The following is a 72089-nucleotide window of genomic DNA, read 5'->3' on the forward strand; positions in this document are numbered from 1 at the left end:
TGATAGAAACATCAACGGAGCACAACACTGTACCAAAACTGCGTAGAAGTCCTCGAATTGCAGAGCAAACTCGAACTGCAGAGAGAAAATGGATATGATAAATGAAAGGAAAAGGCAACTTTGCCATGACTTGGACCCAGACGAAAGAGCTCATGAGCTACAACAGCGCCGAATTCTTGAGAGAGCCAAACAAAGCTCAGTATTAAAAATGCACTTCGTTCTTGCTTGCTGTCCATCTCTAACTGAAAACGCCATGGGTATAGAAAAGTATCTCAAGTAATAAACTCATCGTGTATGTCAATTAGACATCATATAAACTGTAAAAAAACTACTTGCTTTTATTCATCCAGCTGCTCGGATAGGTATGGAGATTTGCTGATGGGGGTGGTTGTTCATCTGTGCTTAGAGAACATGATTTGATGCTTTAGCAGCTACAGTAGCGAGATACTATTAAGGTGAGTTTGCGATGTTGGGATGCAAACAAATTCTCCAATATTACCATTTTTAAATCATAAGAATTGTGCATGCAGTGACTATTATGGAGCTTCATTATTCTTCTTCTATTTGATGTCACTGCCTAGAGTTTATCAAAGGCTGCGGAAACTCAACACTTAGCATCAGTCAATTATGCCATAGTGAATCATGGGTTTTGCTTTCTTGGAGTGGCTATGAAGAAAGGTTAGTATCCAAATTCATATAATCACTTTCATTTCACTGATTTAAGTATTGGGTATCAAGGAGGAGATTAAACCAGCTAAGTGTTGGATAAAATGACTCGGTAAGCGAAATGTTAGATATTCTTAGAACCCTTCAAAACAAGTAACTCTCAGACATCTTCTGCTTTTAGTTTCAGGTGGTTTGGCTGTGTAAATGAATCGTGAAGAATGTTATGGTTAGTTTATACAATTGGACATGTTATATTATTTAATTGGTGTTTATCGGATCGCAGGACAAAGTTTTTGATTCTTTACTGAAAGTAGTCTCAGGAAAATCAGTGTGGTGGGTAATGAAGGACATTTCTAATGATGTCGATAATGATTGGATCAAAACAGATACCCCTGTTGATTTTGGATTACAGAAACAAAGTTACATTTAGATGGAGGTTAGTTTGTGGTCTTTAGTACATAGGCACATACATTGTACTACTTTCGAAGGCAGATTTTCCCCCAAAAATATTGTAATTTGTTACTCCTATGTTTTATAGATTTTGTAATGTAATGACTGCAGGTTGGCAGGCGCATCGCGCATGCATGTTATACTAGTGGCTATAACAATTTCATTGTTTATTTTATATCCAGTTTTTACTTCTTTCTCTTGTCATATTCAAAAAAAAATGAAAGAAGAAAAAAAAAAGAGACAAGAGAAATTCTTTGTATTATTTTGGTTTGTATTTTTTTTTGTATTTATTTAATAAATCCACGGGGAAGAAGTTTCAAGCAACAAGGAATTTAAGAGAAATAGTTACAAATTGTCGAAGTTCTGCGAAGTTCAAGAGTTTATCATCAACAGTTGAAGACCGAAGACGAAGACCAAGAAGATGAAGAAGACGAGCCGAATGAAGACTACGTTTCTATTGGATGTTGTGAGAATGGTGCTACCATTACTGCTAATCGAAGGTGAGTGAGTACTCTCATCCTTGCATATGGTTGATTTCCTTTCTAAGAGATCATCAGAAAAAATCTTTTAATTTCCACTATTTTGTGGAGTCTCCATAAATAATTCGGAAGGTTTCCTTCCCACCATTCAACGTGTGTAGGACTCTCTCTTTATTCCTACCTGCACACAAGTGAGACCCATAAAAAGCCGTCTTATTGAGTGCAATTATCATAAAATCCTTTTAAATGAAGCAGAAGTCGAGAGGAAATGCTTATTGATCGCTCTCAAACACGCATTCTCTCATTATGGTGTGGTTATTTCTCACTCAAGATTTAAGAATTAATATGTTCTTTGATATTTCTAACTTCTTATTACTAGCATGCATAAACTCTATGTCCTCATAGCTCTTTGGATACTTGGGAAGATGGAATGCTTTGAAGTTGGAGTAGGTTTTGTGGATATATCTCTCGTAAGCCCTCACGAGACTATAAATCGTACAGTAGGGACACCTAGGGTTTTAAAGGCTTGTTGCATATGCTAAATGCAACCGTGTCCTCGGCGATAGGGAGTTGTTGTACTTTATTTTATTTTCGTAGTTTGCTCAAGGACTAGCAAAAGGAAAGTGTGGGGGAATTTGATAGGTGCATTATTTGCATTAGTTAGGTACTCAAATGCTTTGCTTTATTGGTAGTTTTTGTATCATTATGCTTTGATTTTGTTTGTTTTGAGTTTCTTAGGTGTTTGAGACTATCTTGACCAAAAGGAGTGGAACTGGATCAGATCCAGCATTTCTTCACATCACCTTGAAGAGGACGAGATTACAAAGCCAACTGCGAAAGAATGAGGCCATTCCGACTTCACATGAGAAAGTTACGCGCAATTGAAGCAAGCCAAAGTTGCGAAAGTGAGAGGATACACAGAATTGATAAGTGCAGCAGCACAAATTACTCAGGGCAGACACTTCATTAAACTACTCCTCAAGGCAGCCAAGTTATAAAGGCACCATGACTTATGATGAGGCTGTCGTCTTCTTCATTGGTCAGTTCGTATGAAGAAGGTTGAGCAAAGCAGGGAAGATAGAGAATACTCGAGCTTGAGTATGCTGAGCTCGATTATGAAAAGTGAGAATGAAGAGTGGAAGGATGCTGTTACTGCCAATCGTGGAAGTAGGAGATGATCAGGGACGAAATGAAGCTGAACTGTAATAAAGAAGCTCGGTGATGGTTGGGTGTATGTTGTCAACGATGGTGTTGAAGATGCTGCGGTTCTGTTGCTCGGTAACTGCACGGAGAAGCTCGAGTTGCAGTAGGACAGTGACAGAGAAGATGTTGAGCTGATGAGTTAGTGATCGACAGAACTGTAGTCTGCTGCCAGTTTTGAATCGGTGATGATGATCAGATGGAGTTGGCGTTGTGGCTGTTGATGAACGGATGACGAGAGGGTGATTGTCATTACAAGGTTGTATTAATTCTCGATGGTGGTTTGACTGTGTTGGTTGATGAGCTGTGGCTTTGGTACAATGGAGATGGACGTGAGCTCGAGAACAAAACAGGGAGAGCCATGGCTGGCAGTAGTGACGAGTTTATGAGAAGACTTGTCGGAGATGGTGATACTGGTCTGATGGCGAACAGCAAGGTAATGTTGAGTTCGAGAGGATGGTCTGGCTGTACACAGACTACGTCTAGAATGGAAAAGTTCTGAAATGGAGCTCAGGTGAGAAAGAGAAAAGTTTCGAGCATGGAGGTGATGATGACTGCTGTAGTAAGCTGATAGAGTTGGCTGTCGATGAGGTTTTGCCATGGTAGTCGATGGTGGAAGTTTCCATCGGAAATATGGAAGCTAAGAAGGGATCGAGAGAAGAAAATCTCAGACGAAAAAAATGTTTTCACGATTGCCAGACTGCACGTGAATGGCCGGAGTAAAAGGAAAATCCAGGGAAATTTATTTCTCTCGGAGGCGAGAGTATCCGTGAGAAGAATGACTGGAAACCAATAATCCAGGGGAAAATATTTTTCACTGAAAGAGAAGTGTCCGTGGAAGTTGATCGAGAAAAAAATGAAAATCCCGTAACTTTAAAAACTCACGGCTAAGTGAGTATCCGTGAATCTGACAGAAGAAAAGAGTAGGTTGTCAGTCCTTTGGAACTGACATGCTAAATAAGTTAAGTCATGGCGTCTTGGGCTGGGCTTTCAGGATTTGCACGCGGCCTACTAGCTGTTTTAGTAAATAATTACCACGGCCTGACTTTTTACGGGAGTTAACTGAGTTTTTGGCAACCACTTTGAGACGAGATTTGGAAATACCTGTATAAGAGAGGATTATCTTTTTTATCTTTTATCAGATACTTTTGGGAAAGAGAAGAAGAACGGGAAAGAGGGCTTGGAGTTGTGATTGACATCAAGATTCTACGGTTTGCTTTATATATTCTCTTTTATATTTTTCATGGGTTTTAAGAAATCCATGAGTAACTAATCTTTTCTCGTTGGTTAGAGATGTAGTCCTAAGTTGGAAAACATGTTATTCAATTGAAGTATTCATTCTTATTCATTTATAATTTTGTAGTATCGTTTATGTTCTACCGTTTATAACTCCATGTATGATATTGCTAGTTTGCTTAAGTTGCAAATTAAATGAGCATGCATTCATATCTATTGCTAAACTAGGGTTTGAGATTCGGAATTGTCGAATAATCCTTGTTAGAAGTAGCATAATATAGTTGTTAACTACGTGATGTTGCCATACAATATTATGTAGAAGCGTAACCTAGGTTAAATCTGTGTGGCTCTTGCACCGGATTGCTTAGAATAACCTCAACTCACAAATATTAGTGCTTCCGTTGGGTTAAACTTGAGTGGCTCTTGCGCCAAGTTATTTAGTGGAAAGGATTCAAAGAGTGACTCTTGCGCCTTTGATGATAATATGAATTTTGCCGGAGTAAGCCTGCGATAGGACGCTCTAGGATTATTGATAACGATAGAAAATGAATGTTGAGATTGATTCAGTTGATAACATGTTGGAAGATGGAAGATGAAAACTCTAACCAGTACTTTTTATCTCTGATATTCGTCTTATTCTATTTGCTTTATTTTTATTTAGTTATAATCACAAACAAAACCCCCCAGTTTCTATAAGTAATCAAAACAATTTGACAACCCATATCTCCCTGTGGAACGAATATGTTCTTATAACTATACTCTTATTTATAATTGTGAAGTGAAAGAACTTAAATTATTTTTGCGTCGACTGACAACCTGCCAAATTTTGGCGCCGTGCCGGGGATGCATAGCGGATTGTTAATTTTGTTATTGATTTCTTATTATAGTTTTTAATTTCGTTTTTGAGAATCTTGTTCCAGGTACTTAATCTCTGGTACCCAAACGTTGGGATTACTAAAGGTGCGGAATTTCAACTCGCAGAGGAATAGTACTACAAGAGCCTCAAAATTCACAACAAGAAGAGATGGTTGGCGGAATGAACAGACAAAACACAGGTAACTAGGGAAACCAGGGAAATGATGGCGCTCCAAAACCTCCACCTCCCAGGAGGACACTCAAATATCTGACATCCCTATCGTTTGATCAACAGAAGTTGTGTGTCAACTTGGAAGATTCAATTGAGCTCAAATCTTAGTTGATTCATTGGTTACCGAAGTTCAAAGGGCTTTCAGGAGACGATCCAAATCGTCATTTACTATTGTTTCAACATAGATTGACAAGTTTGAATCCAACTGGAACTGGTCAAGGAAGAGCTTTACTGACAGCTTTCCCGTTCTCTTTGATTGATTCTGCAGAAGAATGGTTTTATAGTCTTCCACCTGTAAGTATCACACGTGGATGAGATGCAGAAAGCATTTTTAGAAAATTACTTTCCCGCCTCTAAAGGAGCAACTATTCGTAAAGAAATTAGTGGGATTGAACAAATTACTGGTGAGACTCTTTACGACTATTGGGAACGGTACAAGAAGTTGTTAGTGAGCCGCCCACATCATCAAATCTCCGATCAACTCATAGTGCAGTATTTTTATGATGGTTTTGTCCAATCCGAGAGAAATCTTATTGATGCATCTAGTGGTGGTGCTTTAACAAACAAAACCATTGACGAAGCGACGGAATTGATCGAGAATATGGCTGCAAACACATAAAAATTCAACTCAAGAGGTGTGTCAATGGGTCGAAGGGTTAATGAGGTTACTTCTTCACCGCACTTAGAACATAGGATTGGTAACATGGAGAAGATGATTCAACAAATGGCCGCAGTAATCATTCCTTCTTATGAGATAGAAGCTGAACAAGTCAATGCAGTATTCCCGAATCAGCAGAGACAAAGGTATGATTCCTATTCCAACACTTACAATCCAGGATGGAGAGATCACCCCAATTTCACCTATGTGAATACGCAATTAGCAGCTCCAGGGCCGGTTTTTAATCGTCCTAGTGGTTTCCAACAACAACCACAACCAGCGCAGAACTCAGAATCATCAGAGATGCTTTCTATGATGAAGAATCTAACCACAATGGTGAAAAAAAATCAGCAAATGACTGATGGTGCAATCAAGGAGTTGCAGACACAAATGAGCACCATGGCAGGTAGATTGAACCTTTTGGAGGCTCTGAATAGTGGGAAACTCCCTTCTCAACCTATTAATCCTAGAGAAACTGTTAATGCTTTGACATTGAGAAGTGGTACACGAACTGTGCAACCAGAAGATGCTGAGAAAAGCAAAGACCCTAAGGGGCCGGTTTTGGAGAAAGAGATTACTGACTCTTCCCAAACCGATGAGGTACCTAAAACAAACTCTAAACCTCTTGTTTCAACTTATGTTCCTCCTTTACCGTTTCCTGACAGGTTTGCTAACAAAAATGTGGAACAAGACAAAGAGATTTTATATGTACTCAAAAAAATTCGTGTGAATATCCCGCTGATAGATGTAATTAGGCAGGTACCTAAGTACGCAAGAGTTTTGAAAGACCTATGCACCAAGAAGAAACGATTAACCGGTAATGAGGTGATGAGTGTGGGGGAAAACGTTTCTGCTATCCTCCAAAAGAAACTTCCACCTAAATGCAAGGATCCGGGTAATTTAGATATACCTGTTGTGATTGGTAATAAAAGGTTTGGAAAAGCTATGCTTGATTTAGGAGCATCAGTTAATGTTATGCCCGCATCTATTTATGAGTCTTTGAATTTGGGTCCTTTGAGAGAAAACCGTATTTTTCTTGAACTAGCTGATCGTTCCAATGTTTACCCTAAAGGTATTATTGAAGATGTGCTTGTGCAGGTGAGTCAACTCATATTTCCATCTGATTTCGTTGTATTGGAAATGGATAGAAGGTCAGATGCATTTATACCGCTGTTATTGGAGAGGCCTTTCATGAAAACGGCCAAAACGGTTATTGATGTTGACAAAGGAAAACTCACTATGGAATTTGATAATGAAAAGATTCGCTTCAATATTTTTGGAGAAATGCGATATCCTAGCGATGTTCATTCGGATGTTCATGCTAATGTCGTAGACGCGGGCTAAGGAGTAGCCAAAGAGTCTACAGTCGAGCTAATGACATTAAACTAAGCGCTTAATGGGAGGCAACCCATAGGTTTTGTATATTAAACCCTTTTATTTATTTATTTTATTGTTTTCATATCATATTTTCATCCCCATGTTTAATTTCATTGAGTCCGGAATCTATTTTAGAAGAAAATTATGACGAATACCTTTTTGTCAGAAAAATTCAGACTGAACGTAGTTCATTCCAGAGAACATAACTGTCAGAACGTTTATCTAAATACTGTGCCCTTTTGAAACTTTGTAGAAAACACGTAGATGAAAAACTTTTGTGAAATGGAGTTTTTCCAAATTCCTTACAAATTTGTACAGTTTTTGTGTTTCATCTGCTGCTACGTCAGAATTCAGAATTTTCAGTTTTGCACATTGAGGACAATGTGAAGTTTAAGTGTGGGGGAGTATTTTGCATATAGAGTTTTTAGTGTGTTTTTTGCCTAGATTTTTCAAAATTTTGTATTTATTTGCATAAAACCTCCAACTTTTAGAGATTTTAGAGTCACTAGCATGCTTCTAGGTATGTTTACATAGAGAATTCTGACAGACATAACTGAACTTGGAAGTGTTAGGGAACTACATTCGGATTTCTTACGAATTGGAGTGTTAAATAATGGATTTAATCATGCAGGTGATGCAAATGAGGTGCAGGTAGAAATGCATTATTAGAGTTGTTGATCAATCATTAGTGGAGACTACCCATTTTCATATCAACTGAGGCACCAGACCAGTTTTTTTTTTATAAATGACTAAAGAGCTTTCTTTTGAGTGTGTGACACTGTACGTTAATTCCGGATAGAATGGTGAGCTACCCAACCTCCCACCAATAAAACCACTACTTTTGATCTCTTGAGTGCTAACTTTGTCAATCATGAGGGTGACATCTATAGACGAAAACCACCTTCTTGTAGTTTGATTTGCAGTTGCACCACTCTCTCTGTCTCGCCAACAACAGGTCCATAGAAACACAACCATCATCAATAAGGGAGCGACATCAAAATCTACAAGGAAAGTTGAAGACGTTTGAGTTTTACAAGCAACAATACAAGGAATAACGCAATTTCATATCCAAGTAAAGCAACATACAATGGGCATATTTTTATATACATGTTGAAGACTTATACATAAGGAGTGGAATTCTATATTCAAGTTGAAGACTTATTTACAAGAGCGAAGAAAATATAAAGATGAGAATTATATTGAAGTTTATGATACGAAGACAATACAAGTTGTGAAGAATCAAGCGGTAAAATACTATTCCCATGGCTATAACAATTTCATTATTTATTTTATATACAGTTTGTAGTTATTTCTCTTGTCATATTAAAAAAAAAAAAGGAAAGGAAAAAAAAAAGAGACAAGAGAAATTCTTTGTATTATTTTGGTTTGTAGTTATTTAATAAAGCCATGGGGAAGAAGTTTCAAGCAACAAGGAATTGAAGATAAAGAGTTACAAATTGTCGAAGTTCTACGAAGTTCAAGAGTTTATCATCAACAGTTGAAGACCTAAGACGAAGACCAAGAAGATGAAGAAGACGAGCCGAATGAAGACTATGTTTCTATTGGATGCTGTGAGAGTGGTGCTACCATTACTGCTAATCGAAGGTGAGTGAGTACTCTCATCCTTGCATATGGTTGATTTCCTTTCGAAGAGATCATCAGAAAAAATCTTTTAATTTCCACTATTTTGTGGAGTCTCCAGAAATAATTCGGAAGGTTTCCTTCCCACCATTCAACGTGTGTAGGACTCTCTCTTTATTCCTACCTGCACACAAGTGATACCCATAAAAAAGCCGTCTTATTGAGTGCAATTATCATAAAATCCTTTTAAGTGAGGCAGAAGTCGAGGCGAAATGCTTATTGATCGCGCTCAAACACGCATTCTCTCATTATGGTGTGGTTATTTCTCACTCAAGTATAGACCACTATCACTACCATTCCCAGCTTCAACAGACAATTGCACAATTAAAAACATAATCAAGGCTGTCCGAAACAAATCCAGTTGGTACCCATGTTCGAAAACAAACTCATAGACAGATGTGCCATTGTAATAATCCAGAAGAGATCGATCAAACCCCTTTCCACGATCAAATAAGTAACAAATTTAAACAAAGTAGAGAGAAAAACAATTATCACTCTTCGAACCCCACAGGTGAATACACACATATAATTCATGGTGAGCATAGTGCAAGTAGCAAGGACCAGTGCTTATGATGGAATTCAGAAATACCTGGACACCTTCTTGTGGGAGAATATAGTTACTACAGAACTGAAGAATAGGTAATGAACGGCGCAAGAAAAAACTTGTGTTGAAGATCCTAAGAAAACTTCGTGGAAGTGCAAGCATCAATTTAGAAGTATAAAAATTATATCGAAAAAATCCAGCTGTTGAACTTACAACTCTAAGCATTTGTGTAAAGCCATTGCCAGATGAGGTACAGTATGAGCTCACCAGCCTTCCAAGAGAGAAGTAAACTCCAACACACACCGTATGAGGTATATTCCCTGCACTCCAGAAGCTCATAAGACAAAAACTTAATTCCCACTGTGAGGACATCCCAAACATCAACATCAATGGAATGTGAATCACTGTAAGTACCATATGTAATGTCATTATCTGTCCATAAAGCTCCAACTGGAAGTGGCTTCCTCTTGGTTGAAACACCAGGCTCCATATAGGAAAACGCCAATAACACGCATGATGAGCAGAGCACAAAGATAAACAAGCAAACATGACAGTATTTAAATAACGTACTTCAGTTTCTGTTAGAACATGATCAACAAGATAAACATATGCATAACCGTAGGCAGCTTCCCATTTCGATAAACGGATGAACAACTTGCCTCTATCATATATCCAGTAAGCAGACTTGGTAAGAACTACAACTTCGTAACTCACCATCTCAGGATTTCGAGCAAGCATACTGAACTTCACCCATTCACAACCACCTAAGCATTGATAAACATTATGAATTCCACCAACACCCATCCATAGAAACATCAAGAAACTTCTAGGAAATATTTCCCTTCCCAACCTTGGGACAACTAATATACTTCTATCACCAATATCACCAGATGAAGCCCAAACCATTAACACGAAGTCCCTAAGCCACACTGTCATTCGATGCCCAAACTTAGAATCAAATGTAGAAAAACGAGAAATCCACATAATAAGGTCGATCTCCTTCCCACGATCATACACATTGTGTCTAAAATCAAAAGCAAGGGAAAGACATACATCATTGTAAGGAACCTTATACATTTGGAGCTGCAAGAGGTAATCAACTCCAACCCCCCCACCCACCCCCATAAATTCCAAATTGCACTCACAGTAAATTTATCAGACAATAATCCTGCAGTTCTAGTAACACCACCTTTAGCTAACACATAAACATTTGATTTTCCCAACAAAAAATCTAATAGGTACCCAGGCTTGAGAATCAAGTCATGAACAAAATTGTGGTTGTAGGTGGACATCAAAATAGAACAACACAGATAATGCAAATGGACATGAAGTAGGTGTATCAGAACCAAATTTATAAACATCAGCCAAATAAGAATACCTAATGAGTTTGAAACTATTTCCACGATCAAAGAGAATTCGAGAATAATCAGAATGAAGAAATAACATTGTCGACAGATCAGTTTGGTATGGTTGGTGCTTACCTCCTTTAAGTGCTTGCGGTACTCAACAATCTTACCAGTAGAAGTTTCAATTTGAGAATCTCTAATATCACTCGAATCACTCAAATTAGATATGGGTTTTTCTGCTAGTGGTTCTACAATTATTGAATCATCCTGTTCCTCAACGAAAAATGAAGGAATAACCAAATCGGTAGAACCGTCCTCATGATTTAATGATATTGAAATTGAAGAGTGAGAAGAATAAGAAGATCTGATTGTAGTGGTTGCATCTTCATTTTCGGTAAAGAAAAATGGAGGAATCAATTCCAACTCAAGCGAATCAGCTGCTTCTTCAGCAACAGAAAAGTTGTGATTTGGCCTTTGCTGAAGTTGTTGTTGCCGTCCAGCAATCTCCTCCAACCTTCGTTGGCGTTGTTCAGAAATCTCCTCCATCATTTGTTGGGGTTGTTAATCAATGTCCTGCATCCTTTTAACAAATTCCTGTCACTGGATTGTTGAAAGAGCAACAAACTTTGTCATCGAGTCTCCAATGAAAAATTATCCCAGGAAGTCGAATCTGATACCAATTTTCATGTACCTAGATGTACAGTGACAAGATCAGGATAGTAACCACTTGATTTAGAGAACCAAGTTTCTCTGGTTCCGAAGAACACAGCCTTAAATCGTTAAACGATTGATTTTGATTAATAATTTGATACCTGTTTCATTACAGACTCCCAACTTATATAACCCTCACTCACTACCTAGCATCTAACGGTTAGACACCCCCCGGGTGGTTAGATCAGAACCCACCATTACAATTACTTAAAATACTAATTAAACACTAATTAAACAACTAACTCTAATTAATACAGTTTACTAACTACGTGATACCCTTTTCACCATATAGGGTTATCTTGTATCTTTATAAACTTCTTGATGAATGCATTTAGTTTCGGCTATATGATTGCATCTAAAAAGTTGATATTTGCTTTCTTTTGTTCATGAAGTGTCTCTATGGAAATTCAGTTAGGATCCCACTAGTTTTCATACCTTTGCCAATTTTATTGACAAAAAAAGGGAGAATTAATGTGTAGTTCACACTACAAATACATATGGTTTTCGGATCATTATGTAAGGGGGAGTGGTTTTCATGTGAGATAAAGTATTGACAAAGGGGGAGTGATACATATCACCATAGTATTGTTGTCAAAGTTGTGATACAATTGAACTTTGATGTTGTGTAATAATACTATGACACTATGTAACAATGATTGAGTGCTTTTGTTTTCTCATTGTTATGGCTACGGATCTTCAACAATGGTGATGCTGCATTGGATATATTTGGAATCATTGGAGTACTTGGAAGTGACGAAGATTCCGAGTAATGTTGAAGAAACAAGGAGATCATGCATGTGGAAGAGAAGCTGCAAAGTTTATTTATTTTGTATTTTATATGTATTGATAGTTTTGTCACTAAAATTGGCAAAGGGGGAGATTGTTAGAGAACTGCTCGATCGAACTCGCAAGCGTTGCTTTCTCAAGCTTGTTTGTCAAGTTTAGTTTCCAAAACCATAAGTCTTGATTTCTAGTCTACTTATAGCTAAGTCCCGGACTAGGATAGAAAGTGTAGTTGAGCTCTAGAATCCACGGCGTTCATCATACAAAGACGAAGAACTACTCAAGGAACTGGTGGAACTTCATCGACTAAAAGGTATGTGGAGACTTGAACTTATCTATCACTCAAATGTCTATCTACTCTATCTCTTATCTTGAGAAAAAAGTCGAATTGCTATATAGACTTCGATTATACATATTTTCTATTTCGAGCCGAGTTTATCTCGCTTATCTATTTCTGGAAATATCTGTTGGTAAGCTTTCGCTTCGGCCAAGTTCATCTTTACAAGTGACGAAAGTCATGTTGATTATTTCAATATCTTGAAAATTGCTTTGATGAAAAATAATGTGTGAATAACCTATATTTAACACCCTCTAAGAATGTTTCAATGATTGAAATGAGAGTTTCGAATATATAACCTTGAATGGATATAAACATTGTATGTGAACTCATACTTGTGCAAGTCCAAAATTCCTTGAACTAAAGTATGCATACTTTACTAGTTCAGGAAGTACGGAAGCTAAGTCCGCGTACCCGTACGCGTACTGCCGGAAGTTCACATCCCGTGAATTTCAGCTGGAGTTTGTGAACTGAAAACAAACTCAAACCGGGTACTTAAGTATGCATACCTCTATGCATACTTGAGTGGGTTCTAAAAACGGTTTATTCGTGAACTAAGACATATATAAACTAAGGAATGCATTTGCAAACCGTGTCTATAATGTTCATGAATTGATTCGAGTGAATCAAAATCGTTTTTTCTTCGATTGTGTCTTCTATACTTCTATGAGATCTAAGCAATTGAACAACTCTCTAACTAGTTATTTTGAGTCATTGGAACTAGTTATGGTGAAGATGAATAAGGTTGATATGAAAGTGCTCATACGGCTAACCATTTGGTTAAATACTGTTGAACCAACTAGGTGTACACGTTTAGGTACGGTTAAACAAACCTAAATGAACGTGCATTTCATTTGTGTATAACAAGCTAAGTTCGATCTAACGGTTGAAAGATATTAGCTTGAATCTAATCAGTTTTTCATCTAACGGTGAATATTGAATGCTTTGTTACCAAGGTAACTTAGATTGTAAACCCTGATTTGGAGACTATATAAAGGAGAACTCTAGCAACTGGGAAACCTAATCCCCACACCTCCTGTTTGATACTAGTTGTATAAGCTAGAGTCGATTCTCCTTTAACCTTAGGTTTCTACCGAGACCCCGCAGGTTAACGACTTGAAGACTTCATTGGGATTGTGAAGCCAGACCCAACTATTTTATCTGTAATTGCGTGATATAATCTTGTTGCTTCTATCGTGTTGAGTGCAATTGGAATAATTGGCTCGAGATTAATATCTCCGATAGGCAAGATAAAAAGTAGTAACGAACATCTTCGTCTCATCGTTTGTGATTCCACAATATCTTGTTTCACTAGTCGATTAAGATTATTGCGAGGTGATTGATATTTCTAGGTTGTTCTCCTGGAATATAAGTCCGGTATATCAATTGGTTCATGTTCACCTTGATTTATCAAAAGAAGTAACAAAACTCGTAGGTATTTCTGTGGGAGACAAATTTATCTATTCTTGTAGACTTTTATGTTTGATACAAGTTTGTTTATTAAATTCTTCGAACTTGGGTCATAGCAACTCTTAGTTGTGGGTGAGATCAGCTAAGGGAATCAAGTGCATAGTATCCTGCTGGGATCAGAGACGTAAGGAGCGCAATTGTACCTTGGATCAGTGTGAGATTTATTGGGGTTCAACTACAGTCCAGACAGAAGTTAGTTTGTAGTAGGCTAGTGTCTGTAGCGGCTTAATAAAATGTGTGTTCAATCTGGACTAGGTCCCGGGGTTTTTCTGTATTTATGGTTTCCTTGTTAACAAAACTTCTGGTGTCTGTGTTATTTCTTTTCCGCATTATATTTTTGTTATATAATTGAAATATCACAGGTTGTGCATTGAATCGATCAATAGGTAATCCAACCTTCGGTTGTTGATTGAAATTGATTGATCCTTGAACATTGGTCTTTGGTACCGTTCAAGTTAATTTCTCTTGTATTCAATTGGACTCGCAGATTTCTATTTGCTTGAGTAAGTATTGAATCGAGAAATTGAGATATAACTCTTTGATATACTTTTCTTAAGATTGAGTCTGATTTTTTAGTGGATTCTCTTCAAAGTATATTAGAGTTAGTCCATACAGATTATGCTAAGCAAAATATTGGGTGAGGTTGGTGTACCCCCAACTTTTCATAACTTGCGAGAAAATTCTAGTTTTCCGGATTTACTGTACATATCTATCAGTGAATTCATCATCGAGACCTCGAAACCAAACCCATTTTTATTTATCATGCAGTGAAGTTCGCTTCCTTTTCTCATATCCACTAGTATAGCACGCATGCGCGATGCGCCTGCTGGTACATTCGTTTCGTAATTTGTTGTCTTCGTGCAGTAATCAAAGGTCAAAGTCAACACTCGGTCAACAATCAATGTCAAGTGGTGAAAACTCATTTCGTGTTAATGTGCAAAAGTAATCACAAATAAACTTGAATTTTTCAATCATAAATGTCCTTTTACATCAAGAATGTGTATTCGTAACTCGTATTTTTCTAAGACAGAAACACTTCTTTATACACAACATTTTTCGTGTATGTTCAATTCTTCTTTGCAATGGTGCCTTTAGTCAATTATACTTTCGTGTTGCTACTTGACACTCCTCTCGAGAGAGCAACGTCCAGTTGACCATGCTGAACACATGATCAGGAAAAAAAATACCAGTGTTTTCGATCGTTTGCCCCCGCGCCTTGTTGACTGTAAAGGCGAAACACAAACAGATCAGAAACTGTTTGCGTTTAAAATTGTATGTGAGCTTCAGATTCTCAAGTGGCTCCAGAGGCATCCTGTGAATAAAAAATCGTGTACCTATGTAATTCCCACTAATAATTACAGCATAAATACATTTTGGGAAGAACTCTTTGATTATTAACCTGGTACCATTACATAGACCATTTTTTGCATCAACATTCCGCAACAACATAATAGGCGCACCGATCTTCAATTTCAAAATATGTGATGACAATCCCCCAGGAGCAATGTTGTTCAAGTATTCTTGTTGGTAAAGACCATGAGTATCATCGTCCACAGAATCAAATGAGTAGAATATAACCTCTTTTCCAGGAGATATGCTAAGTACTCGGTCATTAAGCTTCTCGACATACTCGATCAATGGTGTGATCAATGCCATATTGACCATGTAGTCTCTATCTCTGGCATTTCCACCAAGTTTGGAAAAGTTACATCTATAAGATGAGACAAAGAAGCATCACTAACCCATGGTATGACCGTCTCTTCCAGAACCTTTATCATCTCATTAGCAACGCAAGGTTCATCCCCGTCACCAACACGAATCAAAAACTCAGGATAAGATGCATCCTCGGCTGCACACATATTCTTCTTCAGATGAAAAACATGTACGTTTTCCCACAAATGTGACCTGTTAAGAATGTAATGTAACTCAATATCATTTCGAATTATCCTCTTAAAAGTTAATTAGGTATCAGAGTTTAAGAAACGTTAAGTATCGCATATCAATATAAAACAATTTTTTTATCTTAAACGGAAAAAAAAATGCTATGCACATGATAAGACATGCATCGACTGTCTGTCTCCTTGTACTCCTTGGAATCACTGGTAGAACCTGGCGGAAATCACCTCCCATGATTAGAATATTTCCACCAAATGGTTCAGCAATCCATGTGATATCTCTCATCGTCCGATCAAATGCTTCCAGAGAGTAGCGATGCGGCATTGTAGCTTCATCCCACATAAGGACGGTAGCATGCCTCAAAATTATAGCTTCCTCAGTTTGCTTCTTCGCACGACACGTTGAAGTTGATGTCGGTGTCACCGGAAGCTGAAACCTTGAGGGTGCTGTCCTCCCACCAGGTAGCATACTAGCAGTAATTCCCGATGTGGATGTTGCTAAAGCAATACCACCATTTTTCCTGAAAGTCGCCAGAATAGCACGATATAGATATGCCTTCCCAGTACCTCCCGTACCATCTATGAAGAAGACTTTACTTTCCTTTCTCTCAATTTCTCCCATGATTGTATCGTAGGCCCTAGACTGGTCTTCATTCAACTTTTGGACAGAAAATAGGTCTTCGTCAGATATAAGAATCGACAACTCCTCTTGAATCAGATTCGAAATCTCAAAGTCCTCATCCAATGTGCCAACAATCAGCGGTAGATCATACATGGATATATCTTTATCGTGTTGCTTAAGTATCAAATTTAACTCGCGAAGAAGACGATCTGATAAGAATGTCGAGCTTGTATTGCTTGGACTCGAGTAATCCTCGACCATGCTGTTGAAAAATTCATCCCATAATTCTCTCGCGCCCGTCGGATTACAAAAGTGCAAGATAGAGGCAAATTGTCTTCTCAGAGCAGACGACATCTTGATTGTTGTTGCTTCAGCCAAAGGCGCTCTCGCACTCTGATCATTCTCTAAGAGTCTCAGTTTTTCGGCATCTCTCTTGAATGTCCGAAATCTCTCTCCATCAACAAACAATAGATCATCAAAAGAAGTCGGACCTCTAACGTGGTTCAGAATGTGCATTAAGAACCACACCTCTCCTGCATATGAAGGTACTGTATAAACCCTTCCTATCACCTTTTGTGTACTCCTTCTCCACTCTTTAGTTTTTGTATCCCAACAGTAGCATTCTAGAAATTCACGGTATAACAACCCCCTCGCGCTAGGATTGTGAGCATTTGTCACAAAGAATTCCGTCAAAGTTGTTCTCAAATTCCTTTCATCGGAAAAAATTTCATCTAACGTTTGGTAATCATAGTACCTGACGCTCTGTTGGTTGGGAAGGTGTATCTGTAATCTCATTACCGAAGGATAGGCCTTGTAAAGAGGAAAGCTAAAGATCTTCCACATTGCCTCTTGAGCACAAACCCATCTTGTATTAATATACCTTGTTATCTCGTCATGGTCTTCTAGATGTACTCCAAAAGATACATAATCCGGATTCTTATACACATACTTGTAAGATATTTAACACTCTCCACACTGCTAGAAATTTCTACGTTTATATGACAATCATACTTCTGTAATAACCGAGGGTTATAAGGCGCAACCATCCTATTATCTACTAAAAAAAAATTCACTCTTGTGTATGTGTCGTCCATCATTACGTCTCCAGTAAACAGGGTATGCATCTTTTCCTTGCACGGTACACTCAGAAAACTCTTTTGGAAAGTTTCTCTTACATTTACCATCTCTCATGAACTTACTACCGCATGGATCGTGAATCATCCACTTTTTCACACACTCGTGTAGTTAAGGCTCTTCTTCAAGGTCAGGTATTTCTGCTCTCACTATCTTGTCTTAATCATCAGGACCTTGTAATTTGTCCTCGTCACTCAATATAATTAACATATGAACATGAGGTAGACTCGTTTTTTGAAACTCAACAACATGCACATGGGCAGCTAATCTTTCAAATATTGACTTGGTAAACATATCTTCCTTCAGCTCTTCGAGCTTTGCACGGAACACCCTTGTAGTCAGATCGGGTCTATCTGATTCAGATTGACCCGGTCTTAGGTTGGACACGATTTAATCCCAAAGTGGGTTGCAAGTCATTGTAATGAACAAATCGGGCTTAGCGTAATTTTCACCAGTGCCATTGCATCCTGATATCGCTTGTACATATTACGGGGGCTGCCCATGTATGCGGAAGGAAGCACTTTCCTTTGACCAAGATTCCCTGTCATGCAAAAGAAAAGAAGAAAATCATATTTTAAGTAATTTTTAAATGCTTGTCATTAAAACAATAACGTATCACAAAAAAAAAAAAAAACTCTCTGCCATAACATCTCATAGTAAATATCTAAAGATAAAGAACAAAATGAATGTAGCTATGTTTAATTGGCACTAGCCGAAAACGAAAGTGATTATTTATTAACTTACTTGCATTGGTTTCGCCTGCCATTCGCGCATCTTGTAGACCTTGATGCAAATAAGCTCTTATCTCCTCTTGATGATCATATAACCATCTAAGTCTAAACGAATCAATTTTCACCCAGTTATCCACAACATACTGTTGTAGTAGTCTTCCACCTCGAAGAAAAAGCGACGTGTCATAACTTCGAATCTGTGAAACAATAGCGGCAGCAAATATATCAATTATTTATGTTATTTGTGTCAACATAATACGGGAAATTTCAATTATAAAGTGTAATTGTTAAACATTTATATCATATATATACCTGTAGAAGGTAGGAGTAGTACTCAAGGCATGTAAACTTTCTGCCTTCTCATCCATATTATTCTGATCCCAACCATAGCTCCCATATGGTAGCAAAAGTGGATATTGGAGAGGATCATAATAACCTGTTGTTTCTTTGATAAATAACAGTTGTCTTGTCGTTGTTCGGACTACATAATATCGCTCTCCAGGACTGCCAGACCCATCTCCTTCAACTACAATTACGGCGACTTGTGAAGCACTTGGAAGACGTTTACTGCTTCTTGGTTGAAGGTTGTTCTTTAATAACCAACCTACATCTTTGGATGTCTTCTTGTTGTGCAAGTGGCCTGATTACATGCATGGACCTATTATGTGTATCCAGGATAATCCTCAACTTCTCCATCACCTCTCTGTTTATATCGTTACCACCTTCTTCCATTCGCCAATTAATCTCGTTATATGTATCATAGATATACATCTGTATATATCTTGGACGAACTGTTGTTGGAGGATCTGTTTCACTTTCAGCCACATGAGGTAGAAGACTGCCTATTAGGCCTGTCAATATTTGTCCAATATCCGGTACCCGTTTCCGAGTATTCGAGATCCTATAGGATTCTATCCGTTTTATCGGATATCGGATATCATATCGGATATTTTATTGAATATTTCTTCCTTAACATATCGGAAACGGATTAGACCCCATCCGAAATGTTAATATACGATATCCGATAGTACATGAACTTATTTGTAATTTATCTTAATCTCGAGTCTAGTATCGGATATTGTCGGATAAATATCCGATAAGTGTCAATTATGAAAATGTTTTACAAGGGTTTTAAAGTTTTTTTGTTATAACCGGATTTTTATCGGATATCCGACAGCTTAGCCTATCGGAATCGATATCTGGTTTTGATATCCTATAGGATATTATCGGATATCGAATATCCTGTAGTGCTTAACCTGTCGGATATCGGATTTCTAAATATCCGACGGATATTCTTCCATTGACAGGCATACTGCCTATTCTATGGTAGATATCATCTTGAACACGGAATGTGTATACACCTTCTTTATTATCAGCCAATTCTCTGTCATAATTCACCCCAATTGACGTTAATGAGAAACATTGATTGTAACGTCGTATGTACCTCCGAAAGTGTATCCCTATTTCCGTTTGATCATCAAACAACTCCAAAAGTTCAATCGGTGGGGCAACAAACGGTAAAACAACTTTCCCATCTGAACAACAAAAGCCTTTCGGTTCACGATAAAAAATCTTCGCTTGGCACTTTGGACATGTCCCTTTAGAAGCTGAAATCCTCGTAGATGTCTCTGTTGTTATTCAATCTTCAATCATCAACGGTTAACTAATAAATTATGATACTCAACTAAGATGCTTTATTCCTAGTTCTAGACTGGTTTTAGTAGATTATAAATCAAGATATACTTTTGATAAACTAAAAATTTGACAACAAATTTGACATATCTAAACTTATGAGTTTGGCCGAGCGATACTTATAGCCAAATGAATATTCTCAAATAATTGTTCCCCATAGTACAAAACATTTGCTTTGTTATGCTCTTATTGATCCATCGATTCGAGCATACAATTCAGATAATTAGTCTAATGCCCCGGATATAGTTTTGTAATAAAACGAAGCAACACAATAATAAGGCGTTTGAATACTATAAGTAGAAGTACTTCCAGAGGCAGAAGTTAGAAGCAAATCTATTTTACTTCAAAAGAACTAATTTTTTTGTTTCGAAAAGTCGTTTTAAAATTTTGATACCCAAGTTGATTTCTAGAAGTCGAAAAGTAACTTCTAAGTACACATCCAAACGTCTCTTACAAAATTTCAGGTGAGGGTTAAAGTTCAATTTTGGGTCGATACAAGTTACATTTTTCCAATGATTTCACCTATTTAGCACCCACATAAATTACCACCCCACTTTTCATATTCACCTCACATATAGTTTTTAGAATATCCTAAATACTCCCTCTTGGTTTTTTGTTTCCACCCAACAGTTAAACCATCCAACAACTAAACAAACAAACAAACATAAAAATAATAAAAAATAAAACTAAATTCCCAATTATTATTTTTCTCCATCTCCGCCTGCCGACGACCACCTTCATCCATCTTTTGTCATCAAGAAATGAAAAAAATTCAGGGGAAAGACAGTATCACTCTCATGGTTTTCTTTTGAGACGGTCGTAATACAATAATTTTTAGTCGCTGAAATGGATAAATGCTCCTTTTTCTTTTTCTTCTTTCCTGCAACTTGGTACGAATGATTGAAATTTGGTAAACTCTCTCTGCAAAAAGAAAAAATAAAACAAAAAAGACCCTCACTAAGTCAGCACATCCTCTTGTCTTCATCTCTTTCTCCAATGGAGTTTTGGCCGTGTAACCTAAATTGAAAACAAATTGTAATCCTACTTTGTAAATGGAGAGTTGTACTCCCACTTGTACTGATGATTCATAACACTTCATATTGCTCCCTTGATTTATTATTTTGGGCATAGGTAGACATCGTCGTTTTGAATTCATCATCGTCAAGTTCATTAAATCCAATAATCTGAATCAGGAGGTTGTAGAAGGAATCATCATATACAAACTAGAAATTTTCGCTTGCTTTTCTTGATTAAAATTTGATTGATGCTTAGATTTAGCTCCCTAAATTCAGGTTTGGTATTACATACCATTAACAAAAATAAATAAATTGGAAAGGGAAACATAGATTCTTGGTGCATTATAATTAAACGGATCTCTAATTAAGGAATAATAGTTTTTTTTTAATGGTGTTTCAATGAGAAAAGATGATTAATGAAGAAGAAGTATAAGAAGAAAAGGAAGAAATATAAGAGTGGTAATAGCTGGAGTCAAATTTAGTTTGACTTTTACAAGTGGTTAATAGTAAAAGCTGAATTGAAACGTAAAATTATTTTTGATATTTTGATAGGAGTGGCGAATAGGAAAAGTGTGGGTGGTGAATAGGTACAGACAAATGCTATCCCACACGGATGGTTTCCGGCGACTTCTTTATAGTTGGATGATCAAATCAACGGTTAGATTTACATTCAGGAAAGGAGCCACCACTTCTCCTAAAGGGTTCAAGGATGTTAGATATGGGTTTTAGCATGATCTAACGGTAAAGAAGCCGCTTGAGCGGGATAGCTTCCTGCAAGGTCGTGCGGGATAGCACTGCTCGGATGTAAAACCTTTCCAACTCTTTTCGAAAAGTTAAGAATTTTTCATAAGTCGGGCCGAATATTTTCATTTCAAGAAAAGCGCGACATTATTGCCATTTGTGCTCTAGTTTCATATGGAAGTATTTTTCTAAACCATCACATTTTTCGGTCAGGAAAATAAAATAAATAATCACCTCCGCGCTATATGCAAAAATTACTCTATGAAGTTGTTTCTTTTCAACATAGATACAGGGAGGCTAATTCTGTGGCCGACTTTTTAGCCAAAAAAAAAGCGCATCAAATGAGATGGAAGGAGTATGGATACATCAACCATCTGATGATATTAGATATATTATTTGTGAGGATCTTGCTGGTAGAGCAGTCACTAGTCACCAGTGAAGTGAGAGTTGTTTAGTTTGTTGGTCTTGTGCCAATGTAGCAAAAAAGGGAAAAAAAAAACTCTCTGTAGCCTGGAGGGTCAACGAAAAAACCAAGTCATAGAATTAACCGTAGAAAACGTGGGGCCGAAATATCATCTCCCGATTCCGTACATAACAAACAATTTGGACTGTAGTCTCCTCATTTCACACCATTTCCAAGTCGGTTTTACAGAGGAGAGAGAAAGAATTACAGAGAGAGGAAGAGAGAGCGGGAAGATAATTTCTTGGAGCCATTAATGGCGGATAAAGGAGGATTCGCTGATCAAAAGAGAACTGTAGGCGCTGTTCGAGATTCTGTAAGAAAATTCTTTCAAGGTAGTGAAGATGAAGAAGGAGAAGAAGATTTTATCGAGTTTCTTGGACTGAGTGATGATGAGGATGAAGGTGAACTGAGTAATGTTGAGGATGGAGGTGAGATCTCAATTACTTTCTTGATTTTTTATTTCTTCATAGTTTTGTTTCTTTTGAGATGATTCTTGAAGCATCTTCTTGTTCAATTTCATAAGTAACGGAACAAGGAATGAAGCCAGAGATACTGCAATATCTCGAAGCGGAAGCAGCAAAAGTACAACATGATCAAAAGAAGATTCGAGATGAAATTCGCGATTCTCTCAAGAAGTTGGAACAAACTGTGGATGCCGAAGGAGGTAAAAGAATAAACGAATTTCCATTTATTTGATTGTCTCTTTTCTAAGTTTTCTTAGGTCTGTTTTCATAATCTTGAATTGCAATTTAAGAAGGATCGGATTCCGAACCAAGAGGGTTCCGGAGGATAATCAAACATCTGGAATCGATGATGGTTAGAAGATCTGCCCAAGTTAAAGATGTAAAATCCAGTAACAGCAAGGAAATCGCATTCCAAGAAGTGAAAGCACTTGAAGTTTCAGTTGCAACCAAATTCTTGGTTCAAGCCTTCGAGGTTTGATTTTAACCTTTCACGTTTCTTTTCTGATTTTAGAAAAGATCATTCAGTAATTTGTAATTGTTGGTGTTTAAAACCTTCAGTCTGAATCGGATTTTAGTGGAGATGAGGTTTCAAACATTAACTCAGCAATCAAAGCTCTGGAGAATCAACCAGTAAACCTTACTATCTCAAAACAACCAAGACTAGGAGACTTCGCTGAGTATGAATTATTAATGCTTCTCTATTGTTCCATGTTTGATTTACATGATGAATCTGTTGGTAGAAGTTGCTAATTAATCTGTTCTTGTCAATGCAGAGGCTACTTTAATAATCAGATTGATCCATTTTTCTCAATTCTCGGTTCTTATAATCAAATAAGGTGATATATCCACTTCTTCTTTATTATAAGTCTAATTCTATACACAACAGTAGTTATTCCCTTTGATTGCATTGGTTGTTGTTTTGTTGGATTACTGCAAACTTTGGTCAGATTAGTTTAACTATTTGTCTCTCATATTACTGGTTGATACGTTATAATGACTAATCGATATGTATGAACTGTATCTATGAGCCTCAAAGTTACTTGATTGTATGCTGGTGAATGTATGCGGAGTAATCTATGGCTGGTAAACATCTGAAGTTTCAATTAGCTGTTGGAGAGGTAGTTGGAATTCAGTGCTGGCTCAGCAAAGAGGTCTAGGAAGAAGCTCTCCAGCTGCCTAGGGAGTAACTTCAGTTTCTAGTGAGAATGAGCCTGGTTCTGATATTGCTGCATCAGGAGAACTTTCGCTGCATGCTTTGCTGCTAGTGGTGGAAGCAAAATAGAGCACTTTGTTGATACCTTTTAGTCTAATAGAGTATCTTAGAGATTGGCATCAGTCTAACATATTTTGCATGTTCCCCCTTCCACTCCAGGAATCTTCAGGCTGCACTCTAGTGCAAGGTGCGGAGAAAGATGCGGCTGAGCATTTACCAGGCTATGGTATGCTGATATTGCTTTTAGTCCCGATGCTGTATTAGATTTGTGTACAAAGTTTGGTTCCAGTATTTTTTTTGTTCTTTAAATGTTATCACAAGACAAGCTACTAATGGTAACAGCTCATTTTTGAATTAGATGCTTCATGTGTTATAATAGTTTATGTTCGTTCCGAAGCAGGTGAGATGGGCGAGGAGGACCAGCAATTGGCTGTTGCTGAGGCTATGCATATGAGCACTGGAGACTGACAACAAAGTGTCACCTCTGTCGTGATGATGATCCTAGAGAGTATAAGAAGTTCTATCAAATCATTAAACATAGACTGAAAGAGCATTGACTGTATGGGATGATAATTGTCTGTACTGTTTCAAAGATGTAGAACCGCTTGTCAATTACTTGTTGAAACCTTATTTTTGGATTTGCATGTTTGCTCTAAGTCTTATTCGCAAATTTGTGTTGGGGTGGCCTTATAAAGAATCCAAGTAATGCTTGCATCACTAACCTTGCCTGCTTTAGGTGGTCTTGTAAAGCTTTGCTTGCTGTTACTCACACTCGTAACATGTCGAAACCACTCTTATCAAGAGTTCCTTCCTGTTTTGTTTTTACTACTGTATTTTTACTGGAGATGTGAAACAAGAACAAGTTGTGAGGCATCTTGTACACCATTTGAACATCTTCGTCATCAGAAATCTATTATGAGAAATGCTTTGTTGATTGCTGCTGCTCCTTTTTGTTTTCTTTTTCTGTTCTTCTGGATGTTGTATTCTGTTGCTAATCTTGTGGTTCATCTTGAACAAATGAGTTTACGCGCATTGTAGATTCAAGATTGATTGATTTCTAGAATGGATCAATGTTTCTGGATTATTCTCAGAAACAATGGCACTGGACTATTCTCAGAAGCTCCAGAGCTACTGATTGTCCTGCGTTATGAACAACTACACAAAAGACCATTCACAGGAACAAGTGTGAAGTTGCTTCCTCGATTGAACTTGTTTTTTTTTTTGTTACATTATGAAATTTGTCAGATATGAATGCCTAGTAAGTCACATGGCAATAAGAAGTTGGATGAACATTATGGACATAGTTCCGACTGAAATAACATAACCGACTATATTAGAAACTTTTAGTGCCAAAAGGTTAAACTTAAATTAAAACTTCAAGTGACTCTGAATATTTTTTTTTTTCTAAAACACGGGTTACAAATTCATGCGACTTAGATCTCTGGCTTCAATAATGCTAACTTGGACTATGTAACTATGTAACAATTTTGGATATGCATTTAGCTCGACTTTTGCCATCTCCAGTATAACACTCACAGGGATAACAATGAATATCGTTCCAACATGATACATACGAAACCCTGTTGAGTTGAGTTTTCTCCTGCAAGAATCGAACAAAAAATGCTGTCATCAGAAAACTGATACCGTTAGAGTTGATTATCCAGAGAGAAAATCTAAGTATCCTACCACTAACCCAAAATCAGTTCTCCAGGCAAGAAAACATGATGATCCCCCAGTATTGGGTGGACAAGTCCATTCAATCAAGTGCTATGCTCAACAATCATAGTTCATTCGTGGTGCACATATGTGCGTTCAATATCAGACACATGGCATATTTAGTAAAATAGCTAAGTCTGAATAACATTCATGTCTGGATACTGAATCCCTCCATAACAAGGAGATGGCGTCCATGGACCACTAGCAAACTTAAATGTTTCTGTGTAAACCCAAGATTGCACTGTAAAGCTGGATAAGTTAATTTGGTAACAAAATTAAACCCCACACGGCATAAGAAAACCAAGTCGAGAAATATTTGAGCAGTACCTCGTGATTTTTGCTGAACAGCTAACTCTGGTAGTTTTGTCAGTGATAGAAGGATCCGAGCAGTCCATACAATATACATACATACTCATCACTGAAGTCTACCTTACTTCAGCATATATAAATTCATCCGAGTTTTTTTTTTTTTTTTTGTTAATCTTCTGGCTTATACTGTTCTTCGAGATAACAATCCCAACGGACGAGTTTCATTGGTCCCTAAATTTTTTTTTTTAAATGTTGGATACGGATCTGGAATGGATAATTTCTACACGTACAAATAAATTGGTACAGCAATCCTCAGAAAGCTAAAAAGCTCTCTTGTTTCCCCAACTCAGTCTCTCTAAAATAGCACAGAACAAGGTTGTTTGGAAAGTAATCCTTGAAAGAGACATTGCCTTTTCCAAGATTTGAAGTCAACACAAACAGGTAGGAGTCAGCTAAGCAGCCAAAAAGGGGTCAAAAGAATTTGTAACCCCTAAACAAATAGTAGGAGTATGTGGTCTTGCACAAGATCTACTTGTTGGAAGTGTCAAAAACAAAAGAGACTTGCTGTGTAAATTTCTTTAACGCCAGCGAAAGTGTAAAACTTGTTTTCCGGTTCCAGAGTCCCAATATTATCAGATATTCATTTTTGATGGAAAAGAACTTGAAGATATTTATATTAATGGTGATAGCATACACTGTAATACTGTAATTGAGGTTATAGTCCTACTTCATGGTGCTGACAAAATCAAGCCATTATACTGCCTTTTTGTTCTTTTATAGTCGGGGTTGATCCCATTTTTTGGTATCAAGTTCAGAACCATTTTTGTGATATAATGAAGAACTGCAATTGGATACATCTGACAAGTTTTTTCAGTTTTTCCTGCTTGGAGTCCAAGAAATCCATATTTCTTGTCTATCCAACTAGATCCAGCTTTCTTTTGGACCCTCTTTTTCTTCATCAGTTCCCGCACATTCTCCACCATTTCCCACTCTCCATTAGCAGCATATATATTAGACAAAGTTCACAAAGCCTCCTGGTTTTTTCAAATCCATCCCAAGAATTTCTTCTGCCATTCCCATAGCTAAATCACTTCTTCCATAGATTCTGCATCCGTTTAGGAAAGCTCCGATAATAGACTCATTTATCTCTTCACCCATTCCCTTCACCAGTTGATATGCTTCTGTTAGTCTCCCTGAACGGCCTAAAATATCGATCATACAAGCTAAATGTTCTTGTGATAACTCAATTCCGGACTTCTCTTTCATATGCAAAATATCTCCAAACCCTTCTCGACCAAACCGCCATGGCTGCAAGCAGAAAGAACACTAGTAAACGTGACTTGGTTTGGCTGCACATTTTCTTCCTGCATTCTCTCAAACAATTTGATTGCAGCTGGAACCATTCCATGCTTTCCGTAACACCCAATCATGGCATTCCAGGCTGCGACATCACTCTTTGGTGTCCGATCAAACACGTTCAAGGCATAATTCACACTTCCACACTTAGAATACATGTTGATAAGAGCTGTAACCATAAAGATATTCATACCAAGTTTCCTTCTGAGGATCAAGCCATGTATTGCTTTTCCTGCATGTAGCGAGCCTATAAAGCCGCATGCAGGTAGAAGCCCAGCAATGGTGACTGAATTTGGATGAGGTCCTAAAATCAGCATGTCTCTGAATAACATCAAAGCTACTTCACTTTGATGGTTACGGGTAAAACCTGAAATCATCGCATTCCAAGTAACCAAGTCTGGGGCTATTCCTCCGGCTTTCATTTTACAGAAGCGTTCAAATGCTTTATCACAGTACTCATTTTGGGAAAAACCTGTTATCACTGCATTCCAGGTGAACTCATTTGGCTCAAATCCTCGCAGCTTCATTTGCTCGAAAAGTTCTAAAGATTTTTCAAGTTCTCTTTTATGAGAATACCCACAAATCATCAACGTCCAAGTAGCAACATTTTTGTCCCTCATTTCGTCAAACAACTTGCGAGCAAATTCTAGTTTCCCGCATTTACTGTACATATCTATCAGTGAATTCATCACTGACACCTCGTAACCAAACCCAGTTTTAATTACCATGCAATGAAGTTCCCTTCCTTTCCTTATATCCATTAAACCTACACAAGCTTTTAGAACACAAGAAAATGTATACTTATTTGAAAAACCTTGAGCTTTTTGCATCTGACAGAAGTACTTTAAGGCATTTTCACAGTCTCCTTGAAAAGTTGAAGCTGAAATCATCCAATTCCACGCAAAAACACTTGGTTTCTTTATCGACTCAAACACTTTCGCCGCAGAACTGACATCCCCGCAACCAGCATAAACTCCTACCAGCTTCGAACTCAAATACCCATATTCCATTTCAATTCCAGTAGCTAATAACTGGGAATGAATTTGCTTGGCTGGTTTCAAGACCTTTGATTTGATACAACAGTGCAACAGAGTCTCCAAACGATTCACAGGCATTGTGGGCTTACCAATTTAAGAGTAAGATCATAGACCCATTGCCCTCTGTATAATTCACACGAAATATACACAACTTTGGGTTCTGAAACCTGAATTTGTTATCTTAACAGTTACATCTGATGACTCTTAAATCCTGTGCATGCTCAGTCACTTGAAAAGTCGAGAATGTATAGACTTCCACCTCGGGTGAGATTATTCCATTTTAGGCTGTGCTAAATTATCTATTCCAGAGTTATTCTTTTAAGATGTTATCTCATTTCAGGCCAAAAGCAGAGATTCTTCTGTAAATAAATATCCTAGCAAAGACGATCCATCCACTAACCAAAATGAATTTTCTTTTTGCTGAAAGTAAAGAGCAACTCACACATGCCATAGGAAGAAAAGCCTGCAACATATTTGCATGAAAGCTGACAGAGTTAACAATCAACTTTGTTGTTGTATTAACTGAGCTTTAACAAATGTACCTGATATTTTTAATGTACAGCTTCATCATTTCTGTATTTATATTTAAAGAACCCAAATTTTGTACATGAATTTGAAAATCTAGCTTATTTTGGAATCAAAAAGGGTATTTGGTCCTTCTCCTGTGCAGAGAACCTGAACATCTTCAACAGTACTGGCTTCTTCTTCCTCGGTGAGCATGATGTCCAAGTTCTGAATATCAAATAGGGTCTTCTTCTTTTTCTGTTGCTCGTCGAACATCTTCTTTAGTTGCTTTCCTTGTTCTTCAATTCGCAATTGAAGATTTCGTTGAATCTGAAAGGCAAAAGCAAATTATTAATAAAGCCAACGGGAAATTTTAATTACCTATTACCTGAATAAAAGAAGTTAGCATCTGTACCTCTAACTGCTCATGAAGACGCCTTTGAACATCGAGTTGCAATCGTAAGGCCTCCGTTATTTGCAAGCCCCTATCAAGTATCATTGAGAAATAAATAAAATTAGCGAATGCTTTGAATTTCAGAAAGCAAAAGAAGCAGTTCAATATAAAAGGCAAATCTCTCTCCAACGAAGCAGAAGGTACTACTAGAAGTTTACGTTTTGGGGTCAAGCGGAGCAGGGTCATCCAGAGAAGTTCTCCTATCAGCTTTTCCTGCAAAAGATAGGTAGTGACATACGAGCAGATGTAAGCCTAATATATGATCAAACTCATTGTTAACAACAAACAGTTCAAGAAGCAGACAAAATCATCAATTCACCATCATCATAAGCAGAAGTCAATAGCTTGAAATATTATGTGTCATTTCGAACATAAAAGTAACACGTAAATATAATTTTTCATGTGTTCTAGCTTTGTTTTCAACAAGTGAGACAGCAAGTCCCTATGAGAAACGGTGCTATATTTCTTCCCATTATAGCAAATTTTGATACATGAGGTGTTTAAACACATTTACTTATCAGGTCACACCCGCACCAATTCTTGATTTAATGCTTTGAAGGATAAGTAGAGTGCAGTATTGTAATGTAACCTCATTAACTCGAGACTAAATATTTCCTTCATGTATGAATTTTTTTTTTTGGTAAATACTGGTCAATACCGCCACCTTATATCTGACTTACCAACCATCTCATGGCATCAACTTCGAGAGATGCTGCAACAACAATACAAGGATCTTTGCATCTTTTAATAATGGGCATAAAAGTGATTTTGACAAGGGCAGACACTAACCAACACAAAAACAAGGAGACTCCTCTAGAACCTAAATTAAAGATATAACAGTATAGTAACTTGATACTTAGTCTCACGCACAAGCTAATACTTCAGGTAAACTCATGAGTTCTTATGTATGATACTTCTTTAACATATTAGTGAACATATTCAGTAAGAGCATAAATCCTAATTTATATATTTCCAGACAAGTATTTCGTAAGCTTATGAAATTAGTGGCTACTAAAGGATATGAAAAAGTGGACCCCAAAGCTAAGTCTTTAGATAGATAATAACTGGGGTTGAGGCGTGGCTTAGTAAAAATACACACTCTACTTCGCAAATCATGCTTGGTCAACCAAAAGAGATGACACGAAAGTCCCGGTAGCATTCAGTGATTATAATCTACTGAATTACAGAAAGCACTACCAAAGATAATAACACACAGCTGTTCATTCTTTAAAAAAGAACACATAAGTTCATTTCACCAAAACATAACGAGTTACGGAAAATATGCTAATAATTTAGCGAATAAAAATCCTGATCATAAAAAGAAAAAGACAATTTACTGTGTCACACTAGACTCGAAGACTATAATTAACTAATAGTCGAGCTTAGAGATTTGAAGTTTAGTAAAAATATACCGTCACCAGATTCTGGCATGTACTTGGCAGTTCGATATTTCTGCAAGTTAAACGTAAAGTATAAATTATACGTCTAATAACACAATCTATAACAAAGACTGAAACAAATATTTTGCCTCACAAGAAACAAACCTGCAAATGGCTTTTCACATGGAAGATGGTCAACCCCTCTGACTGCATCAACTTCAGGATTCCTTTGGGAGTTGCTTCTGTTTTTACGACAATAAAGTAAAATAGCATTTACTAAATGTATGGTTGCCTTAATTGGAAATACAATATTTTTTATCCTACTTACTTTCAGATCCACCAAGTTGATTTACACATCCAACAAATTTCTCATGAAGATCTTGAGTCCATCGAATTCGCGTTTTAACCGAGATTGCAACACCAGGTGAAACAGGAGCAAATCCAGAAGAACAGGAACTTTGAGATAGCTTATCCTGATGGAAAAGAAAATTCTGTTGTACAAAATGAAGACTTAAATGGTTACAACCAACCAGTAAAATAGCTATAAAAAAAATCATGAAACAGAATATAACAATAGGACAAAATTTCATAGCAAAGACTAAAATAGTTTTTAAGTTCTCACTCTAGAATTCTGATCCCCCTCAATAGAAATTAAGGGGTAGCTTCCATTGTTTCTGTAACCCAATGAATCGTTTTGAAGAATCTGGTAGGAATTTACATAGGGTCTAGAACTTTGAGTTTGATTGCTACATAAACGACGTTTCACAACAGATTGCAAAGTATCTAATGAATGAAGATCAATATCATCTTGCTTTGTCAAACGAACTGAGTATGGTTCTTCTGAAGATTGATATGAGGTATCTGGATTATGATTCTGAGGTAACTGAGAAACCATAGGAAGAGTACCATATTGATATTCATGCTGTGGAAAGTTCATATAACACTCGTTTGCATAAAAAACAGAAGATACGGATCCAGAACGACCCGAAATTGAATTGGTCGAATTAGCAGTATAAGCCGGAGTGACGTTTGGAAGCTGCAAACTTATTTCTGAGACTGGTAATGGAGACTGAAAAGACATACCCATTTCTCCAGACTCTCGAAAAGAACCAAATTTCTCTAAAGAATTATTGGGTAAGTTACAAGGATTATCGTTTAACGATCCATAGTTCTGTTCTTGGTATTCAATCTTCTGAGTGTTCATTTACAGCCTATCAAAACCGTCACTACTGAACCAAACAGTACAACAGCCAACAAAAGAATCACTGAAACCAGTTAACTTCTGTTTTTACACAAAAGAATCACAACTCCCAAGAGAAAATGAACTCCGTTTCGTTTTCTAAATGAACACCTTATGAAAACAAAACCACCCAAATTACACGAGAAGAAACACAAAAAACACTAACCAACACAGAGACGAAAGCTGGACACAGGAATTACTGCTAAGAATTTTGTAGATTTATTAACAGAAACAACATGAGTTTGTGGATGTGCATATTTCTGCCTCTCTCTCTCCAAGATATTCTCTAAAAACTTCAGAGTTAAGCTATGAATATTAATGTACAATCTCATTGTAAAATTTTTGATTATTCCTAAGATGGATAAGGGAAGAAAATGTATAGTGATATAACCAAAGCCCTAGAGAATTTAAAATACAAATACACAAGAAAATAAGAGAAATTGATCAACTTTAAAATCTCCCAAAAGCTAAGTCCTTGATTATTCTATAAAATTGGAATTTGATGATATGGGTATCTGAAAAGTTAATAATATATATGAGATTCTTGCATAAGTTGACAACCCTGACAACCTTTCAAAATTATTCTTATCATAGATATGGATAGAGATGAGGAAGCAATTCTATTGCCCCTGTAGTGATTTCATATATTAAAGAATTTGAATTTTTTTAATACAATACTAATTACCGGATAGGGAAAATTCATTTAATCTGAAACCCAAATTGCCTTCACTAATAGTATAATTTTTTTAATTTTTAATTTTTGAATATTTCTCTGCATACTAATTTTAGTGTGTAATCGTTGTTAACAAAGATTCAATGTCGTTGTTAGGAGATACCAGATAATTTAATTTACCATTACAAAAATACAAAACAATTACAGCTATAAGAATATATATAGTATTTAACTGGAGAAAAAGATGATGTAGAAAAGGAATTACCTTGGAGTTTCAGGGTTGAAAGAATTACTGTTTGCAGTTGCTTAAGAATCTTCATAATCAGTGCAATTACAGGAAATGGTTCATTACCGAAAGTAGGCTTTATTAGGAGTAGGTTATATGGCTAATTTCTTAACCCAGTTTGAATACTTGACAACTTTTTCCAGAAAATCAGAACAAAAGAACCTCAAAATGAAGGGACGGAAGAAGACAGACAGTATATGACTATATGAGTCATGAGAGGGCGAAGTAAACTGGAAGCGGCACTTAGTTGTTGGATGGGGGTGGTCAATGCCGAGATCAAAAGACTCGAGGGAATTCTTTTCTATAGGTGCCATGGGCAACCGATACATATATATATATATATTTATATATTTTTTTTTCTTTATATGAAAACGTTAATAGAAGATCAATAGGAGAGTTGAGCTAATAGCAGTGGAGTTTTGAGCTCTCGCTCTATCATTCGGTAACATGTCGAAAAGAAAACAAGGTGGTGGGCTTGTATGACAACAGGATGTTGTTGCATTAGTTTTTGAAGCCAATACATAAGCCACCTGATTGGCCCTTTTACTACATAACAAAAAGGTAATTGTCTTGTTGAATAACTGTATAATATTAATGTTTTTCTTAATCAACTCTATTCTAGTAGAAGCCTTCCAGTCCAGCGTGGTTTGTTCTCCCATGATTGCTTTGTGAGTTCTGATGCACGTTCCTTCAATTTGCATTTTGTCGTGGCTAAGCATATTGGTCCAATGTAGTGATTCTAGAGTAGCCTGCGCTTCCACTTCATCCGGACAGTGCGCCCTGCACTCCATCACTCTTACCTCCCTGCATAAACCATCAGAGCATCTTAAAATTAGAGCAATTGTTCCTATGTTGGTGGATTTATTAAACATAGCTGTTGTATTGATCTTCATTTTTCCGGTCGGTGGAAAAGATCATATCTGATTAGAAACTAAAGTGGAGACAGTGGTTCTAGAAGCTAACTTAGCCTCTCTTTTGTTGATTTTTCATTCTAATTCAGCAGCTATATAGGTACTCTTAGGGTATGGGTTTCCACTTTTAAAGATTTTGTTACATCTGGCATTCCAAATGTGCCAAACTACAGTTGCGCAAAGAGCCTTCCATTCACCTACTTCATCCTTCCATCCTACAGGGGGTACATTCCAACCTTGCATCCAATGACTAACGGTGTTAGGGATATTAGTAGAGGAGAATGGGTTGTAATTAGAGCTAAACTAAACACTACGTGCGAAAGGGCAGAGAAAAAATAAATTTTCTAAAGTCTCGTTTTGCTGATCACAAAAGGTACAGTAGTTGGGTATATCAGTATACAGAGCTAGCTTTGTCGTTGTTGGCACATGTCCTTGATATATTTATAGACAAAGAGACGAATCCTAGGAGTTGTCTGTATATTCCAGATTTTCCCCAAGGAGAGTTCTGATTAGGAGAATGTCGCTGAATCGCATTGTACAAGGATTTTGTAGAGAAAAATACCTTAGCATAAAGGTTCCATTTTGGTTTATCTGTACCATACCTATTGATATGGATTAAGGTGATGGCTTGGACAGTATTAGTGTCAAATATAGATGTAAGAAGCGGAATGTTCCAAGAACTTTGAGAAATGAGATCCTTGACTAAAGTACCTGAGAAATTATAAGTACTAAGAGGTGGGGGTGTGTGAGGGAGAGATGGTATCCGTTTGTCCTTCCAAATATGGATCATATTGCCTAAACCTACCTCCCAAATGCAGTATGGTCTTATCTAGTCCAAGCCTTCCCTAATACAGTTCCAAGTCCATGAACCATTCTTAGTGACTTTAGAGTCAAGTGGATGTCTACATTTATGGAAAGATTTTGCTTTAAGAGCCTTTGGAAACAGTATGTTAGGATTTTTAAGGATATCCCAAACTAGTCTTCCTAGCTGAGCTAAGTTTTTCGAAGTTATGTTTCTAAATCCTAGTCCTCCTAGGTGTAACGGTTTCTCTAAAGCCCCCCAAAATATTGGGTAGAAACCTTTGCAGCCTTCCTTCTTCTCCCACCAGTAGTCCCGTTGGATGGAAGTAAGTTGGCTAGTTATTTAGGAATCTTAAAACATCCCATTTGGTAGATGACTAAAGATTCCAAGGTACATTTCACAGCCATTGTTCTAGCGGCATGTGAGATAATCCTACCTGACCAATTTTGAAGTCTTCTTTTGAATCTATGAATCATAGAGTCAAAGTACTTCACTTTAGATCGACCAATGAATAAAGGGGTTCCCAAGTAGTTGTCAGAAATTGAGATCTTCTAAACTTTCAGAATTCTCATAAGCATCTTACCAAATCTATTTGGCATAGATTTGTTGAAGAAAATGCCTGGTTTTTGGAAGTTTATCATTTTCCCAGAGGTAGCGCTGAAGGTACTAATAGTGTTTAAGAGATTTCTAGCTTCAGCCAAAGTACCTTTGGTAAAAAGCAGGCAATCATCAGCGAAGAGAAGGTGAGTTATTGCAATGCTCTTCTGGGCCACCTTAATCCCACTGATAAGCTTATCGTTTTCGGCTTTCTGAAGAAGTCTGGAAAGACCTTCCATACAAATAAGGAATAAGTATGGGGAAAGTGGATCCCCCTGATGCAAACCTCTAGAGGGGGTGAAAAACGATCATGGGGAACCATTACACAACACTGCAATTGAAGGAGTGCTGATACATTGCTTGATCATCTCATACCAGTTACTAGAGAAGCCTAACTTAGACATTGTTTTGCATTAGATAATCCCAGTTTACCCCATCAAACACTTTACTCATATCAAATTTGAGTCCCATAGTCCCTGTTTTGTTCTTATTTTTCTTATTCATGGTATGAATTAATTCTTGGGATAGAACAATGTTGTCAGTAATTTTCCTATTAGGCATGAATGCAGATTGAACTTGAGAGATGATTTTGGATAGCACGGGTCTTAACCTGTTAGCAAGGATTTTTGAAATAATTTTATAAGTTGAGTTGCGGAGACTAATGGGTCTGAATTCTTTTGGAATTTGAGGATTATCTACTTTTGGGATTAGAGCAAGAAAGGTAGCATCATTTATTTGAGAAGATACATAGTCCTAAAGAACTGTTGAACCATGGCAACGATGTCATTTTTAACAAGATGCTATTGATGTTGGAAGAATATCATGTTGAAGCCGTTTAGACCATGGGCTTTATCCGAAGCCATATTTTGAACAACATTTATTATCTCTAGTTCAGAAGGGATTGTAATATGATTGAAATCACCTGGTCCTGGCTTAGAGAAAATGTTTCGAAAGTGGGCAGTTAACATTTCAGCGATATGTTTTTGTGAGTCTCTAACTTCTACATTATCATTTAATAAAGATGAAATTTTATTTCTTTTCCTCCTTAGAAGAACTTAGTGTTCCCATCCCTAAACTTTAGTTGATTATCTTCTGCCTTTTGTTTCCACAATTTTCCTTCTTGATCATAAAGAGTTTCTAATTATGTTATTTTTTTTTCAAGTTCCTTGTTGTTCCTAGGTGGTTGGGACTGTGCAAAAAGTTGATAGAGGGTAGTTTCTGTTTAATATTGTGTTGTATGATTCCAAATACTTCTTTGTTCCATTTACTAAGATGTTTCATTACTAATTTAAGTTTAGTTGTAACTCTAAATGCAGGAGAGCTAGTAACCTGAGATTTCCAGTAATTTTATGTTATTTCTAGAGCTTCAGGAACGTCAAGCCACAGATTAAAGAACTTATAAGAAGTATCTAAGGAACTGTCATTGAAGATAGAAAGGGGGGTGAATGGTCTGAACTTACAGCCTTAAACAAGTAATGGATGCTAGAGGGAAAAGATCCAACCAGTCTGCATTAGTTAATCCCCTATCCAGTCTCACTTCTATTTTCCTATCATGTTTCTGTTTATTACACCATGTAAAAGGTGGATCCTTAAATCCTAAGTCCAGGAGACCGGAATCCGCAATGATATTCCTAACGTTTTGAACGGGTGTGGTTGAGAAATTGATAGGATTACCTCCTTTCTTATCAGAGTCGTCTAGAGTTAAGTTAAGATACCCTATGAGCATCCAGGGAGTAGTGACTTCTTTAGCCATTTCCTCGACAAATAGCCAGTCCTTTAGTCTTTTAGCTCTTTCTGGATTCCCATAAAAAGAAAGAGTAGATTATTTCAGTGTCTACGTTATTTACGAAGGTAGTAATGATGGTGTGCATCATTTGCCGAGACTGGTGCAATATTTCCACCTTGAGATTGTCCCTCTAGGCTAGTCCTAACCCACCGGTGGCACGGAGCAGGAGTTAGAGAAGCCACAGGCTAGAAATGTGGCTTCCAAGAAGCTATCCTTGGCTCTAGTTTCAGAGAGAAAAACGATATCATGTTGAAGAGAGTGTTACAGCATAGCTCGGTTGAACCCACCAAACGTTGATATGTCAAGTTTGGTTTTCATATTTTAGTGAATCAATACTCAATTAAAGAGTCGCTTGATTGTGTAACTAGAGACAACTTCGTATAGGTTAGACTAGAAAGATTAAGATTCTGAGACATACAAGTATTACTCGAAGACTTGTAGAATGTGAAGAAGTAACAAGCTACAACGACAACATCATCCTTCCTCTTGAGGTTAGTAATATTTTGACTTGAACTGTTTCATTCCTAACGTCTCTTTCAAGTCATGCTATATTGAAAACATAACTGCGAAGATGTGAATGATTATACTCTAGTAGTAAGACATGATCACGTGATCATAGTGTTAAGGAATTAGAATACGAAGTATAACGCTTTTCTTTTGAACTTCGTATATAAGACATCAACGTAATCGTATGAATGCTAGTAAAGGTGAAGATTTCGTCCTAGGAAACAATGTTTACATTTGTTTAAAGGAAGTACATTCATGAACTTGTTTTATCAATCGAAAGGGAAAGCGCTAGGCTTATTGGTATTGTTATTCATTGCATATCTTTGGATTACCAATATGTGTGAGTTAATAGAACTGATCATAACTTTTTATGTATCTTGGTAAAATTAGTCACAGTGCCTGACTTATGTATTGGTATGAATTTTATTAGTGTAACCGATCCTAAGTAATCACCTAAGATGGTACGATCGATATTTGTAATTGGTGTAACCGATCCTAGTAATTGGTATGACCAATCACAAAAGAGTTGAGTAATTGATCCTTGTAATTGGCGTAACCGGTCCTGGTAATTGGTGTAACCGATCCTAGTGACTTGTGTAACCGATCACAAGTAATACCATGAGAATATGGTAACCGGTCCTGTTAATTGACGTAACCTATCCTGGTAACTGATGTAACCGGTCCTAGTAACCATATTAAGGTAGAATAGATCCTTGTGTTTGGTAGAACCGTAAACTCATGATTAGTGTATTGATATTTGATCAATCACATAGTTGTTCTTGGAATAAAGATGAACCAATTCTAAACTTGTTTGGAAGTGTGGTATAATCGATTCCAAGATTGTAAATATGAAAGAGGATTTACAAAGAAAAGATCTCGACATACTTTGAACATGATCAGTAACTCTTATATTTTATTGTTCAAAGATATTCCTTAATTACTCAATGAGATCCCAGACCAAAATAAATTAAGAATCTTTTAATTAAGGTTGTTAGTTTTATAAGCTTTTAATTACCAGCAATTAAATGCACATCTCTGGAAAAATAAAAATTGGTAATTTGCATTTACTAATTGGAGATTTTCTAGTGATATTTCAGAAATATTGGACAAAGCATTTCCAGGAATTATGAAAACCGATTTGCGCATTTATTGCATATCTTAAGAATAATGCGGTTTTGGAAATTCCTTGGTGTCCAAACATCCTTGGTTTATAAATAACCAAGTTTGCATTTCAATCAAACTATCCTAAGAGCCAGGAAAAACTTCATCTTTTTGTTGTTTCTGGTGGAGTCGTCTATTCGGAGAGGAAAGTACCCTAATTAGGAGAAATCTTACAGCCGCTCGTTTAAAGACTTATGTGGGATCAAGAAGCGATCTACGAGTACCGTTGGTGGGAAACTGGATAATTGCGGTTTATTTTAGTTTTCGATTGATTTTATTGAATAACGGTTGTTGAACTGTGATTGCACCTAGTTTGTTTATTCTTGAGAATCTTCTCTTCTGATATAAGATTCACTCAAACTAGATCGAAATATCGACGGGATCCTTAGAACTGTTTGTAGATCTAAAGACGTCTTGTGATAATCCATTATTAACAGACTCCGTTCTGTGGGTGATTGATCACAAGAGATTCAAGTGGTGTTGTGCAGGTGTTTATTGAAGATTAAAGAATATTTGAAGACAAAGAAGACTTCTGATTTGGATTTTATATCTTTGGGTGTGCACAAACCTTGATCGGCTGGGATCCAACTTGAATCAGATTTGGTCGATTGATTAGTTGTGTAAGATCGCCATCACCTTATAGTTTCTTGTTTGATTCTATATTGATTGATTGCAAATCTAAACTCTGCTACTTCGGTAGTTGTTGGATAGATTGATCTGACCAGGCAAAGGAGTTTATTGGTTAAACAAGATATCTTCATCTGAAAGAATCAACAAAGTTGTTACCAAACAGATTTGTTGTTCCTTTACTGTTTGGAATACGATCTAAAGGAATTGTTCCAGTGCGTGCACTTACTGAATATCGGAAGCGCGGTGATACTGAAGAAACTAGGTGAACTATAGGCTTAGTTGCTTGGTCTCAACCATACGAAGTTTGTTAGATTTTGTATAACAGATTAATTCTGAGAGCATTCAATTCTGGACTAGGTCCCGGGGTTTTTCTGCATTTGCGGTTTCCTCGTTAACAAAATCTTGTTTTGTCTTTTACTTTTCTATTTCCGCAATTATAATTGTTTATTATAATTAAAAGTAAAATACACAAACGTTAACTTTGTATTACTTGATAGTGATCCTATAGAGTTTGATTAAGTCTGAACTTATTATCAAGTAATCACGCTTTGATTGTTGTATTGTCTCGATATCGTATCCATAGACGATCACACAAAGTGTGAATACCGAATTGTTGTATTGTCTAGACTTTGTCCATAGACAATCACTTTAGGTAAGAGGACTTATAGGTGGATAAATAAAAGATTGTGGTGTATTTGGTATCCTCGTCTTTTCAGAGAGATACAAAGTTTATTAAGATGAGGGACGGTTGATTTTGAACCTAATCCTTGACAGTTCCATGCTAGGATATTCATTCTTATATAGAAAGCAGAGTGTAATAGATAAAAATACCTATTTAACAGAACTACCTACCTATTCGGGAGTCTCTCTAGGAAACTGTCTAAAAAACAAAGAGATGGATAAGAAGCACAGATAACCCCTAGACGAAGAACTAAAATAATTAGAAAGCAGTTGGTATGGAGAGAAAAGGATAATATAACGAATTTATTAAATAATTTAAGCAAAACTAATTAGTGCATAAGCAGTTAAGTATAAACGAATAATGATAGAGCTGGGCCTAAGCTAGTAACAGAAAATAGACTTTTAAAGTTGTTGGGAGCCTAGAAATTGGACAATAAATAGCAAATTATACTAAGATATGACTGATTTAGAAAACACAACTGTTTTAGCTAGCTGAAACAGTCAATGGCACAAAAGTATCCTTGCAGGGATGAAGTAAGGAAACTAAGACCAAATGCAATGATTTATGGAAATTTATGCTATAGGATTGTCATTACTTAATAACTACAAACAATGTCATGTTAAGATATACTATATTTGATATGCACCTACAGAAGTTTGAATTGGAGAAATAATGAAAAGTAAATCAAGCCTTCCAGACAATGGTGTTCCAAACATTCAACACTAAAAATAAAAAATAAAATACAGAGCTGTGAAACCTTAATATTTAAATAATGTATCCCACACATTCAATTTTAGCAAGCAAAGTACGGCTAGATTAAAACGAAAATAAAAGTAGAATATGTTAGAGCATTGCTCGGTTGAACCCACCAAGCGTTGGTATGTCAAGTTTGGTTGTCATATTTTAGTGAATCAAAACTCATGTTAATAGTCGCTTGATAATGTACTAGAGTTAAACTTCGTATAGGTTAGCTTGAAAGCATTAGGATATGAGACATTACAAGTATTGCGAAGTGTTGAAGATGTGAAGAAGCAAGGAGCTACAACGACAACAATCATCCTTCCACTTGAGGTTAGTGATATCTGACTTGAAATGTTTCATTCCCTAATGTATCTTTCAAGTCGTGCATATTGAAAACATAACTGTGAAGCATATATGAACTCTCGATAGACATAGTATTAAGGAATACAATAAGAGGTTTATTGCTTAACCATTAAAATTTGTAGATAAGACATCGCCATAATCATTTGAATGCTATTGTGATTATGTATGGGTATGAGGTGAGGATTTCATCCTAGGGAACAATGTTTACATGTGTTCTAAGGAAGTAAGTTCATAAACTTGTTTGTGGACCGAAAAGGAAATTTCCAGGAGTTATTGGTTTTGTTATTCACTGCATATCTTATGAACAACCAATATGTGTGATAGAATATAACCTCTCACAACTTGTTGTGTTCTTGGTAGAACTATACACAAAGTCCTGACTTTTGTATTGGTATAACTTTTATTAGTAAAACCAATCTTAAGTAATCACCTGTGGTATGATCGGATTATGTCTGCCTTGAGGAAAGGGAACCGATCCTAGTAAGGGAAAGGGAACCGATCCTTGTAAGGGAAAGGGAACTGATCCTAGTAAGGGAAAGGGAACCGATCCTTGTAAGGGGTACAGTACATCAAAGGGAACTAATCCTTGTATGGGGGTGCATCAAGGTTTATAGCAGAAAGGGGAACCGATCCTATGGACATGTGCAACACATATAAGTTAGATACCATATATCCTAGTACCTAGTCAACCGAATCTTTGGGAAGCTAGTGTGACTATGCATAGTACTCACATGGAGGTAAAACCGAAACTTGTTTTCGTAGAATCATAAACCCATGATTGTGATTGAATGTTGGTTTGATCAATCACATTGTTCTTGAAAGTCATATGAACCAATTCTAAACTTGTTTGGAAGTGTGGAAAATCGGTTTCAAGGTTGTAAGTGTGAAAGTGAACTTACAAAGTAAAGATGTCGACAAACTTTGGACACGTGCTGTGAATGTTTATTTATGTAATTGTTCAAAGATATTCCTTAACGACAAAGGGAAGAGAATCCCAGGATCAAAACATAAGTAAGTTAAGAATCTTTTAATTAAGGTTATTAATTTCACTTTGTTTGGAAATTACAGAATTAGTAATGTGCATTTACTAATTAGATTTTCCGAGAGATTTCGATTGTTATTTTTGGACAGAGCATTTCCAGGAATTATGGAAACCGAATTTGTGCTTTAATGAATATCTTGAGAAAATTTTCGGTTTTGGAAATTCCTTGGTGTCAAAACTTCCTTGTCTATAAATACACGAAGTTTTCCTTTCTAGCAAACCAATCCTTCGTAACAACAGACTTCCTCTTTTATCTTTGTTACTGGTGTAGCCGCCTATCACAGAGGAGAGTAGTCTAAATAGGTGAAATCTCTTACGACCGCTCGTTTTAAAGTCTTCTTTAGGATTGAGAATCTCTAGCACGACCCGTTGGTGAGAAACTAGATAATTGCGGTTTATCTTTGTTTTCGATTGATTTGATTGACTAACGGAGGTTGAAATCTGATTGCACCTAGTTTGTTTATTCTTGAGAATCTTATCTTCTGATATAAGATTCACTCAAACTAGTTCAGAGTTTCGACAGGGATCTTTAGACTTTTGTTAGTTCTAAAGACGATCTTATGATAATCCATTGTTAACAGACTCCATTCTGTGTGTGATTGATCACAAGAGATTCAAGTGATTGTGTGCAGGTTTTTATTGAAGATTTAAGAAGATTTGAAGACAAAGAAGATATTGAAGATCTGACTTGGGTTTTATAATCTTTGGTGTGCACAATACTTGTTTGGGTAAAAGAGAATCCAATTAATAATCGGTTTATCCTTGTGGTAGATTGGATTGATTAATTGAGTAGATCGGCATCAACACGGTTCTTCGGTTAAAGGTGTTGTTGGCTTAATCTTAATCGATTTCCTTTGGGTGATTGAACATAAGATAGATCTAGACCCAACGAAGGAGTTTATGTTAAGATAAACGAAAGAGCCTTTGTCCGACTCATATCACTTGGTTGAATAGAGTTGATACCAAACAGATTTCTTGTTCCTTTACTGTTTGGAATACGAACCAAAGGGATTGTTCCAAGTATGTGACTTATTCATAAGTCGGAGGCGTGGGAATACAAACGGAACTAGGTGAACTATAGGGTTAGTTACTTGGTCTCAAATATACGAAGTTAAGTGTAATTTTGTGTAGCGGCTTAATCCTGAGAGTATTCAATTCTTGACTAGGTCCCGGGGTTTTTCCTGCATTTGCGGTTTCCTCGTTAACAAAATATTGCTGTGTCATTTACTTTTATTTTCCGTATTATAATTGTTTTATTATAACTAAAGTAAATTATACAAACGTTAATTCATATTTACTTGATAAGAAATCCTATTGTGTTTGGTTAAGTCCGAACCCTTGTATCAAGTAAACATACTTCATTGTTGTATTGTCTCAATCTCGTATCCATAGACGATCACACGAAATGTGAACCGATTAGTTGTATTGTCTCGACTCTGCCCATAGACAATCACTTTCGGAGAAAGGACTTATAGGTAGGAAAAGTTTTAGCTTGAGGTATAATTGGGTACCCTCACCTTTTCAATTGGTATCAGAGGAGGCAAACACAAAAAGTTCTAACAATCTGTGTTTGATGCGATCCAACCTATAAGATATGGGCCAAGGAAAAGTTAAGCGAGAGCGATGACTTAAGAAAGGCTCAGTTAACGTATCGCAGGACGTTGAAAGTTTTGATTTTAAGAAATGCTTAAAAAGAGTTTCTTCATCAAGTTCTACTTGCTCTTATGAGAATAAGTCTGAATGTTCTCTAGACGAGACTAAGTTAAGCCCTATATTCGAAATCAATGATTCGGACTCTGAAATATATCTTTTTAATAACGATAATTTTTTGAGTTATATGCTTGAGATTTATGATGAAAGATCAAGTGTAAAAATATCTGAACTAAAGAAATTAAACAAACAATTTCTTTTTTGTTCTGATGAACTTCTTTCAACACTTGAAAGAGAACGAGATTTAACTTTAAAGTTTGAAAATCTCAATGAAAAACATAACTTGCTGGAAGAAGAATACTCACAAAAATTGCTTATTTACCAAAAGGTATTTGAGGAAAAACAGGATGTTTCTAAAGCAATGAAAATTGAATTTGAAAGGATGCATAAAGATCACAAGAATTTTAGGGAAGATACTTCTCAACAAATACAGGATCTTGAAGAAAAACTTGCTGAATCTGATGCAAGGATTAACTCTCAACAAAAGAGTTTTGAAGAGAAAGAAGGTGAATATCTCTCCCGAGAAAAACGCCTTGAGGCTGATCTAGCAAGTGCTCTTATAAAATCAAGATATTGGAAGAAGAAAATTTGGACCTTAAAAATTTCAATGCCAGCTCAAATAATTTAACCTCAATGTTAGAAGCAAATATAAATCATCGTGATACACTAGGATTGGGCTATAAGGTAATATATGCTTCAAATATTAGCAAAGAGGTAAAATTTATTAAAGCTACAAATTCTTCTCAATCAGAGGCTTCCAATGATGACAACGATTCTCTTATTTCTTGTAAAGAAGAAAAGTCTGTCAAGCCTAAGAATAATGTTCAACCAGCAGCAATTAAAGAGAGTACTTCTGCTAATGTCAAGAAAACAACAATGTTGAACAAGGATCAGAAGAAGAAAACTCATCGTGCTCCAATGCAAGAAGATCCACAAAGAGGTAACATTAAAACATACTTTGTATATTTATACTAAGCATTGTTTTTATTGTGGTCATAAAGGAAACTTGCAATGGGGATGCAAAGTTCGTAAGATGCAATATGCACTTTCTAGTGTATCAAATGAATTGTCTAAGTTTTCTCCTCATAAGAACTCAGATCGGCATTGTCCTAAGTTTAGGAAACATAATTATAATAATGATAGTTCAAATTTTGCATATCACTCGACAAGTTCATTTCATAAAAGGCCTAATTATAGAAAGAGAGATGACTTTTTATATGCAAAAAAAAAGATCTGATGTTCCAAATTGGAAGAAGGGTGATTAGCAAAATGTTCAAAAGGACAATGATCCTAATGGTATAAAGGAGAAAGCTGCTACTGCGAAACCCAACTCTAAATGGGTCCCAAAGTCCTCCATAGCCAAGAAGGGACCAAAAGTTAGTCACAAGAATGACTCTCAGCTGTTAATTGTTGGTGACAATAATTACAAGAGTCTTCTTGAAAGGCTAAAGAAAGACATTATGTCCGAAATCTCTTGTACTAGTAAAGATTTTGATAATGACACTCTTCATCACAAGTCAAAGAAGAAAAACAAGAGATGGAACAAGAGAAAACAAACCAAGCAAGAGGTCAAGAATGATGATTCGGTCTTAGTCACTCGTGACGTACAAGACAAGGATCAACTTAACAAAACCTAGTTGTGTTAGAATGTGCATGCTCACCTTAGTGCTCAATATTTTTAAAGGTGAGGAAGCACATGAAAAACTGAGAAAATGATCTCTCGATTATTAAATGACTAATTAACATCTTTAGGGAGATTTATTTTCTTCTATACTCATACCTTCTCTATCTATTTTTGAGCTTATGATAGAAACGGTAATTTTGAGTTGATGATGTTTATATCTACTGATCATATATGTGTAGTTCTTGCTTTTGTGGTCAAAACGAGCCAAAAATCACTGAATTTGGACATCATATGCAAAAGTTATGTCAAAAAAAAAAAACAGTTTACCGTTGTGATCCGTCACAAGTAACACTTGGGGTACCAATCCTAGTGATAGGTGCAAAAGAGGAAGAGATCCCATGAACATGTTCAGTAATTTTTGTTATTGGGGGAAGAGATCCTATGCACATGTGCAGCACGGCTTTAACTATATGGAAGAAGTGAAAAACTGTTTTGCCCATAACTTCTTCGTCCGAACTCGGAATGACCTCATTCTTTTTGCGTTGTTTTGATATTTCAATTTCCTACAAGATTGAGGTAATTGGAATACTTGATTTTATGTTTAATATTTATGGTGTATTGCAAAGTGATTTATGGGATGTTTGTTTTCGGTTTTACTACCTTAATATTTGATCCCTTATATTGTGAACCCTCATGGTTTGGGTAACTTTTTGATTTAGCGGGATTAATTTCTAGCCATAGTAGGTAGGATTTATCAAAGGATTATGATGGGTTCTAATAGAAACAGTATGTGAAAAAGTCACAATATGTTGAATCGGTTTTTGTTTAGCATAAAAACATATGTGTTTCGACGGTTTTCAACTTTTGCTTGCAATTGTTAAAACCGGTTTTCAACATTTCTCTGGTAAAAGTTGAGGTGTGTTGTTATTATTTTGGTTATGCATAAGGATGACAACGTGATGATATTTCGATATCAGTTCTCCCTGGACGAAGATGTTATCATATTGGAGAAGTGGATGCGAATTTTGAGATAACAATCTTGTTAGTTAATTGTTTTCCTGTTTAAGAAAAGCCTGAGTTTATATTATATATATTGGTTGCTTTTGCTTAAAAAAATTTAGGTTTAATTGATATTTATTCCATGATGTGTATGTGGATGTGTGTTTCAATTGGTTCATGTTAAGAAAAACTATTGTTATCTTGCTTTATTGTGTGGTATCAATCGTTTAGGCTTACAAAATTTCGGTACAATTGATGTGTGTGTGATTCAATTGCATCCGGTTAAGAAAAACTATTGTTATCTTGCTTTTGTATAGTTTCAGTGGTTTAGGCTTACAAAATTACGGTGCAATTGCGGTGCTTTTAATGTCCATGTTGTTTCAATTGCTTCCGGTTGAGGTGAATAATTATGAAAGTTGATTTTTGTTGGTTTGTATGAATTATTTATAACTTAATGAAATAATATGTGTACGAGATGAGTTGTTTAGTCCAATTCGATTCCGGATAAGAAACTAAGTTAATTTTGATCTTAGTTTGTCGTATCGAATACTACTTGTAGTTTCGGTTTTGATATTGGTTATCAGAACATGATGTGTGGAATCCTCGTGCCTAACTCTACAGGTTTGCAAGTCTATTCTGAGTTTTGTAAGATTATTTTCGTGTTGTCCTTTATTTTTTCGTTTCTTTGTCATTTTTGTGACAAACAGGGGGAGAAATATATGGAGTAAACATGTGATACTAGAATTGATTTTATATTAATTGGTATCACTAAGGAAAAGAACATTGGTACTTGAATGTTTTATCTAACGAAAGAGTGAAAGCACAGACGAAGGAGGAGTAACATGTAATATTGATTGGTATAACAAAGACGTGCAGATTGAATATCTACCTATCTTCCTTAGGGGGAGTATTAGCTTTGTTATTATAATGTCAACAACGACATTTTCAAGGATTGAACGTAAGCAGTTTTATTGTGTTGTTGAATCGTTAATCAAGTGGAGTGTAATGAGTTCTTGTAATTTGTTTATCCATATGATGTAAGATTTTTGTCACTAAATTGACAAAGGGGGAGACTGTTAGAGCATTGCTCGATTGAACCCACCAAGCGTTGGTATGTCAAGTTTGGTTGTCATATTTTAGTGAATCAAAACTCATGTTAAGAGTCGGTTGATTATGTACTAGAGTTAAACTTCGTATAGGTTAGATTGAAAGTATTAGGATATGAGACATTACAAGTATTGCGAAGTCTTGAAAATGTGAAGAATCAAGGAGCTACAACGACAACAATCATCCTTCCACTTGAGGTTAGTGATATTTGACTTGAAATGTTTCATTCCCTAACGTATCTTTCAAGTCATGCATATTGAAAACATAACTGCGAAGCATATATGAACTCTAGATAGACATAGTATTAAGGAATACAATACGAGGTTTATTTCTTAACCATTAAACTTTGTAGATAAGACATCGCATAATTATTTGAATGCTATTGTGATTATGTAGGGGCATGAGGTGAGGATTTCATCCTAGGGGACAATGTTTACATGTGTTCTAAGGAAGTAAGTTCATAAACTTGTTTGTGGACCGAAAAGGAAATTTCCAGGAGTTATTGGTTTTGTTCTTCATTGCATATCTTATGAACAACCAATATGTGTGATTGAGTATAACCGCTCACAACTTGTTGTGTTCTTGGTAGAACTATTCACAAAGTCCTGACTTTTGTATTGGTATAACTTTTATTAGTAAAACTCATCTTAAGTAATCACCTGTGGTATGATAGGATTATGTCTGCCTTGGGGAAAGGGAACCGATCCTAGTAAGGGAAAGGGAACCGATCCTAGTAAGGGAAATGGATCTGATCCTTGTAAGGGGTGCAGTATATCAAGGGGAACCGATCCTTGTATGGGTTGCAACAAGGGGAACCGATCCTATGGACATGTTCAACACATATAAGTTAGATACCATATATATGTGGGGAACCGATCCTAGTACCTAGTCAACCGAATCTTTGGGAAGCTACTGTGACTATGCGTAGTACTGGCATGGAGGTAGAACCGAAACTTGTTTTGGTAGAACCGTAAACCCATGATTGTGATTGAATGTTGGTTTGATCAATCACATATTTCTTGAAAGTCATATGAACCAATTGTAAACTTGTTTGGAAGTGTGGAAAATCGGTTTCAAGGTTGTAAGTATGAAAGTGAACTTACAAATTAAAGATGTCGACAAACTTTGAGCACGTGCTGTGAATGTTTATTTCTATAATTGTTCAAAGATATTCCTTAACGGCTAAGAGAAGAGAATCCCAGGATCAAAACATAAGTAAGTTAAGAAACTTTTAATTTAGGTTATTAATGTCATTTTCTAGGGAAATTACAGAATTAGTAATGTGCATTTACTAATTAGATTTTCCGAGAGATTTCGATTGTTTTATTTGGACAGAGCATTTCCAGGAATTATGGAAACCGAATTTGTGCTTTAATGAATATCTTTGAGAATATTTTCGGTTTTGGAAATTCCTTGGTGTCCAAATTTCCTTGTCTATAAATACACAAAGTTTGCCTTTCTATGAAACCAATCATTCGTAACAACAGACTTCCTCTTTTGTCTTTTTTACTGGTGTAGCCGCCTATTGGCTAATTAGGTGAAATATAATTAGGTGAAATCTCTTACGACAGCTCGTTTTAAAGTCTTCTTTGGGATTGAGAAGCTCTAGCACGACCCGTTGTTGGGAAACTAGATAATTACGGTTTATCTTTGTTTTCGATTGATTTGATTGACTAACGGTGGTTGAAATCTGATTGCACCTAGTTTGTTTATTCTTGAGAATCTTCTCTTCTGATATAAAATTCACTCAAACTAATTCAGAGTTTCGACAGGGATCTTTAGACTTTTGTTAGTTCTAAAGACGATCTTGTGATAATCCATTGTTAACAGACTCCGTTCTGTGCGTGATTGATCACAAGAGATTCAAGTGATTGTGTGCAGGTTTTTATTAAAGATTTAAGAAGATTTGAAGGCAAAGAAGATATTGAAGATCTGACTTGGGTTTTATAATCTTTGGTGTGCACAATACTTGTTTGGGTAAAAAAGGATCCAATTAATAATCGGTTTATCCTTGTGGTAGATTGGATTGATTAATTGAGTAGATCGGCATCAACACGGTTCTTCGGATTAAAGGTGTTGTTGGCTTAATCTTAATCGATTACCTTTGGGTGATTGAACATAAGATAGATCTAGACCCGACGAAGGAGTTTATGTTAAGATAAACTGAAGAGCCTTTGTCCGACTCATATCACTTGGTTGAATAGAGTTGATACCAAACAGATTTCTTATTCCTTTACTGTTTGGAATACGAACCAAAGGGATTGTTCCAAGTACGTGACTTATTCATAAGTCGTTGGCGTGGGAATACAGACGGAACTAGGTGAACTATAGGGTTAGTTACTTGGTCTCAACTATACGAAGTTAAGTGTAATTTTGTGTAGCGGCTTAATCCCGAGAGTATTCAATTCTGGATTAGGTCCCGAGGTTTTTCTGCATTTGCGGTTTCCTTGTTAACAAAATCTTGCTGTGTCATTTACTTTTATTTTCCGCATTATGATTGTTTTATTATAGTTAAAGTAAATTACACAAACGTTAATTCCTATTTACTTGATAAGCAATCCCATTGTGTTTGGTTAAGTCTGAACCCTTGTATCAAGTAAACATACTTCGTTGTTGTATTGTCTCGATCTCGTATACATAGACGATCACACGACGTATAAACAGATTAGTTGTATTGTCTCGACTCTGTCCATAGAGAATCACTTTCGGAGAAAGGACTTATAGGTAGGAAAAGTTTTAGCTTGAGGTATAATTGGGTACCCTCACCTTTTCAATTGGTATCAGAGGAGGCAAACACAAAAATTTCTAACAATCTGTGTTTGATGCGATCCAACCTATAAGATATGGGCCAAGGAAAAGTTAAGCGAGAGCGAAGACTTAAGAAAGGCTCAGTTAGCGTATTGCAAGACGTTGAAAGTTTTGATTTTAAGAAATGCTTAAAAAGAGTTTGTTCATCAAGTTCTACTTGCTCTTTTGAGAATAAGTCTGAATGTTCTCTAGACGAGACTAAGTTAAGCCCTATATTCGAAATCAATGATTCAGACTCTGAAAAATACCTTTTTAATAACGAGAATTTTTTGAGTTCTATGCTTGAGATTTCTGATGAAAGATCACGTGTAAAAACATCTAAACTAAAGGAATTAAGTAAACAATTTCCTTTTTGTTCTAATGAACTTCTTTCAACACTTGAAAGAGAACGATATTTAACTTTAAAGTTTGAAAATCTCAATGAAAAACATAACTTGCTGGAAGAAGAATACTCACAAAAATTGCTTATTTACCAAAAGGTATTTGAGGAAAAACAGGATGTTTCTAAAGCAATGAAAATTGAATTTGAAAGGATGCATCAAGATCACAAGAAGTTTAGGGAAGATACTTCTCAACAAATACAGGGACTTGAAGAAAAACTTGCTGAATCCGATGCAAGGATTAACTCTCAACAAAAGAGTTTTGAAGAGACAAAAGGTGAATATCTCTCCCGAGAAAAAAGCCTTGAGGATGATCTAGCAAGTGCTCTTGACAAAATCAAGATGTTGGAAGAAGAGAATTTGGACTTAAAAAGTTCAATGCCAACTCAAATAATTTAACCTCAATGTTAGAAGCAAGTAGAAATCATCGTGATACACGAGGATTGGGCTATAAGGGAATAGATGCTTCAAATATTAGCAAAGAGGTAAAATTTGTTAAAGATACAAATTCTTCTCAATCAGATTCTTCCACTGATGACAACGATTCTCTTATTTCTTTTAAAGAAGAAAAGTCTGTCAAGCCTAAGAATAATGTTCAACCAGCAGCAATTAAAGAGAGTACTTCTGCTAATGTCAAGAAAAAACCATGTTGAACAAGGATCAGAAGAAGAAGAAGAAAACTCATCGTGCTCAAGTGCAATAGGATCCACAAAGAGGTAACATTAAAACTCATACTTCGTATATTTATACTAAGTATTGTTTTTATTGTGGTCATAAAGGAAACTTGCAATGGGGATGCAAAGTTCGTAAGATGCAATATGCACTTTCTAGTGTATCAAATGAATTGGATAAGTTTTCTCCTCATAAGAACTCAGATCGGCATTGTCCTAAGTTTAGGAAACAAAATTATTATAATGATAGTTCAAATTTTGCATATCACTCGATAAGTTCATTTCATAAAAGGCCTAATTATAGAAAGAGAGATGACTTTTTAAATGCAAAAAAAAAGATTTGATGTTCCAAATTGGAAGAAGGGTGATTAGCAAAATGTTCAAAAGGACAATGATCCTAATGGTATGAAGGAGAAATCTTCTCCTGCGAAACCCAACTCTAAATGGGTCCTAAAGTCCTCCATAGCCAAGAAGGGACCAAAAGTTAGTCACAAGAATGACTCTTAGCTTTTAATTGTTGGTGACAATAATTACAAGAGTCTTCTTGAAAGGCTAAAGAAAGACATTATGTCTGAAATCTCTTGTACTAGATTGTGATAATGACACTCTTCATCACAAGTCAAAGAAGAAAAACAAGAGATGGAACAATAGAAAACAAACCAAGCAAGAGGCCAAGAATGATGATTAGGTCTTAGTCACTCGTGACGTACAAGACAAGGATCAACTTTACACAACCTAGTTGTGTTAGAATGTGCACGCTCACCTTAGTGCTTAATATTTTTAAAGGTGAGGAAGCACATGAAAAACTGATCACATGATCTCTCGATTATTAAATGACTAATTAACATCTTTAGGGAGATTTATTTTCTTCTATACTCCTACCTTTTCTATCTATTTTTGAGCTTATGATAGAAACGGTAATTTTGAGTTGATGATGTTGATATCTACTGATAATATATGTGTATATCTTTCTTTTGTGGTCAAAACGAGCCAAAAATCGCTGAATTCGGACATCGTATGCAAAAGTTATGTCAAAAAAAAAACGGTTTACTGTTGTGATCCGTCACAAGTAACACTTGTGGTACCAATTCTAGAGATAGGTGCAAAAACGGAAGAGATCCCATGCACATGTGCAGCAATTTTTTTTATTGGGGGAAGAGATCCTATGCACATGTGAAGCATGGCTTTAACTATAGGGAAGAAGTGAAAAACTGTTTTGCCCATAACGTTTTCGTCCGAACTCGGAATGACCTCATTATTTTTGCGTTGTTTTGATAATTCAATTTCCTACAAGATTGAGGTAATTTCAATACCTTATTTTATGTTGAATATTTATGGTGTATTGCAAAGTGATTTATGGGCTGTTTGTTTTCGGTTTTACTACCTTAATATTCGATCTCTTATATTGTGAACCCTCATGGTTTGGGTGACTTTTTGATTTAGCAGGATTAAGTTCTATCCTTAGTAGGTAGGATTTATCAAAGGATTATGAGGGGTTCTAATAGAAACAGTATGTGAAAAAGTCACAATATGTTGAATCGGTTTTGGTTTAGCATAAAAACATATGTGTTTCGACGGTTTTCAACTTTTGCTTGCAATTGTTAAAACCGGTTTTCAACCTTTCTCTGGTAAAGGTTGAGGTGTGTTGTTATTATTTTTTTTATGCATAAGGATGACAATGTGGTGATATTTCGATATCAATTCTCCCTGGACGAAGATGCTATCATATTGGATAAGTGGATGCGAAATTTGAGGTAACAATCTTGTTAGTTAATTTTTTCCATGTTTAAGAAAAGGCTGAGTTTATATTATATATATTTGTTGCTTTTGCTTAACAAAATTTAGGTTCAATTGATATTTATTCCATGATGTGTGTGTGGATGTGTGTTTCAATTGGTTCCTATTAAGAAAAACTATTGTTATCTTGCTTTATTGTGTGGTATCAATCGTTTAGGCTTAAAAAAATTCGGTACAGTTGATGTGTGTGTGATTCAATTGCATCCGGTTAAGAAAAACTATTGTTATCTTGCTTTTGTATAGTTTCAATGATTTAGGCTTACAAAATTACGGTGCAATTGCGGTGCTTTTAATGTCTATGTTGTTTCAATTGCTTCTAGTTGAGGTGAATAATTATGAAAGTTGATTTTTGTTGGTTAGTATGAATTATTTATGGCTTAACGAAATAATATGTGTACGGGATGAGTTGTTTATTCCAATTCGATTCCGGATAAGAAACTAAGTTAATTCTGATCTTAGTTTGTCGTATCGAAGTGGGGTTTCGGTTATTCAAGTCTAATTGAATGCTTAAACAAGGAAATGCTAGTTAACTAACCTAGTATTTGGTTTGTTTAAAAATGAAAGGTCTAAGTTTATGGATAATTATAACCCGATGAGAAAAATGGAGTCTATCTTTATTTTGGTCTTATTGAATTAAGCGGTTGTTTTTGAACAATCGGTTTAGCAAAGGAACTAACGTGATTAGTTGTTTTTGGTTTGCTAAATTAAATGGGAAAAATTGTTTCGGTAAATTGTTTCCTTGATAACATATCAAAATAAGACTACTTGTAGTTTCGGTTTTGATATTGGTTATCAGAACATGATGTGTGGAACCCTCGTGCCTAACTCTACAGGTTTGCAAGTTTATTCTGAGATTTGTAAGATTCTTTTCGTGTTTTCCTTTATTTTTTCGTTTCTTTGTCATTTTTGTGACAAAAAAGGGGAGAAATATATGGAGTAAACAAGTGATACTGGCATTGATTTTACATTAATTGGTATCACTAAGGAAAAGAACATTGGTACTTGAATGTTTTATCTAACGAAAGAGTGAAAGCACAGACTAAGGGGGAGTAACATGTCATATTGATTGGATTAACAAATACGTGTGGGTTGAATATCTACCTATCTTCCTTAGGGGGAGTATTATCTTCGTTATTATAATGTCAACAACGACATTTTTAATGATTGAATGTAAGCAGTTTTACTGTGTTGTTGAATCGGGAATCAAGCGGAGTGTAATGAATTCTTGTAATTTTTTTATCCATATGATGTAAGAGTTTTGTCACTAAAATTGAAAAAGGGGGAGATTGTTAGAGCATTGATCGGTTTGAACCCACTAAGCGTTGGTATGTCAAGTTTGGTTGTCATATTTTAGTGAATCAAAACTCATGTTAAGAGTCGCTTGATTATGTACTAGAGTTTAACTTCGTATAGGTTAGATTGAAAGCATTAGGATATGAGACATTACAATTATTCCAAAGTCTTGAAAATGTGAAGAAGCAAGTAGCTACAACGACAACAATCATCCTTCCACTTGAGGTTAGTGATATTTGACTTGAACTGTTTCATTCCCTAACGTATCTTTCAAGTCGTGCATATTGAAAACATAACTGCGAAGCATATGTGAACTCTAGATAGACATAGTATTAAGGAATACAATACGAGGTTTATTTCTTAACCATTAAACTTTGTAGATAAGACATCGCCATAATCATTTGAATGCTATTGTGATTATGTATGGGCATGAGGTGAGGATTTCATCCTAGGGAACAATGTTTACATGTGTTCTAAGGAAGTAAGTTCATAAACTTGTTTGTGGACCGAAAAGGAAATTTCCAGGAGTTATTGGTTTTGTTATTCATTGCATATCTTATGAACAACTAATATGTGTGATAGATTATAACCGCTCACAACTTGTTGTGTTCTTGGTAGAACTATTCACAAAGTCCTGACTTCTGTATTGGTATAACTTTTATCAGTAAAACCAATCTTAAGTAATCACATGTGGTATGATAGGATTATGTCTGCCTTGGGTAAAGGGAACCGATCCTAGTAAGGGAAAGGGAACCGATCCTATTAAGGGAAAGGGATCCGATCCTTGTATGGGGTGCAGTACATGAAGGGGAACCGATCCTTGTATGGGTTGCAGCAAGGTTTATAGCAGAAAGGGGAACCGATCCTATGGACATGTGCAACGCATATAAGTTAGATACCATACATATGTGGGGAACCGATCCTAGTACCTAGTCAACCGAATCTTTAGGAAGCTAGTGTGACTATGCGTAGTACTCACATGGAGGTAGAACCGCAAACCCATGATTGTGATTGAATGTTGGTTTGATCAATCACATAGTTCTTGAAAGTCAGATGAACCAATTCTAAACTTGTTTGGAAGTGTGGCAAATCGGTTTCAAGGTTGTAAGTGTGAAAGAGACCTTACAAAGTAAAGATGTCGATAAACTTTGACCACGTGCTATGAATGTTTATTTCTATAATTGTTCAAAGATATTCCTTAACGGCTAAGGGAAGAGAATCTCAGGATCGAAACATAAGTAAGTTAAGAATCTTTTAATTAAGGTTATTAATTTCACTTTGTAGGGAAATTACAGAATTATTATTGTGCATTTACTAATTAGATATTCCGAGAGATTTCGATTGTTATTTTTGGACGGAGCATTTCCAGGAATTATGGAAACCGAATTTGTGCTTTAATGAATATCTTGAGAATATTTTCGGTTTTGGAAATTCCTTGGTGTCCAAACTTCCTTGTCTATAAATACACGAAGTTTTCCTTTTTAGCAAACCAATCCTTCGTAACAACAAACTTCCTCTTTTGTCTTTGTTACTGTTGTATCCGCCTATCAGAGAGGAGAGTAATCTAATTAGGTGAAATATCTTACGACCGCTCGTTTTAAAGTCTTCTTTGGGATTGAGAAGCTCTAGCACGACCCGTTGGTGGGAAACTAGATAATTGCGGTTTATCTTTGTTTTCGATTGATTTGATTGAGTAAAGACGGTCGAAATCTGATTGCACCTAGTTTGTTTAGTCTTCAGAATATTCTCTTCTGATATATGATTCACTCAAACTAGTTCAGAGTTTCGACAGGGATCTTTAGACTTTTGTTAGTTCTAAAGACGATCTTGTGATAATCCATTGTTAATAGACTCCGTTCTGTGCGTGATTGATCACAAGAGATTCAAGTGATTGTGTGCAGTTTTTTATTAAAGATTTAAGAAGATTTGAAGACAAAGAAGATATTGAAGATCTGACTTGGGTTTTATAATCTTTGGTGTGCACAATACTTGTTTGGGTAAAAAAGGATCCAATTAATAATCGGTTTATCCTTGTGGTAGATTGGATTGATTAATTGAGTATATCGGCATCAACACGGTTCTTCGGATTAAAGGTGTTGTTGGCTTAATCTTAATCGATTACCTTTGGGTGATTGAACATAAGATAGATCTAGACCCGACGAAGGAGTTTATGTTAAGATAAACTGAAGAGCCTTTGTCCGACTCATATCACTTGGTTGAATAGAGTTGATACCAAACAGATTTCTTGTTCCTTTACTGTTTGGAATACGAACCAAAGGGATTGTTCCAAGTACGTGACTTATTCATAAGTCGGTGGCGTGGGAATACAGACGGAACTAGGTGAAATATAGGGTTAGTTACTTGGTCTCAACTATACGAAGTTAAGTGTAATTTTGTGTAGCGGCTTAATCCCGAGAGTATTCAATTCTGGACTAGGTCCCGAGGTTTTTCTGCATTTGCGGTTTCCTCGTTAACAAAATCTTGCTGTGTCATTTACTTTTATTTTCCGCATTATAATTGTTTTATTATAATTAAAGTAAATTACACAAACATTAATTACTATTTACTTGATAAGCAATCCCATTGTGTTTGGTTAAGTCTGAACCCTTGTATCAAGTAAACATACTTCGTTGTTGTATTGTCTCGATCTCGTATCCATAGACGATCACACGACGTATAAACAGATTAGTTGTATTGTCTCGACTCTGTCCATAGAGAATCACTTTCGGAGAAAGGACTTATAGGTAGGAAAAGTTTTAGCTTGAGGTATAATTGGGTACCCTCGCCTTTTCAATTGGTATCAGAGGAGGCAAACACGAAAATTTCTAACAATCTGTGTTTGATGCGATCCAACCTATAAGATATGGTCCAAGGCAAAGTTAAGCGAGAGAGAAGACTTAAGAAAGGCTCAGTTAGCGTATTGCAAGACGTTGAAAGTTTTGATTTTAAGAAATGCTTAAAAAGAGTTTCTTCATCAAGTTCTACTTGCTCTTATGAGAATAAGTCTGAATGTTCTCTAGACGAGACTAAGTTAAGCCCTATATTCGAAATCAATGATTCAGACTCTGAAAAATATCTTTTTAATAACGAGAATTTTTTGAGTTCTATGCTTGAGATTTCTGATGAAAGATCACGTGTAAAAACATCTGAACTAAAGGAATTAAGTAAAAAATTTCCTTTTTGTTCTAATGAACTTCTTTCAACACTTGAAAGAGAACGATATTTAACTTTAAAGTTTGAAAATCTCAATGAAAAACATAACTTGCTGGAAGAAGAATACTCACAAAAATTGCTTATTTACCAAAAGGTATTTGAGGAAAAACAGGATGTTTCTAAAGCAATGAAAATTGCTTAGTTCTTAAGACGATCTTGTGATAATCCATTGTTAACAGACTCCGTTCTATACGTGATTGATCACAAGAGATTCAAGTGATTGTGTGCAGGTTTTTATTGAAGATTTAAGAAGATTTGAAGACAAAGAAGATATTGAAGATCTGACTTGGGTTTTATAAGCTTTGGTGTGCACAATACTTGTTTGGGTAAAAGATGATCCAATTAATAATCGGTTTATCCTTGTGGTAGATTGGATTGATTAATTGAGTAGATCGGCATCAACACGGTTCTTCAGATTAAAGATGTTGTTGTCTTAATCTTAATTGATTACCTTTGGGTGATTGAACATAAGATAGATCTAGACCCGACGAAGGAGTTTATGTTAAGATAACGGAAGATCCCTTGTCCAACTCATATCACTTGGTTGAATAGAGTTGATACCAAACAGATTTCTTGTTCCTTTACTGTTTGGAATACGAACCAAAGGGATTGTTCCAAGTACGTGACTTATTCATAAGTCGGAGGCATGGGAATACAGACGGAACTAGGTGAACTATAAGGTTAGTTACTTGGTCTCAACAATACGAAGTTAAGTGTAATTTTGTGTAGCGGCTTAATCCCGAGAGTATTCAATTCTGGACTAGGTCCCGGGGTTTTTCCTACATTTACGGTTTCCTCGTTAACAAAATCTTGATGTGTCATTTACTTTTATTTTCCGCATTATAATTGTTTTATTATAATTAAAGTAAATTACACAAACGTTAATTCCTATTTACTTGATAAGCAATCCTATTGTGTTTGGTTAAGTCTGAACCCTTGTATCAAGTAAACATACTTCGTTGTTGTATTGTCTTGATCTCGTATCCATAGACGATCACACGAAGTGTGAACCGGTTAGTTGTATTTTCTCGACTCTGTCCATAAACAATCACTTTCGGAGAAATGACTTATAGGTAGGAAAAGTTTTAGCTGAGGTATAATTGGGTACCTCGCCTTTTCAGAATATTTTGCAAATAATATAGATAAAACCTATATATTCTGTAAAATTAAATCTCTAAACCGAGTTGATACTAAAATTATGAGAATTAGACTGTGACGTTTAATACCCAGACGTTTCAATTTCACTCTAAATTCAGGACTTTCCTTAATTTTTTATTTTTAACTATCTAACATCTCTAAATTCCCCTAATCTAAGGCATGTCCTAACTATGATTGAGAAATGTATATAACTAAGTCTAATTCCAGATGAGAGATGCAATAAGTTTTTAGATTATAGTATTGAAAATTATATAGATATAATGATAGATTGATGAAACTAATTTAAGAGATATGGAAAATTATCATAGGGGTACCATGGAATCCATCTTATGCGTTGATTGGTTCTTCAGTGGTGCAGAGCTTGGTTCCATCACTACGTTTTCGGATAATTGCTTTTCATCATCTTTAAGATTTGACCCATATTGATCAGGAGAGGCAGAAACGAAGGAAGGGGAATTTGAGTTTGCACTAGAACAGTCTGAGTCTACTTCATATATCGCAATACGAAAAGAAACTTTGGGGTTAGCAGTACGGGTCGAAAAACAGGCAAGATCCAACTTGGGAATCGGGCCTTCCCTAAAAGCAAGGCACCTGAACGGGCCTTTGAAGATGAGCTTTCACCAAGCTTACAACACTGTTTTTTTAACGGTGAGAAAGAGGGGCTAGAAACGTCATCCAAATCAGAGCTTCGTTTGCCAAACACAGAAGGAGAAGCTGGATCATCAAACAAAGAAGAAGCACTAGAGAAAGACATAAACAGATTGCCATCTAAAACAAGTCTGATCGCCATTTTTGAGAGTCTCTCTGATCGATAACCGATAGTTTGTTGCTCAAAGGACCAAAGTTTTGTGCTTTGGTTAGACTAAATCAAATCAGATACCATATTAATTTATTTTAGTTTTTGTTGTTTTGGCAAAGTTTGGTTTTTCTTCTCAGTTTATTTAGTGGGTAGATTACTGTATTTCTTCTTCTAAATTCTCCATAATGGTTAATGGGTTGCCTTGTGGGTTCTTTGGAGCTTGAGGCAGGGATGTCCCTTGTCCCCATATATTTTTGTGATTGTCATGGAAGTCTTTAGTGCTTTACTTCAACAACAAGTGCTTCTTAGGAAATATGGTTTTCATCTTAAATGTAAATCTACAAGTTTGACTCATCTTTGCTTTGCAGATTATGTCTTTGTGTTCTTCAAGGGTTCATCTGAAGCTGTTGAGGTTACAAAGTTGGTGTTGCAGCAATTCAGTGCTTGTACATGTTTGAAAAAGAAGGGGTACAACAACCACACCCAATATTTCGCTTAGCAATCTGTATGGACTAACTCCAATATACTTTCAAGAGAATCAACCAGACTCAATCTTAACAAAGTATATCAAAGAGTTATAATATCTCGATCTCTCGATTTAATCCTTACTCAAGCAAATAGAAATCTGCGAGTCTGATTAAATATAAAAGAGATAACTTGGATGGTACTAAAGACCAATATCCAAGTGTCAATCAATGTAAATCAACAACCAAAGGTCGGATATTCTAATTGATTGAACTAACGCATAACTTGTGATATTTCAATTATATAACAAAATATAATGCGGAAAAGAAATAACACAGACACCAGAATTTTGTTAACGAGGAAACCGCAAATGCAAAAAAAAACCGGGACCTAGTCCAAACTGAACACACACTGTATTAAGCCGCTACACTAGCCTACTAAAAACTAACTTCGGTCTGGACTGTAGTTGAACCCCAATCAATCTCACACTGATCTAAGATACAGTTGAGCTCCTTACGTCTCTGATCCCAGCAGGATACTACGTACTTGATTCCCTTAGCTGATCTCACCCACAACTAAGAGTTGCTACGACCCAAAGTGGAAGACTTTAATAAACAAATCTGTATCACACAGAAAAGTCTACAGTAATAGATAAATCTGTCTCCCACAGAAATACCTACGAGTTTTGTTCCGTTTTTTGATAAATCAAGGTGAACATGAACCAATTGATAACCCAGACTTATATTCCCGAAGAACAACCTAGAATTATCAATCACCTCACAATAATCTTAATCGACGCGGCGAAAGAAGATATTGTGGAATCACAAACGATGAGAGGAAGATGTTTGTGATTACTTTTATATCTTGCCTATCAGAGAATCAATCTCAAGCCAATCTTTATGATTGTACTCGTACGATAGAATATGCAAGATCAGATCACACAACTACGAGAAAGTAGTATTGGTCTGGCTTCACAATCCCAATGAAGTCTTCAAGTTGTTAACCTGGTTTACAAGAAGAAACCTAAGGTTAAAGGAGAATCGACTCTATCTAATAAAACTAGTGTCACACGTAAGGTGTGGGGATTAGGTTTCCCAATTGCTAGATTTCTCCCTTATATAGTCTTTCAAATCAGGGTTTTCAAATGTTAGCTCGGTAACAAAGCATTCAATATTCACCGTTAGCTGAAAACCTGATTAGATTCAAGCTAATATCTTTAAACCGTTAGATTGAAAACCTAGCTTGTTACATACAAATGAAATGCACGATTTTAGGTTTGTGTAACCGTACCCAAACATGTACATTCGTTGGTTCGACAATAGTTAACCAAATGGTTAGCCATATGATCACCTTCATATTAACCATATTATTCTTTACCATAACTAGTTCAAATGACTCAAATGAACTAGTTAGAGAGTTGTTCAATTTCTTAGATCTTATAGAAGTATACAAGACACAATCGAAGCAAAAACGATTTGATTCACTCGAATCGATTCATGAACTTTATAGCCACGGTTTGCAAACTTGCATTCCTTAGTTTATATAAGTTTAAGTCCACAAATAATCATATTTAGAAATAACCAACTCAAGATGTGTATAATCATATTTAGAAATAACCTCGAAATAGAAAATGTGTATAATCAAAGTCTATATAGCAGAACGACTTTTGTCTCAAAATAGGAGATACAATATATAGACTTTTTGAGTGATACATAAGTTCAAGTCTCCACATACCTTTTAGCCGTTGAAGTTCCACCAGTTACTTGAGTAGTTCTACGTCTTGTATGATGATCGCCATGGATTTCTTGAGCTCAAACATACTTTATATCCTAGTCCGAGACTTAGCTATAATAGACTAGAAATCAAGACTTATAGTTTTGATCACTAACATTGACAAACATGCTTGAGATAGCAATGCATGCGAGTTCGACCGAGCAGTGCTCTAACAATCTCCCCCTTTGTCAATTTTAGTGACAAAACTATTAATACATACGGAATACAAAAATAAATAATACACTTTTGTAGCTCCTATTCCACATGCCTAATCCTCAACATTACTCGAAATCTTCGTCACTTCCAAGTACTCCAATGATTTCAAAGGTTGTAAATTTAGCATCATCGTTATTGCAAATCCGTAGCTATAACATTGAGAAAACAGAATTCTCGATCATTGTTATACAGTGTCATAGTGTCATTATGTAGTATCAAAGTTCAATTGTATCACAACTTCGACAACAATACTATGGTGATATGTATCACTCTCCCTTAGTCAATACTCCATCTCACATGGAAACCACTCCCCCTTACATAATGATCCGAAAACCATATGTATTTGTAGTGTGAACTACATATTAATTCTCCCCCTTTTTGTCAATAAAATTGGATAAGGTATAAAAACGAGATCCTAATGAAAATTTCCATAGAGACATTTCATGACCAAAAGAAAGCACATATCAACTTATTTAGATGCAATCATATATATAGCCGAAGCTAAATGCTTTCATCAAGGAGTTTATAAAGATACAAGATAACCCCTATAATATTCCACAGCCGCACTCCCCACAAAGATTTGGCAATTAAGCACAAGTTAAATTAAGAACTCTCCCCCATAATATGTCATTCTCGAAAGAACAACAAGAGATACCTTAATTTCATAAGAAAAGAAGGATGTCTTTGGACATAAGAAATCACATACGAAAATGAATGTGAATCCAATTAATACTCAATTCAATTAACCACAAGAGAAATCATGATTAATTAAATCGAAAATGTTCAACATAAGAAAACTTACGGAGCCGCACAATATATACATAAAATATGGATCAGGGAAGATCAATACTGCGGAATAGACAAGGATTCATTCTATTTTCCATCACTATTTGCACAATGACATATAATAGACATAATCCTCGTAAACAAAAGTTCATCCTATTTTTCATGAATAATGACATAATAGGCTTCAAACTTTTGTGATGTCAAAAGTCCATTCATTCTTTTATCAATACATGCATATCGACATATGAAAGACATAACTTTTAACAAGGTATGGGATAATCAAAGTTCACGGACGCAGACACACATATCTCATAACATATTGCAATATATAAAACCACAAAGATTAATACTGCAAAAATATCATCTTCCAAACAGTTTTTTAGAATTTAAACAAAATAAACCTAAAAACATGAAGATGAAAACTTTGGACATAGCTATGTGTAATCACAATAATGGATATTCCAAACTCTAGTTATTCTTCTAAATAAAACAATAAAAGAAGATTTACTAGGCAAACCAAAAACCACAAGCTAAGAAATAAAAAAGCAGACTCCAATGGTATGCCTGAACACGAACTAAGATCATATAGACGGTTCAGGATCCTCACGAGTCGAGAGGTCTTTGAGCTTGTGATTGACATCATCCACAATATCTTCAGAGTGTATATCCTTATTGAGAAGTTCTTTGACATGAGTTTTCATGAGAACAAGGTCAGAATTAACCTTTTTCAACTCAGTTCTTACCATGTCAAGACACTTCATAGTATCAACAAGTTGCTGCTTTGCATCCTCAAAGTTTTTGAGAAAATCGAGAACCACTTCAGCCGAAATCTCTTCAACCTCCTCAATATCCGAGTAGGAATCAGGAGATTGAGGAAAAGATCCTTCAACTTCCACAAAGGTTCCCTTCTCTTTATCGAATTCAAAATATACCGCATTATCAACGAAGTCTTCAAGTAAATCCCAAGAGCAGGAAGAATAAGCCATTGATAATATGAATCCTAGAGTGATAAAATTCAACTCAATATGATAGGTATATAAACAAGCTTCGAGAGACTTAGGGTTTACAAGATTGGTTTGTCAGAGAATCCCAAAACCGTACGTGTACCCGTCAGAAGAGGGTCCACAAAACTCATTTCATAAAGGTTGTTTGTGAAGATTTACACAATACTTTGTTGATCGAAAACGTTCACCCTTTTACATTACAAAAACAAGTTTGAACGCATAGACCCAAAAACCAATAAACAAAGAAGGATCAAAAAAATACTCATGTAAAAGTGCTACCTGATTATCCATCTAAGAACGATAAGAAATTAGCTAGATAATTAGTGACACTTTGCCGATAAGTATACCTAACCATTTCTCACTCACCTAGGGTTTTCGTAAGTGAGATTTCAACCTTGTGATTACTTAACACAAGTATGAGCCATTAGATCATTAAATGAAAAGTGTTTATGATTGGGTCTCTTCTTCCTTTCAAAACTAGGAAAGAATCCATTTTGATGTGAGAAATTATCATAAAACTTACTGTCATCAAAATACGAGACATAGTTTGATTTCTTACCAGAAGACTTTTGACTTGCAGGAATTGATAACCTGTTGATAGTTTCTTTATAATCTTTAATCATATCCCTCAGGTTATTTCTCATATCATCATTCTCGCTTCTTTCTCCTGGTGTTTTATTCACATCAAAGACAACGTTTTCTCCCCTTTTGACAGAAGAACTAGCTTGATTTCTCCTTAGACGATTTTTGTCAAGACGTCTTTTCAGCTTCCGAGCATTCGAGGAACTCATTGAATTGACTTTCCTGGTAGCATACACAGGGTAAGTATGAAAACCAATTGGTTTAGAGATACGAATGTCAGTTACACCTTTGAGAATTAAGTCCAAGTTCTGTTGAAGTTGAATAAGGGAATTTTTATTCAACCTAGAGTTCCTCTTTTGTTTAGCAGAACCTTTTGCTTTGCAAAAGAGGCATACTTTCTGATCACAAAAGTGATTAGATAGTATAGTCTTACCAGTCTCGTTAGGATATTTCTTCCTTCCATGTGATGTGGAACATCCTTGATTGATGGGGATTTCAGGCACATCCTTTTTAATAGGATGGGATTCCGATTTTACTTCTGAACCTACAGCTTCGGTTTCAACAGAAGTAGATGGTATAGAAGACTTTTTGACAAGACCTTGAATAGAGAGTTTATTCAAGCGATGTTCAATTTCCAGAACATCTTATTCAAGGCTTGCCTCGAGAGACATACGTGAAGAGTGATCTTCAGTATTTTCTTTGAAATTGCAGTCTCTTACTACACCAAGAAGAACATTGACATGGTATTTCAACCAATTAAATCTATCAGCTTGGATTCTAACAAGATTTAGAATCAATTCACTCTTTTCAGCTGTTTCCCGTTCATTAATAGAGATAGACTCTTTTGAAGGGTAATCGGAATGACACATGTCAGTGTTTGTTTGTCTCGTCAGAACACAAGGTTTGTCTATATTCGAGATTAAAGAATCTTTGTCTTTAATAGAATTATAGGGGCGGAACTTTTGATTCTGGTGACGCGTTTATCAGAGATAGTACTCTTGTCTACAGAGTCAGATCGCTACAAACACAGACTTATAAGGTCTTTAAACGTGTTTTCCTGCACTGATACCAATTGAAAAAGCGGGAGTACAACAACCACAACCAATATTTCGCTTAGCAATCTGTATGGACTAAATCCAATATACTTTCAAGAGAATCAACCAGACTCAATCTTAACAAAGTATATCAACCAGACTCAATCTCTCGATTTAATCCTTACTAAAGCAAATAGAAATCTGCGAGTCCGATTAAATATAAGAGAGATAACTTGGATGGTACTAAAGACCAATATCCAAGTGTCAATCAATGTAAATCAACAACCAAAGGTCGGATATTCTAATTGATTGAACTAACGCACAACCTGTGATATTTCAATTATATAACAAAATATAATGCGGAAAAGAAATAACACAGACACCAGAATTTTGTTAACGAGGAAACCGAAAATGCAAAAAAAACCTGGGACCTAGTCCGTATTGAACACACACTGTATTAAGCCGCTACAGACACTAGCCTACTACAAAATAACTTCGGTCTAGTCTGTAGTTGAACCCCAATCAATCTCACACTGATCCAAGGTACAGTTGCGCTCCTTACGTCTCTGATCCCAACAGGATACTACGTACTTGATTCCCTTAGCTGATCTCACCCACAACTAAGAGTTGCTACGACCCAAAGTCAAAGAATTTAATAAACAAATCTGTATCACACAGAAAAGTCTACGATAATAGATAAATCTCTTCCACAGAAATACCTACGAGTTTTGTTCTGTCTTTTGATAAATAAAGGTGAACAGGAACCAATTAATAACCCGGACTTATATTCCCGAAGAACAACCTAGAATTATCAATCACCTCACGATAATCTTAATCGACGCGGCGAAAGAAGATATTGTGGAATCACAAACGACGAGACGAAGATGTTTGTGATTGCTTTTATATCTTTCCTATCGGAGATATCAATCTCAAGCCAATCTTTACGATTGTACTCGTACGATAGAATATGCAAGATAAGATCGCACAACTACGAGAAAGTAGTATCCGTCTGGCTTCACAATCCCAATGAAGTCTTCAAGTCGTTAACCTGGTTTACAAGAAGAAACCTAAGGTTAAAGGAGAATCCCTCATATAGTCTTTCAGATCAAGGTTTCCAATCAATGTTAGCTTGGTAACAAAGAATTCAATATTCACCATTAGATGAAAACCTGATTAGATTCAAGCTAATATCTTTCAACCGCTAGATTGAAAACCTAGCTTTTTACACACAAATGAAATGCACAATTTTAGGTTTGTGTAACCGAACCCAAACATGTACATTCGTTGGTTCAACAATAGTTAACCAAATGGTTAGACATATGATCACTTTCATATTAACCATATTATTCTTTACCATAACTAGTTCAAATGACTCAAATGAACTAGTTAGAGAGTTGTTCAATTGCTTAGATCTTATAGAAGTATACAAGACACAATCGAAGCAAAAATAATTCGATTCACTCGAATCGATTCATGAACTTTATAGCCACGGTTTGCAAACTTGCATTCCTTATTTTATATAAGTTTAAGTCCATGAATAATCGTCTTTAGAAATAACCAACTCAAGTACGCGGACTTAGTTCGCAGACTTAAGTTCCCGGAAGATTTTACAGACTCTAGCAGATTTTCTCGGGTCAAGAACCTCCGATAGTTCGCGGACTGGTTTTCCGGTTTTTCTGATCAACAAAGTACGCATACTTTGGTTCAAGGAATAAGGACTTATAAATATATTTGTTACCACACAATGCTTATATCCAACATTGGTTATTTATTCTAAACTCTCATTTCAATCATTGAAACATTCTTAGAGGACGTTATATAGTTGTTATTCACAAACCATTTTTCGTCAAAGACATTTTCAAGTGATTTAAACATAATATGACTTTCGTCACTAGGAAAAGATGAACTTGGCCAAAGCAAAAGCTTACCAACACATATTTCGAGAAATAGATAGGCGAGATAAACTCGGTTCGAAATGGCGAATGTGTATAATCAAAGTCTATATAGCAAAATGACTTTTGTCTCAAGATAGGAGATAGAGTAGATAAAACTTTGAGTGATAGATAAGTTCAAGTCCACATACCTTTTAGTCGATGAAGTTCCACCAGTTCCTTGAGTAGTTCTTCGTCTTGTATGATGATCGCCTTGGAGTTCTTGAGCTCAACTACACTTTTTATCCTAGTCTAAGACTTAGCTGTAGTATACTAGAAATCAAGACTTATAGTTTTGATCACTAACATTGACAATCATGCTTGAGATAGCAACGCATGCGAGTTTGACCCAGCAGTGCTCTAACAATGTTTGTATGTGAGTGTTCATAAGTCTATTATCTTTAGCTCCAGTGTACATGATGAAGAGGTGAAGAAGATTATAGATTATGCTGGTTGTCGTGAGGGGATCCTTCATTTAGGTATTGGGGTGTATTTTTTGATTTCAACTAGGTTGTATTACATTGATTGTCCGATAGCGAAATAGTACCGTGAGGGAATGGTGAAAATAACCCCCATCGGGGAGTGAAATAGAACATGAAACCGTAAGCTCCCAAGCAGTGGGAGGAGCCTGGGCTATGATTGCGTGCCTGTTGAAGAATGAGTCGGAGATTCATAGGCAGTGGCTTGGTTAAGGGTCTCCATATTATTGCTAAAGTTTCAAAAAAAGTTAAATCTTGGAAATCTTATGCTTATTAAAGATGGTTTACTTTTGGTGTTAAAAGAATGATCAAGGAACTAAATTATGTATTAAATAGTTTCTTATGGATTGGTATTGAGCTGGCCAAGAAGCACAACCCTATTAGTTGGGAGCAGATTTGTAAGCCATTTGAGGAGGGGGGTTTGAGAGTGGAGAATTTAGAGAAAACCAATGTCTCTGTTAATCTGAGGCATATATATGATATTTAGTCTTCGGTAAGATCACTTTGTACTTCGTAATACATATACCCAAGTTGTATAAAACAACTAGTATATCTTTCCTTGACACTTTGATCATACAATAACCAAGTCAGCAATAACTACAGACATTTAACCAAACTATATTTCGTACTTTATGTTTTCAATAAATGCTGACTTGAAATAAACGAAGATAAAAATGGAACAAATCAAGTCTGTGTTACTAACCTCGAACAGAAGGATGATGTGTTAGTTGATGCCGATACTTTTTCAGGTTACTCGTGGTAACACGAGTGAGTCCCAACCTTTCGATTGTTCCTAGTATAACTTAATGAAGTTGAATCTAGTAATCAAATTAAGCAGCCTCGAGTTCTGAAACTAAAATATGACAACCAAACTTGACATACCAACACTTGGTGGGTTCAACCGAGTAATGCTCTAACAGTGGGAAGCAAGTTGTTTGTGTGGGTACTTTCAAGACTAAAGACGGGGGACTGGAATATTTTATTTTTGGTATTCTGATCTTTGTGACATACTTCGTGCATACTTGATTGACTGGGATCTGAAAAGTTGTTTATCTTCGATAGACTTCAAGGTTTGTTGTATGAATCAACAATCTATCTAGTATTATATTTTGAGACCTGCTTAGATAGTTTGTGAACTAAGATTGATTATTTAAATAATCTTTATTTTAGTTGATTTGTGACCGACAAAGAAGTTTATATTGATTAAATGGAAGAACCTTTGTACTAAACCATATCTTTGATTAACTTGTTGATATAGGAGATTGAAAAGAGAGGTTACTAAAACAAGTTATCCCTATACTATTTCGGATTACGATCCAAAGGAGTTGAGTTATTGGAGTCTTCACAACAGGTGAAGCAACTTGAGATAGTTGACTCTCTTTTAAGATTCACGTGCATATACCATATTGGTTGTAGGCTCAGGGATACTGAAACAACTAAGTAGCGAAGCAGTGTTTACTTGGTCTGAACAATATGAAGTTGTATTAGTCAATTTGTATATCAGCTTAATTATGAGAGTATTCAATACTGGACTAGGTCCGGGGGTTTTTCTGCCTTGCCATTTTCCTTGTTAAGAAAATCTTGTATGTCGTGTGATTTAATTTTACTTCAGCATTATATTGTTTTGTTTTGTTGTTATAATTAAAGTAAATACACTTGTGCATTAATCAAACACTTGGTATGATCCCATAGATTGGTTCGAACTTACGCTATATACCAAGTAGACATCCTTTTTAAGAAATATCCTTGACAGTTTCTGTATTTATTAGATTGCACAAGGTGCGTCTTGCATAGGTTCAAATCGAAAAAAGTTATGGTATAATTGGTACCTCGTCATTTCAGTTAGTGTCAGAGCAGTCAAACACGATAAAATCTTAAAATTTGTGTTTGGTGCGATCCAGCCTATAAAATATGAGTCAAATTAGGATTTTGATAAATCCTAAAAGGAACACATTTAACGTACTGCAAGGTTTTGGAATACTGTATCCACAATATACTCAAATAGAAGCCAGATTGTTTATACTTTTCAACAGCTAAATATTTTTAGTTCATTCAAGTAACAAACTCAAGGGAGTATTGAAAAGCGGAGGGTACCAAAATACACCACCAACTTTTTCTTAGGCAACCTGTATGGACTAAACTCGAATACAAATGAGAGAGTTCAACTTAATCAATCTCAATCATGAATTATATGAAGATCTTGTATCTCTTTCTCTCACAATAAAAATGTAAACAAAGACAAGTCTGTGAACCTGATTATACCATGAGAGTACTTGTACGATTCCAAACATCAATATCCAAGAATCAATCAAGTTATATCCAATAATTGCGATGGGTTTGTCTACTTGAATTGATTTTAACGTACAACCTGTGATATTTTAATTATAAATATAAACAATATAATGCGAAAAAGAAATAACACAGACACCAGAATTTTGTAAACGAGGAAACCGCAAATGCAGAAAACTCCGGGACCTAGTCCAGACTTGAACACCAAACTGTATTAAGTCGATATAGACATTATCCTACTATCAGAACTTCAGACTGGAATGTAGTTGATAACGAATTAAATCACCATAGAAATTCAGTTACAGTCGCGCTCCTTACGTCTCTTGAATACCAGCAAGACTCCGCGCAATTGATTCCCTTAGCTGACTTCCTTTACATCCTAATAGTTGCTTCAACTCAATTGAAGTCTTTAAACCAATCTGCCTCCCACATATAATCCTATATGTGATTTTCTTTCTGATCAAAGATTAAGGTGAGGTAGGAAATCGATTGCAATAGACAAAGTCTAGCAAAACTGAAAAACCGGTCTTATGACTCCCGAAGAGCAGCCTAGATTATTTTCACCTCAAAAGTATAAACTTGTGGAATCACAAAGTCTGAGACGAAGAACTTTGTGATTTCTCTATCTTGTTTGTTGGAGCAAGGCTCGACAATCAAAACAAGATCAGGATACTCGAACTATCAAGATAACGATAGTTAGACCTGGCTTCACGAATCCCTTGGTGAAGTCTTTTTATCCGCTAAACCTTATAAGGGTCTGAAGGAGAGAATGACTCTAGTTTACAACTAGGACACATAAGAATAGTGTCAGGGATTCAAAGATCCCAGTTGTTTGAGGTTTTCCTTATATAGACTTTCAAGATCAAGGTTGCTTTAGATTTAATCTAAGGTAGCTTTGGAATCAAGCAATCAATAATCACTTTTAGATAAAAAAACTTGACTTGATATTAAAATAATATATTATACACTCTATTTTAGGATGAACGGTAACCGAACCGTTTATAATGCCATATTCATGAAAGGTTAGCCAGAACTAGCTAATTGAACAATAAGCTTAACCATTTTCATATAACACTTTAAGACTTTACCTTGAGTCAAAAATGTGACCAATCATGTATAGATAGTATTTTTGGAGAGTTATTCAGATGCCGATTATCTCATAGAAATAATTCTGATGCATCTGAAAATATCTGACAGGGTAAGTACGTGTACCTGGTACATGTATTGTACCTGTTCGTGAATATTTTTGTCATGGTATGTGTACCGGGTATGTATACCCTTAAGACAAAAACGACTTCAGGAACTCATAGATCTTTTATGGTTTGCATGCTGGGTATGCGTTCCTTATAGGTTTTAAAACCAACAGATCTTTTCCAGTTTGCATACTAGGTATGCGTACCTTCCTGGTTCACGAGTCCACAAACTTTTTATGGTATGTATACCGGGTATGCGTTTCAAAAATTCATTGTCAAACTATAGCTACGCTTATACGTGTACTGGGTACATGTACTGCGGCTCTGGACTTATAACAGTTCTCCCAATATGTGAACTGGTATGCATACTGTTTTGCATCCAGATTTACAGTAGTTCGATATCTCTCTAATAATCAATATGAAACATTCCGAATAACATCAATGACACATATCACTGTTACAGGCTATTTTCAAATGATTAAATCTCGAATCATAATTAGGTCATAAACAATAAATTTTTCTTAACCAAATTCATCAAACATGAACAAATATTCTTAAGCTTAGCATATTTCGAGAACGATATTCAAGATAAGCTTGACTCGAAATTTTTGTTATGCATGTACTGTCTAATTTAGTCATGCGACAA

At 35.9% G+C, this 72089-nt stretch overlaps 4 protein-coding genes across 6 annotated transcripts; 2 read left to right on the forward strand and 2 right to left on the reverse strand.

Moving 5' to 3' along the window:
* Window positions 1-5761: 5761 nt before the first annotated feature.
* On the forward strand, window positions 5762-7120 carry LOC113324395. The gene has a single exon (XM_026572716.1). The coding sequence runs from the start codon at window positions 5762-5764 to the stop codon at window positions 7118-7120; it is 1359 nt and encodes a 452-aa protein (XP_026428501.1).
* A 15341-nt stretch (window positions 7121-22461) lies between these two features.
* Window positions 22462-24612, forward strand: LOC113323212. 3 transcript variants are annotated; one of them, XM_026571488.1, is made up of 7 exons: window positions 22462-22707; window positions 22803-22943; window positions 23034-23215; window positions 23302-23420; window positions 23517-23579; window positions 24116-24182; window positions 24357-24612. In XM_026571488.1, the coding sequence occupies exons 1-6, from the start codon at window positions 22533-22535 to the stop codon at window positions 24135-24137; spliced, it is 702 nt and encodes a 233-aa protein (XP_026427273.1). In that variant the 5' UTR covers window positions 22462-22532; the 3' UTR covers window positions 24138-24182; window positions 24357-24612. The 3 variants fall into 3 exon arrangements, with proteins under 3 accessions (XP_026427273.1, XP_026427275.1, XP_026427274.1); XM_026571490.1 differs by having other exon boundaries at window positions 23037-23215; XM_026571489.1 differs by having other exon boundaries at window positions 24354-24592.
* A 2380-nt stretch (window positions 24613-26992) lies between these two features.
* Window positions 26993-28452, reverse strand: LOC113324396 (pentatricopeptide repeat-containing protein At5g59600-like). The gene is made up of 2 exons (XM_026572717.1): window positions 27282-28452; window positions 26993-27183 (listed from the first exon to the last, which is right to left on the reverse strand). The coding sequence occupies exons 1-2, from the start codon at window positions 28450-28452 to the stop codon at window positions 26993-26995; spliced, it is 1362 nt and encodes a 453-aa protein (XP_026428502.1).
* Window positions 28453-28868: 416 nt separating this feature from the next.
* Window positions 28869-32591, reverse strand: LOC113323799. Its single transcript, XM_026572151.1, has 7 exons — window positions 31334-32591; window positions 31040-31202; window positions 30877-30953; window positions 30745-30784; window positions 29491-29545; window positions 29294-29363; window positions 28869-29208 (listed from the first exon to the last, which is right to left on the reverse strand). Exons 1-7 carry the CDS (start codon window positions 31913-31915, stop codon window positions 28996-28998), a joined length of 1200 nt encoding a protein of 399 aa, XP_026427936.1. The 5' UTR covers window positions 31916-32591; the 3' UTR covers window positions 28869-28995.
* Window positions 32592-72089: the final 39498 nt, after the last annotated feature.

Source organism: Papaver somniferum, chromosome 11 (genome assembly GCF_003573695.1).
Source record: "Papaver somniferum cultivar HN1 chromosome 11, ASM357369v1, whole genome shotgun sequence".
In the NCBI taxonomy this organism is placed as follows: Eukaryota; Viridiplantae; Streptophyta; class Magnoliopsida; order Ranunculales; family Papaveraceae; genus Papaver; species Papaver somniferum.

Coding starts and splice junctions, on each gene's coding strand:
- LOC113324396 (XM_026572717.1), bottom strand. CDS start 28,452: ATGCCTGTGAATCGTTTGGAGACTCTGTTGCACTGTTGTATCAAATCA. Junction 27,184..27,281: donor TTCTGCTTGCAGCCATGGCG/GTTTGGTCGAGA, acceptor TCGATATTTTAG/GCCGTTCAGGGAGACTAACA.
- LOC113323799 (XM_026572151.1), bottom strand. CDS start 31,915: ATGAACACTCAGAAGATTGAATACCAAGAACAGAACTATGGATCGTTA. Junction 30,954..31,039: donor TCAACTTGGTGGATCTGAAA/GTAAGTAGGATA, acceptor TCGTAAAAACAG/AAGCAACTCCCAAAGGAATC. Junction 29,209..29,293: donor GTCTTCATGAGCAGTTAGAG/GTACAGATGCTA, acceptor TTTGCCTTTCAG/ATTCAACGAAATCTTCAATT.
- LOC113324395 (XM_026572716.1), top strand. CDS start 5,762: ATGGGTCGAAGGGTTAATGAGGTTACTTCTTCACCGCACTTAGAACAT.
- LOC113323212 (XM_026571488.1), top strand. CDS start 22,533: ATGGCGGATAAAGGAGGATTCGCTGATCAAAAGAGAACTGTAGGCGCT. Junction 22,708..22,802: donor GAGTAATGTTGAGGATGGAG/GTGAGATCTCAA, acceptor CAATTTCATAAG/TAACGGAACAAGGAATGAAG. Junction 23,580..24,115: donor GGTTCTTATAATCAAATAAG/GTGATATATCCA, acceptor CTTCCACTCCAG/GAATCTTCAGGCTGCACTCT.